The sequence below is a fragment of the Rhipicephalus microplus genome, chromosome 7 (genome assembly GCF_043290135.1).
Source record: "Rhipicephalus microplus isolate Deutch F79 chromosome 7, USDA_Rmic, whole genome shotgun sequence".
Taxonomy (NCBI): domain Eukaryota; kingdom Metazoa; phylum Arthropoda; class Arachnida; order Ixodida; family Ixodidae; genus Rhipicephalus; species Rhipicephalus microplus.
In genome coordinates this window covers 103,477,674-103,549,762 of record NC_134706.1, presented here as the reverse complement: position 1 = coordinate 103,549,762, position 72,089 = coordinate 103,477,674, and positions in this window count along the sequence as shown.

The window sequence follows — 72,089 nt, the reverse complement described above, 5'->3', positions numbered from 1 at the left end:
CGCGCGTCCCTCGGCTCCGCTTGTGGTGGTGGGTGAATTTAACGTGGACGTTAGAAAGGACAATGGCTGGTTGGTTGACCGCATGTGAACAATTACTCGATAACGTGTCTGTCTCTCGAGTTTGTGACCACGATCAACGGTGGCTTCATAGACTTGGTGTTCAGTAGGAACTGTACGGTCCGCTCCGTCTTGCCGGATCCGCTCACCGTACATTTCTCGAATCACAAAGCGCTGGTACTAACCGTGAGCTACAACGATAGCACGAATAGGTGCTAATCTGTAGTGTAGTTTGTGTGTTTGTGTGTGACGTGCTCGCGATGTGTGCATTTAATGCATCGTACGAAAATCATGAAGTGTAAATAAATATTACTTCGTATATAATGTATTTGTGTACAAATGCTTCATGACAAACAACACTTAAATTCATTAATTACACTTTAATCATCATCATCAGTATAAAACTCCCAAGCATTTCCCCGATGGTGAACATGGTTAAGTGCGAATGCACGGGGTGATGCTATGAGGGGGTGTAAAGTTAAAATCTGTTGGCATTCGCCAGTGAGTTAACGTAAACTCCCCCGTGTGATCAAATTGCGATTCCCAGGAACCATTACACCATAAAGGCACCATTGCGTGATTATTAAATATAATAGTGCGAATTAATAAATACCCCTCATAGCATCACCCCGTGCGTTCGCACTTAACCATGTTCACCCTCGGGGAAATGTTTGGGAGTTTTTGAAAGCAGTTTTTGAGATGTCTCCACCCTAAAAATTGGTCATGTAGCCACCCTGGAGTAACCTTGGGAGCTTTACTGTGTGCGCGTCTCCGTCTTTTCGGGTGGTTTCAGCCTCTGGCCCACCACTTACCACTACCCACCTAAGCACAATGTTGCCTGTCCAGCTTTTCATGGCAACAAGCGCCATGTTGGTTCTCGCGGCCAGGCGTTCCGGCTCGGCCGCACTGCACCCTCTGCATGTTGACGCGGGTGTGCAAGCTGCGGTATGAGCCGTGTTTGACTACACCGTAGAGGTAGCTTCCGCTACGACATCAATCTCGCACTAAGCGCACCTACAAAATCTTGGAGTGTAAAAGCAAGGGCGCTGCGTGCCGCAATGCAAAATCATCTGGAGACTCTCCCGCTTCCCGACTTGCTCTAGCCGGCTGGAACGCTGGATTACACAAGTGAAGGGAGATTACCTGGAGCCGACTACTCCTCTCCGTATCAGTAAGGTGAGTTCCCGTTGTGTTTCGTTTGGATTGAGTATATCACCGCATATTTTGTGAATTGTTTTAGTTATTCATGCGACGAAATTGAGTTTAGGCAAAGTAAACACGACAACTTGCACAGTACAAAAATGAATCAGGCTTTGTTGGGCCCGCCGGGTTATGCAAGCGAAAGCTGGTTAACTTGAGTATGCTTGTTTATCCTTGTAGTCCAAGCGCAGGTCACCGCTCGAATGATATGACAACAACGTGTGGTCGTGCATGCATTAACTATCTGCGTTTCATCGGTTTCCGAAGCCGTCGCTACATTATGTCGCGGGACACGCCTTGCCCGTAAACCACCAACCGACGTTCGCGTTCGCTTCATCCCTTGCGTTCGCTTCTTCCCTTCCTGCAGTTTTACGTCTGTAATTGAGGAAGGGCATTTGTAGAGGTTGACAGTCGAGCCGACGAACGCATTCCCTGTAGGCTCTTGCATTCGTGCACAGTTGCAACAGAATTAAATTTTGTGCGGCTTGCTGAAGGGTATTCGTTCTTCTCTTCAATGACACGTGCAATCACAATAAAAACTCGCTCAACAATGGCAAAAGGAAGTTCGCTTTAATAAAATAGAATGCGACATATTTACTGGTAATGCCCCTCCGTTCATTGGTCTGTCTGTCGGTCGTGAACGGTGCAGTATATCTGCACTAAGCAAGTCGGTTTTTAGACCATAATTCAAATATGCCCTGTGGGAGATTGGTGCCACGTGGTTATTTTTGTCGTACTTTTCTTTCACAACCAGAAACAAAGATGATTTTATATCGTGAACTCAGTTTTTATTTAGGGCTTGTAGAGGAAATGCGTAGTGACTCTGTATATGTGGTCGGCGCCGTGTATGACTTTTCGCCTTATTGGTTTATTGCAGGCCCATAGCGAGGGCACAAGCTTCCAGCAAAGCAGGCAGGATGGTTTGAAAAAATTGAGGCTGAATGCTGTTTGATGCTGTTTGCAATCAAATTTGAACAAAATAAACTTGGTTCCTTCCTTGTTGTTCCATTTGTTTTTCTTCTAGCCTAATACACAGGTTTCTTGGGCGAGGGTTGGTGTCATATGATTGAGTCTCCGACTAATGTTTTGGCAGTGCTTTCACCTTGTAATGTATTTAGGCAGTTCGTTGCACAGAATAGTTCGCAGCAACTAGAGTAGAAAAGTATATTACGGACAAGAGAAATAGTTATGGGGTGAGAAACAGGCTAGCGTAGTTATGAGATTTACAGAGAACATCGTAAGCTACCCCGTTGTTTGATCTGCTCTCTCTGTTGTCATGGGTACCATTACATCGTACAGCACGGTCTCGAGCCTTGCACTAGAAGGCTTTTGAGATGTCTGCAGTGATAAAGTGAATTTTCTTCAGGAATGCCACGCAGACATTGAAGTCAGTTCACGGTGGCATCAAGAATCCTGTTTCAGGTTTAAGAACTTGATATATATATTATATATATATATATATATATATATATATATATATATATATATATATATATTATATATATATTATATATATATATTGTGAGCATTGTTTATGCGTCCCATCTTTTCATCTCTACATACTCATCATCACTAGTCAAGCTTAGGGTGTGGGGCACATGCTCGAGACAATAAAGAAGAGCATAGCCTCCTCTATAACTTTGTGCCCGAGCGGTCGGTCCCTCAGCGCCGTCCCCCGAGCTATTATGGGATGCGAGCGCTCCTGGCGGAGCGCCGAGGCGCAAAACGAGAGAATGGATGGCAGCTATGGAGAAAAAACCGGCTTTGAGTAACTACCGAAAGGGCAAAAATGAAATAAGGAGGGAGGCATTTCACGATAATTCAAGGGGAAGCGCTTTACTGTTTGAAGCGAGATCGGGTTGCCTTAGAACGCGTAGTTATAAAGCAAGATTCAGTAGAGAAGAAGAACAATGCACATGCTGCGGGAAAGATAAGGAAACGGCGGAGCATGTTCTGATTGAATGTGGAGATATCCACCCAGGTGTACTCCTGTATCCGTCAACTGAGCTCGTAATGGTTCTAAATTCTCTAAAGAATTACGCGGAAGTTTTCCTCGCAAGAGCGAGAAAGATGAATCAGCCACTGAAGGCTGCCGTTGACAACGCCGCGCAAATACTACAGAAACGTGACAAACTCAAGTGCTCGACCCCGGGACATCATAAAAAACTTTTGGAGGTTGTGCTCGTGAAGTTTCTCCGCCCACTTTTTCTGAACTTCGCGACGAGTGTGACTGACAAACACGACTTGGCAAAAGATTTTCATGTCAAACCATTGTCTCGAAAAGTGCTCAACTTTGAGCGCGAAATCAAATAACAAAGCTCACATTGCATTCTGCATACAGTGCTTGTGTTAAAAATTTGGTGTGTGCGCACTTCTTAACGTATACGCATAATCCAATGCAATGTAGACGGTTTCTAGACTGTCATAAACGCAAGCGTGCATAGGCCGCGTCGTCTGCTGTTATTATGGGATCGGTGCGGCATCTGGCGGCGAGCGCCAAAACTATAAGGGACGGATGGCGCGTATGTATTTAGCGCTAATGCGCGGGCACAAAAAAATATAGGAGGCTATGAGAAGAGTCTTGAGGGTACTGGACGCCATCTTACAAGTGGTGGAGAGTACTGCCCGATTCCTGCGTCCTTTCGCGCTCTCAGACAACCCCAGCGTCTTCTAGAACACATCCCTGGAGCTCCGCTCAGGCCGCCGCCTAAACGACCTGGGTTCGGTAATGTCGCAAGCCGACCAGCCCAGCGCAGCAGCTGTGCCACCGCTCCCACCGCCAAGAAACCCTCGTCACCTGGTCACCAACACTCAAAAGGATCCTCCGCTGTTCGCAGGGCTTCCGGGTGAGGACGTGGAAGAATAGCTCGAGGAGTATGACCGCGTGAGTGCCATCAACAACTGGGATGAGCCTGCGAAACTCACCCGCGTTGCTTTCTACTTGAGCAGCGCCGCAAAAACGTGGCTTTTAAACCACGCTACAGATTTTTTGACATGGCCCGCCTTTACGCGCCAGATCCGCCATATTTTCGTGAACCCGTCGGTGCGCTCGGATATCGCCACGAAAAGGCTTGGTGCACGTGTTCAACGCCCCGGCGAGTGTTACACTTCTTACATTGAAGATGTTCTCGCCCTTTGCCGCCGCATTGACAACCATAGGGCGGAAAACGACTGTGTGCGCCACCTGCTAAGAGGCATTCCGACTTTCGCTTTTAATGCGCTTGTGGTGCAGAATCCCCAGACCGTAGCCAATGTTGTAGCTGCCTGTCAGCGCCTCGAGGTGCTTCAAACCACTCGGGTGCAACCTGATATGCCTGATCCCAGCTCGAGTCATGACACAACAGAGCTGCGTGCATTGATCCGCTCTATCATCCGCGAGGAACTTCAGAAGGCGCGAGCTTCACCTCGCCCCCTTGATATTCGGACGACGCCACCTGCTACTAGTTTACGCGACGTCGAGAGCGAGGAACTGGCATTGATCATAGGTACACCAGTTCCAAGTTCACATCCCGTGCCCATTCCAAGGTATGCTCACAATGCTGCAACGACACCTGCGCCCCAGCAAAGCCTGGCTTCGATGACAATCTCACCAGTTCCGAGCTCATATCCTGTGGCCATGCCAATATATGCTCAAGTTGCTGCTAGGACACCTGCACCCCAGCAAAGCCCAATGCAGCTACCAGCGGCCGAATTGCATGATTCGCTCAGCTCACTCGCACCGCGACCATCTTCCCAGCCTTACAACGACTGGCGCACTTCGCGGCCGACTTGCTTCTATTGCGGCATCCGTGGTCACATTTCAAGGTTTTGCCGACGCCGTCAGCGAGACGAAAGACGAAGCTACGATAACTTTGAACGGGACGACTTCTACCCACTGGTCTACCCTATCGCCGACTGTATCAGAACAGCACACGTCGGTCGCCGTCTCCACAGAACTTTGGCTCAGTTGGCAGTTCCCGTTTCTTACGTCGTCGCTCACCTTCACCGATGCGGCGTTCTTCTTCTCCTCTCCAACCTTCTACTTCAGTTCCTGACCATCAACTTGAAAACTAAACAGTGCAGCTTCGGGAAGGAAAGCTGCATCTTTCGAACTGCGTCAAACTCCTCCGGACCATCCATCGAATGTTTTATTAGTGTACGTTGAAGGTATACAGACAGAGGCACTGGTAGACACAGGCGCATCACTTTCCATAAGTCGTGCAGACTTTTGTGCCCGCTTGAAAAAAGTTAGGACGCCATACGATGGCCCTCCCCTTCGTTGCGCAGATGGAGTCATTATTCAGCCTTCAAGTGTTTGCACAGTCCGCGTTTTCATAGATGCCATTCTTCACCACATTCAGTTTCTTGTACTTCCTTGGTGCACTCACGCAGTAATTTTAGGATGGGACTTTCTTTCTTCGGCATCAGCTCTCATATCGTGTCATCAGCGAGTAATTGAAATGTCAGCTATTGAGAGTTCATCCAATGTCGATCTATACAGCTTCCGTTTCGTTGCTGCCGCTGATTGTTTAATTTCGCCAGGAGATAAACAAATTCTCAAGATCACTTCGGATGCTATAGTTAACGGTTACATGTTCATAGCCCCATCAGTTCGCTCCAAACCTGCGGGGCTTACCATACCACCCGGCCTTGTGCGGTTTAACGACAGTAAAGCATTGGTCACCGCCTTGAACCCAACTTCATCGCCAGTGATGCTGCCCCAAGGCACTGCTGTGAGCTGCTTCGCTGACAGCGAGCCTTTCTCGCTGGTTCCCCTTCAAGCAGAATCAACTCCTTTGTCTGCTACAACTGATATAAAGGCTACCACTGTTGCTTTAAATGACACCATAAGCCCTCACCTCACTGCCGAGCAAAAGAGAGACCTCTTAGACCTTCTCCAAAAACACAGCCTTTTGTTTGACGTACATTCCAAAGTTCTGGCCCGCACCTCCGTTGCAGCGCACAGCATAGAAACCGAAGGCAGCTGCATTGTACGCCGCCGCCCATACCGTCTGTCTTCGGCAGAACGGCAAATCATTGAGGAAAACGTCACCGACATGCTCAAACGGGATATTATTCGACCTTCATCCAGATCTTGGTCGTCTCCTGTGGTGTTGGTCCGAAAAAGGATGGCTCTGTCCGCTTTTGTGTTGATTACAGAGTGCTCAATAAGATCACGAAAAAAGACGTATATCCGTTGCCACGCATAGATCATGCCCTGGACTCCCTACAAGGCGCGGAATATTTCTCCAGCCTCGACCTTCGATCCGGGTATTGGCAAATACCTATGCGCGAGCAGACAAGGAGAAAATAGCGTTCATGACGCGTGACGGGCTTTTTGAATTTAACGTCATGCCTTTTGGCTTATGCAACGCTCCAGCAACATTCGAGCGCATGATAGATACCGTCTTACATGGTCTCAAATGAAAAACCTGTTTATGTTGCTTAGACGACATTGTAATTTATTCTTCTACTTTTCCTCAGCACCTTAAGCGTTTGGACGAAGTTCTAACGTGCATTTCGAACGCTGGTCTACAGCTCAATACAAAGAAGTGCCACTTCGCCAGCACAAGCATCAAAGTATTGGGTCACCTTGCAGCAAAGATGGCGTTCGACCCGACCCCGACAAGGTTGCTGCCGTAATTAGTTTTCCACGTCCGGGCAATCAAAAACAATTGCGAAGTTTCGTGGGCCTGGCGTCTTACTTCCGCCGCTTCATCCGTCACTTTGCTGCCATTGCGGGGCCGTTACACTAGCTTCTGACGTCAGGAACGTCTTTCACGTGGACTGACGAGTGCGAGTGTGCTTTCCAAGCCCTTAAGCTTGTTCTGACATCAGACCCCGTCCTCCGTCACTTCGATGAGAATGCACCCACTTTCCTGCACACAGATTCCAGGGGCCACGGAATCGGTGCTGTCCTCCTCCAGCGCGATGAAACATCACGTGAGCGAGTAGTTGCGTATGCTAGCCGCGCACTAACACCTGTGGAGCAGAACTACTCGATAACAGAGCAGGAATGTCTCGCTGTCGTTTGGTCCATCCAGAAATTTCGACCTTCTCTGTATGGACGTCACTTCACTGTGATCACCGACCACCATGCCCTATGCTGGTTGTCCTCGCTGAAGAATTTGTCTGGGCGCCTCGGTCGCTAGATACTGCGTTTGAAAGAGTACACTTTTGACGTTGTGTACAGGTCTGGCAAACAGCATCAGGATGCTGACGCCCTCTCTCGCTGCCCTCTGCCAGTTTCATCTCCAACCACGAATCCTCAATGCCCCTCAGGTGATCAAGCGGCTTCCTCTTCCACCACGTTATCATCCCTGGCAGTTGCTGGGTCACTATCTTTAAACACCAGCGCCCAGTTTGCCGCGTGCCAACGTGACGACCCCTACTGTAACCGCATCATCGGATACTTGAATAGCTCGTCTTCTCCACCTAATGCCAGACTACGTCGTCAGCTACGGCAGTTAAAGGTAGAGAACAACGTTCTGCAGCGCTATACGTACAATGCGGATGGGCATCAGTGGGTGCCAGTACTTCCCCGTTCGCTGCGAAAACAAGTTCTCGAAGCATTGCACGACGACCCATCAGCTGGACACTTAGGATTCCAAAAGACCTACAACCGCGTTAGGAGCCGTTTCTTCTGGCCTCGTCTTTCTACCTTTGTGGCTAATTATGTCGCTTCTTGTACACTTTGTCAACGCCGGAAACGACCAACTTCACCTCCTGCTGGACTATTACAACCCATTCCATGTCCCAATACACCTTTTGTCGTTGTCGCAATAGACCTCGTCAGGCCACTTCCCGTAACGCCAGCGGGCCACCGCTGGATCGTCACAGCTGTCGACCACCTCACACAATACGCGGAGACTGCTCCTCTACGCACTAGCTCTGCATCAGACATTGCTGCCTTCTTTTTAGAAGCCATTGTGTTGCGTCATGGTGCACCTCGCGCGTTGTTGAGTGACCGAGGCAAGGCCTTCCTGTCCTCAATTCTCGATGAAATCCGAAAAACTTGTGGCACAGTTCATAAGACCACATCCGCTTACCACCCGCCGACAAATGGCCTGACAGAGCGATTCCACCGGACTCTAATCGACATGATATCAATGTACATCGGACCGAAACACGATAACTTGGACAAAATATTGCCGTTCGTAACATTTGCACACAACAACGCTGTTCAACGAACCACCGGGTATTCACCTTTCTTCCTCGTCTATGGTCGTGCACCGACTTTCACCATTGATGCCTCTTTCTTCAATGTAACGACAAAGACGTCCACGACTACGCCAGAAAATTTCGTTTCCAGGATCACTGAGGCACGGCATTGTGCTCAACTCAACACGGAGGCCAGCCAACAAGATCGCAAGCAACGCTATGACAGCTTCCGTCGAGATGTCACTTTTCGTCCTGGAGATGAAGTATTACTTTGGGCGCCTGTTCGCACTCCAGGATTGTGTGAAAATTTTCAGTCACGCTTTCTCGGACCTTACGTTATTTATGAACGGACATCTCCTGTCAATTGCCTTGTCACTCCCGTCGACGGTTTCTCGGACCGTCGTTACCGTTCCTGTGAGATAGTCCACGTTTCACGTCTTAATCCCTTTGTTCGCCGTACATTTCCCGCCTAAGTCTCGGTCGGGCCGGCCGCTCAAGTGCGCGGGTAAAATAAGTGTGAGCATTGTTTATGCGTCCCATCTTTTCATCTGTACATACTCATCACCACTAGTCAAGCTTAGGTTGTTGGGCACATACTCGAGACAATAAAGAAGTGTCGTGAGGGTACTGGACGCCATCTTACAATATGTATATATATATATATATATAAACCACCCCCTTTTCGTTGAAACCCACGCTGCCTTCAATGAAAATGAGCAAGCGTAGAGAACCAAAGTGGCGGCCCGTTATATATGGAAGCCGTTTTAGCCAGTTGTGAGGAACCATGATCCAAGTTGTCACCACCCTGAAACACGGAGATGGGTGCACATGAAGGCTTTCTAGAGCAACGCCTCCTCTATTAAGATGCCTCCCACGTGAGAACAAATACAGCTGCCACAACATTTCTCTCCTTCATTTTCGATGCTATAGTATCGGGCCACCTCGGCATTCATTGCCGGGACTGCGGTTGTGTCCCCGACTTTCAGCATTGTACAGTCATTAGGCGTCATTGAGATCAGATGATAAGCGAAATTTATGAGGCCGCAGAAATGGAAAGAGCGGGCAAGCTACGCGTCAGCACGCCTTAGATTGCTCTATCACAAAAAAGAATTACACTTTCTTCAGAATGTTGGCACACGTGATCTTCATGGCACATTATTACGGTGACTACTTGGTTCTTAGGTGACTTTTATTTTATTCAGTTTGTCATTTCTCTTATTTGTCAGATACTGTTCAATTATATATTGCACAGTTCCGGCAAACAAATTCTGTTGTAAGTCAGGGCTGCTGTCTTTCTCCTACTTTTCGTGTCACTCCTCATTAGCGCTGTTTTCATGCGAAGACTGATGATGAGTGGGGCGAAGCGTTCATCTGTTCATTCGTGTGTCCATTCGTCCATGCGTCTGGTGGACGGATGGTCGGAAAGGGGCACTGACGGCCGGATGGAAGCACAGATGGACTGAAGAACGCATATATGGACGAAAGCATGAACTAACGCACGGGTGGAAGTACGGACGGATGGACGAACAGAAGTACGCATGAACGGACGGAAGCAAGAACGCATGCACGGCCTCACGGACGGAATCGCGGACGATCAGATGGATGGAAGTACGGACGGAAGCATGGCGACGAATACACGGACGGATGGAAGGACGTATAGACGGACAGACAGACATGGGATGGACGGACCGAAGCACGAACTGATGAACGAACAGAGGCAAGGTCAGATGTGCACATGGACGGACGGATGGACAGACAGACGAAAGCACAGACAGATGAACTGAAGGCAAAAGGGACGGACGCTTCACCACAGTCATCATCATTCACTCCGTGGGTATGCTGTGAAAACCACTGTCGTCATCTTGTTATATAATTTACAAAGACATCAGGGAGCCTTCATATGCATGCTCCTACGGGGTCGGCACGCATGAGAAAGCCTTCTAAAAACATATACATAGAACGCCATGTATTGAGCAAAGCATAATATAGATGTTGCTACATACTCCATACGGCAGAGGGAACGATCCACGGCCTGATAAGATTCTTCTCTAAAACAATATCAGATGAATTATTTTGGCAGTCTTTCGGTCATGTATTGAAGGCAATTGAACAGGTCGTGGCGAATACTATCTGGCGTGCCACATATACTGCATTTAGGGTACCGTTACTCTTCTATCTTATGAAAAAATAATTCTCGTGTATATCTAAATCTATGCACCACTGTTTTCTGGGATTTTATTATTTGAATAAAAGCCCGAAACGTGTAAGAGTGCTCAGTCTATAGTTTCGTAAGTGTACTCATAGTTGTATGCCAGTTACCAGGCATACAACTGGGTAGATACCTCCGCAATCATAAAGAACATCGTCCGTCTTTTATTTAGCTAAGATTTCGCAAAGTGCATTCCTATATATTCTTCATTGCTGAACTACGCCTTATGACTACATGTTATAAAGCAACCAGACCTCGCTTGCAAAAGTAAAACGCTTCTCTTTGAGTTACCGTATAATGATTTTCTCCTTATCTTGTCTTCTTCTAACCGCCGTTACCGCGAACCAGTCTTTTTTCGATCACTGCAATCCGCTAAATCCTGCCTGCCTCTGTGCCCTTTCTTTCAATGTTCATTTTGCCACACCGCTTAAACTGCAAACCGTGTACGTGGCGGGGGGTCGCCTACTTCTTTTTCTTTCATTGTGAGTTACAGCTATTTCTATAGAAATACTAGAATACATTGCCTTCCACCCAAACTCCATCAGATAACCCAGCGCCTTTTCGAACATCATTTTGCAATCTCCTATCCACTTAAATTACTTTGTGTGTGTGTATGTACGTGCATGTGCATGCGTGGGCGTCCCACGCCTAAGAGTATCAACACAGAGTAATAGTATACGAAAAACGTCCAATGGCTCTAATATTTTTTATAAGTGACAGCTTTAATCCTTCTTGAAAGGATATTGTCTCACCTATTTTTTCTTGGTAAGAAGTGACGCTGGCCGTAAAGAGCGGGCTTCGTTTTTGTCAGCTTTTTTCTCTAAATCGTGTGTTTCAGCGAAGCCAGCTTCTGTCGTCAAGCGGATATTGTGGTCTCATACGAAGATTTGCGAGGAAACGTTGCCTTATAGGGGCACCTAATTGGTGGTGGTAATGTTCATGTGACGCAGCAGACAGCTCACAGAAGTTTAACCACTGATGGGCACCTTCACACATCGGCATTTTATGTCACATCCTCCGCCTCCTATTCATGTGAATGTCGGTGTATAATACATCATCCCTCAGTCATTCTCACATCCAAGTTCACATCGTCCGTAATCCCCACCAAACTGATCTCACTTCACCTATTGGTACATCTTCACACATCCACCTTCACAGAGTGAGATGGAGCATACTTTTTCACTCTCCCATCTTTTCATTCCGCTTACCACCGCCTTAGGACAAAGTGACTTGATAACAGATAGGCTCTAGAATTCAATGCCTTTTCTCTATGAATCTCTACTACCACTACTACTGCATTGGCGAATCACTTCGCCTTTTTAAACATCACCGTAGCAGAGTATTTTCATGGCAACTGCAATTTTGACATGAATAGTGACTGAATCACACAACTTTTTCAGTTTTTCTTTGATATAAATTTAAACTGAGAGATTAGCTCTTTAAATTTCATTTTTTGTATTGCGTTCAGGCATCACTCATGATTTTCGGCGTCACACCCAAACGAAGTCTCCAGAAACAGCCGCCTGGACGTATTTGACGTGCATCTGTGTATAATCACACGACGTATAAATTATTGCGATAACCTTTGCCTTAGTGCGCCTTCATTTTGATGAATCTAGCACTACGAGGTCATCCTAAACCATCTAGATTCCTGGTTTGATTCAAGAAAGTACTCTACACACTTGAGCTTCTTTTCTGTGAGGCCAAATGTAGACATATAAATACGTTGTCGTGACTTTGAAAGACACCAACATACACCTGAACACTCCAGCCTTAGTTGTTTTGGTTAAAGTATTCATGAAAGGGCAAGGAAATCCAGTCTACCGCTTTATATTGGAAATGTGACGGGAACCGAAGTTACATAGCAGTGTTCTAGTATAAAACTTTGAACTGATTGACATGTAGATACAACAGAACGAACAAAGATAGATTCAGCACAGTCATTATGCACTGAATAAAAATACACGTGCCGACCACACCTGCCCTTCCGCTGGCACATGAGATGACCAAATTTGGCTGGCTTACCTTTGCTAAGCCTTTGTCTTTCATCTTCATTAACAAATTTTCACGAAGATAGAGTTTGTGCAGGGAACGTAAGTGTATTCCGGGAGTGGAACGGCAACATTTTACACTAGAAAGCTACCCCTGCATAAAGATCAAGCTGGTGATAAGAATTTATTGGGTAGGATTACTACGCTTTCCGTTAGGCCGGCTTACGGGGATATAAGTTCGTTAAGCCTATGCGTGGTAGACAGTCTTAACTACACTCACGTGGCATTTCCCGCGCCTTTGCACAATGAGCAATCGCTGATCAACCAAGCAGAGGGGTCAACTATTGAAACAGGGTTTATTGTGCAGCATGCTGGTTGTAATGATACGTTCTCTATTTTATCATTTGACAAGACAGAAGCCAACCCATCGGCTAATTGGAAATTGCGTTTACGTGCGGTACGCAAGGGCAAGGACGCGCGATCAGACCCCGACTGCGCCTCTGCAACAGAGTCGATGCAGTAGCTGGCAAACGCTGAAATGAAGTCTGACCATTGCCCTCTACCATAGAGAAAGCCTCTACCGCATCCGGCATCTACCATCGGTCTAATTTTCAAAAGAAAGATCAGCGTGAGAAAGGCGCACTATGCCACTAACAGCCCAATATTAGGCGGCTCGTTCATTAACTAAAGCTGTGAGAACCCCAGCAAAGTGAAGTGAAGCATTAGGTGTGAAGCATTTTGATGCGAACTTCAGCGACTTTGAACGTATTGTCCCGGGGGGTGAGAGAATGAATGAAATAAATATATTTACAAAATATACAGGGAGAGTCAAAGGCAGCTGCAGCCAAGATGGAAGAACAGCAGCAACGACAACACGAGCACGGTCGCTTTCATCGTCTTCGTCGTATATGATGCTCATTCGTTTCCGATGTCGTGTAACATATAACCCCCCGCTGCTGGCAGCGCCGTCTCGGCGCCTAAAGGAGAGTAGCATCATATGTGGATATGTACGGTTTGAGGCGGCTCACGTGGACGACGTCAGTAGCGTGTGCGGACGACGATGAATGACTGTACAACGGAGCAATCTCATATGTGACATCGGTAAGCCGCCGTAAAACCTTGTAAGGCCCCGAGTAGCGAGACAGCAGCTTCGAAGAGAGGCCAACGTGGCGGCATGGTGTCCAGAGGAGAACCAATGAACCTGGAGAGTAGGAAACTACTCTGTGATGGCTATCGTAGCAGGCCTTCTGAGAGAGCTGCGAGCCAAGAAGACGTTCCCGTGCGATTTGGCGGGCCACTTGAGCCCGAGCAGTGGCATCCCGGGCGTACTCTGTAACCATTTGCGTAGTTGATGGGAGAAGAGTCTCGAAATGTAACGCTGGATGGAGGTCGAACAATAAATAGAAGGGGGTGAAGCCAGCGGTGTCGTGGCGTGACGAATTGTACGCGAATGTCACATAAGGCAAAGTACTATCCCAATCAAGGTGATCCTTGGAAACGTACATGGAGAGCATTGTTGTCAATGTTCGATTTAGGCACTCGGAAAGACCATTTGTTTGTGGGTGATAGGCCGTAGTGAGCTTGTGACGCGTCGAACACGAGCGAAGGATGTCACTTACTACTTTTGAAAGAAATGAGCGACCACAATCAGTCAGCAGCTGTCGAGGAGCGCCATGGTGAAGAATTACGTCATTAAGCAAGAAGTCCGCGACGTCAGTGGCACAGCTTTTCGGTAGTGCTCGTGTGATAGCGTACCTTGTGGCGTAATCAGTGGCTACGGCTATCCACTTGTTCCCAGTGAGAGAAGTAGGAAATGGTCCAACAAGATCAAGACCGACGCGGTAGAAGGGAAGGGTGGGTATGTCTATTGGTTGGAACGGGCCAGCTGGTGGCAACGTGGAATGTTGGGAGCACTGGCAGGACTCACATGCAGCAACGTATCGGCGCACAGAACGCTAAAGGCCTGGCCAGAAGAATCTACGCCGCACGCGACCGTACGTGCGCGTGACCCCGAGATGTCCCGCGGTTGGGGCGTCGTGAAGCTGTTCAAGTACAGCGGAACGGAGTGTCGCAGGAACTACGAATAGTAGCTCTGGTCCTTCGGTGCTCGTGTTGCGTCAGTAAAGAATGCCATCGCGTAGAACGAGCAAGTGTAGCGACGGGTCTACGTGGGGCAAGCGTAGACTCTGCATGATATACCGCAAGTGGACATCGCTGAGCTGCTCCTTGCGTATGTCGGTGAAAGCCGACATGGCGAAGACACAAGGGTCAAAATCATGTGCTGAAAGGTCAGGTGGGTCGACGGGGTGACGGGATAGACAGTCGGCATCCTGGTGCATTCGGCCAGATTTGTATGCCACGTCGAAGCTGTATTCTTGTAGTTTCAAGGCCCAACGGCGAAATCGTCCAGTTGGATCTTTAAGGGACGACAGCCAGCACAAGGCATGGTGATCTGTAATTACCGAAAAGGTGGGGCCATACAAGTATGGTCGAAATTTTCCATCTGCCCAGACTAGTGCGAGGCACTCACGCTCTATTATAGAAAACTTGCTCTCCGAAGAAGAAAGGAGGCGACTGGCATAAGCAATGACGCGATCCTGTCCTCGTTGCCGCTGGCCGAAAACAGCACCAATTCCATGTCCGCTGGCATCGGTACGAACTTCAGTATGGGCTGACGGGTCGAAATGGACCAAGGTGGGTGGGGTAGTAAGTAATGTTGTAAGGGTGCTGAAGGCAGTTGCTTGGTCAGTACCCCAATAAAAAGGCATGTCCTTCTTCAGTAGCTTCTTAAGTGGTCGGGCAATGTCAGCGAAATTCTTCACGAAACATCGAAAGTAAGAACAAAGGCTGATAAAACTCCGTACATCTTTTGCGGAACGTGGTGTGGGAAAAGCTTTGACAACTCGAATTTTGTCAGGATCAGGTTGCACGCCTCGGGCACTGACAAGGTGGCCCAGTACAGTGATTTCCCGACGGCCAAAGCGACATTTGGAAGAGTTGAGCTGAAGTCCTGCTTTCCGGAAAACCACAAGAACAGCCGTTAGGCCGCTAAGGTGGCTTTCGAATATAGGTGAAAATACGATGATGGCATCGAGATGCATCATCTGCAATGCCTTTCAATATGTGAGCTACTTTTTCTGTTTCTTCCATATTGTTGTCCGCTTTTCGGCTAAGGGCAAGCACGTCCTGTATGTAAGTCACGTAGGGCTCTAATGACGTTTGCGCACGAGATGCCAACTCCTTCTTGGCCGCTGCCTTTCTACCCACAGACTTGCCGAAAAGGGCGCGCATCTTTTCTTTGCACGCATCTCAGCTTCCAATTTCATCTTCGTGGTTCTGGAACCACACTTTTGCTGTTCCTTTCAAGTAGAACAGGATATTGACTAATATAAAAGTTTCATCCCAGCGGTAATTCTTACTTGTAGGTTCGTACAACGGCAACCATTCTTCGATGTCGACATCATCCGTGCCACAGAACGTGCCAGGATCTTTTAGCTGCGGAAGGACAACAGTTGTTGTAGTCGCCTCGGCGGGAGGCGGTCCCTGGTTTGCCATGGTGGAAAAATGCAAGCGTCGGCCACTGCGGAGCTCCGTTATATCGTGTTGTACCCCGCACCACCACCAAATGTCATGGGGGTGAGAGAATGAATGAAATAAATATATTTACAAAATATACAGGGAGAGTCAGAAGCAGCTGCAGCCAAGATGGAAGAACAGCAGCAACAACAACACGAGCACTGTCGCTTTCATCGTCTTCGTCGTCTATGATGCTCTTTCGTTGCCGATGTCGTGTAACAGTATCTATCTATCTATCTATCTATCTATCTATCTATCTATCTATCTATCTATCTATCTATCTATCTATCTATCTAGATGCCTACAATTTTTAGCTCTCCTGGCCGTTCTGGAAATGGCGTCAATATCAAAATTGGTGTGGCATATTATGGCATTATGAAGAGTATATTTGACTAGTCCTGGAAGAAATCTACAGGGGATCAACTGCTACCATAGTGCTTCATAAAGAAAGCAACAGCATACCAATCAAGAAGGGTGTAAGACAAGGGGACACAATCTCCCCAATGCTATATACCGCGTGCTACAGGAGGTTTTCAGAAGCCTAGAATGGGAACAGTTCGGGATAAGAGTTAATGGAGAATACCTTAGTAACCTGCGCTTCACCGATGACATTGCATTGCTGAGTAACTCAGGGGACGATTGCATCTCATGATTACGGTGTTAGACAAGGAAAGCAGAAAGACGAGTCTTAAAATGAATCTGCAGAAAACGAAAGTAATGTACAACAACCTCGCAAAAGAGCAGCGCTTCGAGATAGGTAGTAGTGCACTTCAAGTTGTAAAAGACTATGTCTACTTAGGGCAGGTAATAACCGCGGAGCCGAACCATGAGATTGAAGTAACTGGAAGAATAAGAATGGGTGGAGCAGATTTGGCAAGCACTGTCAAATTATGACAGGTAGATTGCCACTATCGCTCAAAGAAAGGTATATAACAGCTGTATCTTGCCGGTACGTAGCTACGTAGCAGAAACCTGGAGACTTACAAAAAGGGTTCAGCTTAAATTGAGGACGACGCAGCGAGCAATGGAAAGAAAAATGGTAGGTGTAACCTCAAGAGACAAAAAGAGAGGAGAGTGGATTAGGGAACAAACGGGGGTTAAGAATATCATAGCTGAAATCAAGAAGAAGAAACGGACAAGGGCCGGGCATGTAGTGCGTAGACAGGATAACCGCTGGTCGTTAAGGGTAACTAACTGGATTCCCAGAGAAGGCAAGCGGGTGAGGGGGAGACAGAAGGTTAGGTGGGCAGATGAGATTAAGAAGTTTGCGGGTATAAATTGGCAGCAGCAAGCACAGGACCGGGTTAACTGGCGGAACATGGGAGAGGCCTTTGTCCTGCGGTGGACGTAGTCAGGCTGATGATGATGATGATGATGATGATGATGATGATTATGATTTGACTAGTCATAACATGAAAATCATGACGTGGTTGTCATTAGTGTCATGATTTACATTTCATATTCTTGCTGCTCTTGCGGTGCACGGTTGCGTTCATATGACATTGCGAAACTCGTATGGTATGACATGATTGCGTGGCCAACATAAGTGACAGACCCCAACATGGAAATCATAATATGCATGTCATGTACGTCATGACTATACACGCCACGCTCATGGTGCGCTCACGCTCGTTTACTTTCTTTCTTTTTTTCTTTTACCCTCAGGGCTTTACAGCATTGTAGAGGGGAGGGGCAAAAAGCAAAACATACACGTAATAAGTCAGCCAACGCACAAAAACTACAAAAGATTCAGTAATAAGAAAACGAGCAAAAGCGAAACGGGCAAAGCGAAACGGGCAAAAAGCAAAACATACACGTAATAAGCCAGGCAATGCAAAAAAAGATGCAAAAGATTAAATAATAAGAAAACGAGAAAAAAAGAGAATGCGGTGTGAAATACAAGTTACGAATACTAAGAGGAAGTATCGCGTGCGCAACATGAAATTCAATTTACATGGAAGATGTCAAGGCCTGACGGAACGCGTCAGGTTCAGTAATACTGGCGGTTGATGCTGACAGAAGATTCCAGTCGCGACATGTGTTAGGAAGGAAAGATTGGGAAAAAGTGACGGTGTTAATTTGAGGAATATGCACTTTGTGGGGGTGATCTATGCGGGATGATATGAAAGAAGCAGGCTGTTATAAGCGCGATTTTAGAACGTGATTGTGATAGTATATTTTTGGAACGCGCAAAGGCGAGTGATTTCTCTACGCATGGCAAGCGGAGGGAGATTAAGCCTGACCTTCATGGCAGTTACAATAGATGTTAATACAGGAGCTGTGGGAGGACCAAATGGGGTATATAGGGCTTATACAGGACCCTGCTATGTAGGAGCTGTAGGTGCTATGTAGGAGCTGAATGGGACGTATATAGGGGTATGTAGGAGCTATGTTGGAGCTGAATGGGACCTGGGAAGAACATATAGGGGTATGTAGGAGCTATGGGAATGCTATGTAGGTCGCATCTAGCACAATATAGGAGCTAATGGGGCTGAATGGAGACCATCTATAGGACTTGCATAGGGCTCAATGTCACCCTTAAGAATGAATGTAGAACATGAATAGAACTTATTAGACTGAATATCTAGGCAAGTGTAACTTTTTCTGGTATTGAAGTACCCAAATTTAAACCAAACCAATTTTAATTAGTATATATCATGAGATGCAAATATTTGCTACAGCAAATTAGATAAGTATATCATATAATTATCAAAGTAATTTCATTTGTGATCACCTTAGTTGTATGCATACTTACATTTGCACAATTTATGTTATGATATTTATGCAAAAGATCATTCAAATGTATTTGTGCAATGAATTATCCTTTCATTAAACTGGTAAATAGTAAATAACTTCCTATTATATACACAATACACAAAAAATATAACAGACAATTCAACCTGAATTAGATTCCGGAGAGATACGTACACCTAGTCTCACTCACATGCTCTGGCATTGCCTCAAGAAACAAGGAGCCAGGATTACCAAGGAAAAGTGCGAATGATCTCTATGCACCTCGAATCTTGAGGCATAGCTCTGGGCTATCTATAAGAGGGCATGACACGGTCGAGGGGCAAGGCCTCTCACGTCTGACGTAGCAGCTGCCCTCTGTGCTCTAAACACTGAAAGACCTCAATAATGCCATTCATCCATCTATACTTCCCCTCAATAAAAAAGCACATAAAATTTTATTATAAAAAATTAAAAAAAAGGTTTTGCAGTACTAGGTTGTTGAAACAAAACTACGTCAAATTTTCAGTTTAAGTTTTCACGCATTGCTTGAAATGGTCAATCGGAGAGTTTCGTTGGCTTGGCACAAGCTTGCTCATTTAAGAACCGTACTTGGCTGTGTTTATTTGTCTGAATATGAATAAGAGCAAAAAACTTTTGTTTCATGTGCTTTCACCTGAACCTTTGAAAACAGCTTGTTGTACGTACGTATGCATGTATGCACCGGTGAACCATGTATTTCCAACGGCACTTATGTATTAAAACAAAATTGGTTCAAATATTCAGTTCAAGTTTCGATGCATTTCTTTAAATAGTTCAATGGTGTTTGGGTGACACAAGCTTGCTTGCTCCTGAAATGTACTTGGTTGTGCTTAAAAGCTGAATACAAGCAAATAGTTCTAGAGATTGTGTTTTGTGTGCTTCCATCTTAACCTTTGAAAACATGAAGAGCCTAAAAATGCCAAATCTCTTAACTCAATTAGTTTTATGTATATTTTTTTCTGAAATAACTCACGCAAGACATGTATAACATTCCTTGGAAATTAGAAGGGCCTAAAAAGGACCATAAATTTTTTAGCTCAACTACTTTTTGGTCCTTTTACATGAAGTAAACAATTTTTATTTTGTATATATCATGACAATAAAGTATATCCCAAAGTATATAAGATATATTCCCAAAACCTTTTAGTTACATTTGTGATTAGCTTACTTGCCCACATGTTCAAGTCCATTTACATAACTTGTGCTGTCTACACAAGCCAATTCATACAAATGTTGTAAATGTGCTACTGATTGATGTTCCTTAATCCTAACGAAAAAGAGTGAATTATGCAACTATATCGGGCTAAATGTTGACATAGTTTAGAATACATGTGGAGGGTCTCTGGATAGGTAAAATAGCCTACAGCCTGCTCTTGCTTGGTATATATTTTAGTGTTGTGTCAGAGTGAAACTTATGTATGTCTATGCCATTTATCATAATTTATGTCTCATTCATATTGCATGTGAAAAGGTTTAAAAATTTGAGCACATTGTAATGAAGTTTTCAGTCCTCGTAGCAAATCGCTTTCCACACAAAAAGATGAAAAACATGTTTCTTTATTTTTGCATATGAACTGGTCAATTCTGTACGAGTCAGATTCAGAGGACATGCTTCTACTCCAGTACAGTTAATACATAAAATCTCGAATTCAATACAATGCAAGGCAAGAAAATATTAAGATAGCTTTGTACTATTGGTGCAACATACTCCCCACTCAGTACAACTAGTACATAAAACCTCAAAAATAAACATTGACACTCAGTACAGCTACTACAGGAAACCTCCAAAAACAAACATTGCCACAATGCAAGGCTAGAAAAAATAGCTGCGGCTGTTGAGGTTTTCTGCGGCATACTACAAAATGATGCATGGCTTCAATTACATACAGGCATATATCTACATTCCACAGCAATGGAATGCAGAGCCGTCATGTAATTTATTTATTTGTTCATACACACAACACTGCCAAGACAATAGTTGCAGCTACAATGCTGTAATATACAAAAGTACAAATAACAAGGCCATCAAAATGATTACCTTAAATGAAGATTTTAAAATGCCACAAAAAAATGAAAGTCAGCTGTTTACAAATCATTGGTTCGCCCGATACTGAAATACACTTCAACTGTTCAGCCACCTCACAGTATGACACAATTGCATAAATACCATGAAATAAGTTCATAAAAGAGCAATAAGAGTCATTTACACTTGTTACATTCACATTTTTTCAGCTTCATTGCATGCTTATGTTTTATTATTGCAGACATTGAAATGTGGGTGCTTACAACAACGAATCGTTATGCTGTGCAGGATCATTCACACTTATAATCACATTCAGGAACCTCTCTCTTTCATATATTCCTGTGTATGTACAACCTGACATTGCTTATGGACTGTTCCTTACCGGTCACACTTGAACTGCTTTAAAAAATTTTGTTCTACTGATAGTTGAAATCTCGAACTACTCTACATACTGCTTTTCCAAAAGTTTGTAGAGCAAATTACAGAACTACATCACCTGTTAATTTGTTTTGCATTGCCATATTCTTTTCTCAAGTTTTGTTATTGCACTACTTTACTGCCAGTGATTCTCAGCACAAACAGCACCTGCGATGTTCAAGAAGCTTCAAGACTGCAGTAGATCACTTTGTCAAGATTACGCCCACTTCTGGAACATTCCAGAATATTCTGGAACCTAGGTAACTGCTAACGAGAATGCTAGAATAGTCGATAGCATATGTATAAACACTGATGCACCTCACCACTTGCCAGTTAATCAACGGCCAACTTTCTGTTTACTGCTATCAGAGCCAGTGGGAATCGCTGTAATCTGACCTTCAGTTTATGGGCCACAAGTTCAGCCGAATAAACAGTTTCATCTAGCAATCACAGCCTGCTCCCATTGTCCCCGTCACGCCCTCGTGACATCTGGTGGAGGGGCTGCTTCTTTCATGTGCTAGACTCCTCCGTCAAGCCGTGAACCCATTCCACGTCGCGGTGAAGACACCCACGCTGGCCACAAGCAGCGAACAAGCCGCAGGCAGCAATGTTTACCACCAGAGTACGAACCTCTACAAAACAAGGCTCGAAAGACCATAAAGGCCGTAGTGCGGGAAGAACTTCGCTGAATGTTTCTGCCATGCCAGCCACAAGTTTCATCGATCGCAGACATCGTCAGACAGAAAATCCGGCTCTAAATAAATATCGCTGAGACATCGCAACCGCAACCCCAAACCATGAGCTATGCTGCTGCTGCCCGACACTACACTCCACCTTTCTTTGTTCAGAAACTCTTGTTCAGAAAGAAACCTGCCTCCTTGAAAGGCAAACAAAATATTCTGTATTTTTAAAAAGTACACTTTACAAAAGAAAATAATTACATATTTGAAGTAAGCACACAAATATACATAAACTGACCAAGTTTCATGAACATTGATCAAGAAATCAAAAAAATTTTTGAGTTCCATGTTATACAGATGTTCGTTTACTGAAAGTTCACTGCAGCTTGCACGTGCCAGCTAGGCACGACTAACTTTTACTCAGCCATCCGGAACTTCCTACAAGCATGGGTGGACAAATCTATCTTAGATTACTTTCAGGACCTTTCGCAAGACCACGAAGTGACTACTGTGTTTGGAGCAACACACTCACTTTTACGCCAGGCCATATGGAACGCCTCAATGTACGATGTTGTTCGAGCTGCTGTTCAACGTTTTTGGCCACAACATGCTCATATAGAGACAAATAAAAGTAATCTATGAGTTCACATACTACCATTCATAACAAGAACGAACCTGCCATATCAAAAGCAGCTCATTCAGTTACTTGTGTGGTTCGCAGCAATGTGTACCTGCCTTAACTGGATATGTTTCTCATCTGCCACAGAGGTTTGGTAGTTATGATGCTCGACTGCAGACCAAGAGGTCACGGGATAATATGCTGCCCACGGCGGCTGCATTTTGATAAAGGCAAAAACTACTGAACGACTTGTTTGGATTAAGGTGCACATTGAAGTACACCGAAGAGTCAAAACTTTTAAAGCCTTCCATTACAGCATCCCTCATAATCATATCGTGGTTTTGAAATGCATTTCTTTACCACTTCTGTGTCTGCCTGTGAAATTAATGTAACCTTAGTCACGTTCCACCATGTTAGGAACTGCACAAATGTAGTCTTCTTTGTCATTCAAAGAGACCAGAACACATGCTTTGCCAATGTCGTTCATAGTTAGAGGGAGGAGCGAATACACTAAAGAAAAAAACAGTCGGAAATGTGTGGCGGGAGTCCTGCAACGTTGTTGCCAGCAACTATCCTTGTGCAAAGAAGGACAGTCCCACCATTTAAAGCACAAGTTGGATCTGTCACCTTAAATATTCTTTTAATAGAATAAAAGCCTCCAGTTTTGCTCTCGAACACAGAGCTGTTTTTCTTTCCAGCTTTGTACGATTCACTGTGAAAGATTGTGCCCAAAATAGAAAATCTGAAATGTTCTTGAACGATTGGAACTTGTCCACACCATGTCTGCAAGCAAGAAGACTCCTGATGACTGAGAGAAGGAACTTGTTTCGGTGTTCCAAACAACCATGCAGCTCCAATATGCCATGCATGCTCAGTGATTGGGTTACCGAGCATGTTACTACAAAAACTGAGCACTTTTGATGGCAATGGAAGCCCTGCAAGCAATAACTGGAGCTCTTGTGCCATCACTACTCTTTCCAGCACCTGCGCAGGCACAGCTTTTGCAGCACTAACAAGTTTTAAAAGGTAACCATTACTGTTTTCGAATGCGAAAGCAGAATGGGCCCACAAAGGACCAAACTGTCTCGCAGCATCAGCCAGGTGGAGAAGCTGATGCACATTAAAGCTCATACATCGCTGTCCATAGAGCCCGGCTGCCTGGGATACAAAGGATGTCAGAAGCCGTCCTGAAAAATGCAATAAACAACTATTTCCTCAACGATGCTATAGAATATTACAACACCTTTTTCATGCAGCCTCTCTTGTTTCAAAGAAGTAACATTTACTGCGCATAAGCCACCAGTGAAGAGATGAACATATTAAAAAAGCTGTATTTAAATACTTTCAAAAGTGGAATGGCCTAAAATAAACATTACGAAGCAAGCGTTTTGTTGAAATCTATAAATATCGCAAAAATGCCAAAGTTCGCCTTTAAGCGTCATCACGCACTGGTGACAAGAATTTCAAAATATTGTGTAGAGCATCACAGGTGTACACAGGAGTTATCTTTCAGTAGAGGAGGGGGGGGTGAAAGCTCATAGCAGCATCCCCTTCCAAATACATCAATTTACGGGGCTGCCTTTGTGCACCCCCCCCCCAGTCACAGAACCCCTTCCTCTCTATTACATCAATGTTAGGGCTGGCTTTGCACCCCCCCCCCCTTATGCACACAAGGGCATTGCGATTATTAGCCAATACATGCCTCACGTCGATATGCCTTACGTATATGTCTACATAAACACATGCGAACCTGTGCGTACTACATCAGGCCGAGCCTCTGACATGGTGGCTATTCACCCAGTTTAAATTATAGTATGCTAGTATGGGGCACTACAAATGAGAAGAATTTAAATAAACTAGAAATCTCACAGAAGAAAGTTCTCCGCCTATTCAATGATTATTATGGCAACGCAAGGGAGATTCCTAGCGGTCCATTATTCATAAAACATGGTATACTCAAAGCAAGACAGGTGTATGAATATAAGCTATTACTTTACATTTATAAAAATAAACTCCACACTACTACGGCACTGGAAGGCACACTCAAATACTCGCTCCGTAGGCAACCATTTCGCGTTCCTGCTACTAGGACTGGATATGGCAGAGCCCTGATTGCATACCACGCCCCACAGCTTATAAATCATTTAGGTGAACAATTAAATTTTAACCTCTCATTAACACAATTTAAATATCAGATAAAACATCTCCTCATTAATTGAGTATATTAAACATCATGTTTTCAATAAACTTCTGGCTAGGTTACACATATGCTCTCACCGTTAGGTACAAAACGCGTGTATATACAGTAGTATGTACGTACATATGGGCACATGTATGTATTAATATGCGAGTGTATTATATGAATATATCGATAGGTATGTGAAAAGAGCCTCGATGTCTGATTCTGTGTCTATGCAGCCTATTTTTTGTACTTATATACCACCTATTTTTGCTTTTATGCTATTTCTGTGTTTCTATTATTATGCTGCTCCTTGTATTGTGATAATTATTATTCAATGTAGCACTGCTTGCTGAAATTTTTTCGCGTAGCGAAGCCACGTCAGGCCGAATGGCCTTTAGCTTCACTTCGTTTTTCTGTATTCTCTCCAGAAAGAAAATCTGTTAATTTCATTTCATTTCAAATCTCGACACAGAGGGCAACTTGCGACTGACCCTATCGCCACATCGTCTTCTCAGCTTTCGCTCTCCCTCTCCCCCAGTGGTGGTCAAGTGCTGTAGGATGCTTTTCTTTTGCTTCACCAGCAGCTACTCCTCAGTGTCGAATCGCAGTCAGAGGGGCACGTTCTGAGCTCGTTCACAAGGCCGCAAAATAGGCCATTTTCCTGGACCTGGGGACCATAAACTAACCTTTTTATGCTTCTGAAAATTTCGTTCGTAACAAGCACACAGCTACAATGCAACTCGCGGAGTCCCGGCCACTGCAAGTAGACGGTGTTTCAAGCAGCGCGTCAGCACTGACATATGCCAGGTGAGATTGAGAGGAGCAAGAGAGGGGTGCTCATCGAAAGGGTAAAGCAGCTTTAGGAGAGTATACCATGAAGGGAAGTGCAGAAGAGAACGAAAGGAATGATCGTCACGGTTTCGATAATCAAACGCGTCTAACTCCACTATTACAGCACCGTTTCGAAAAATTCTCACAGATCCGTGTTTGTCATACACTCGTTCACAATTCCCCACCACAATTGAATTTCGACCTCTCGGTGGTTTACAAGCCCTCTAAAAGGAAGGGGGTCTGCAACGCTTTTTCTTCTGAATTCTGCAGCACTGAAGTTTGTGTAGTGCTGAATACTGATGAACACAAGAAGAATTATCGAAATTGGAACACGGTAAAGGACGTTATTAGCCTTCAAAGTTCAAAACCTCAGCAGACGACAAAAAAAAAACAATCCCTCTCCCATTTCACTCTGAGTCTCCCACTAACATCAAAGGCCATTTCAAATCACCTCTTATAGAGACAGTCTTCTTGAGAACTTGATTATTCTTTCAATGGCACGATTGTTTTTTAGTGTGAACTGAAGACAGTTTTGTAAAATGCAAGTGATTGTGCTTTCAGTTGTCAACGTGTTCTTACCTGCACGATCAATGTGGTCAGATGACAGCTCTTGCAAAAGCAAGAGAGAAATTGCCTCAGACAGGAGGGCGAAGGGGCGGAAATATCTTGGCAGTAGCACAAGGTAGCAGCATGGTAAACAGTAAAATAGCAGCCAGTTTCGCCACTCGTGCGCCTTCCAATAGCACCTCTCTCGTAGCGTGCGAGGTAGCCGGGTGAAATGATGTGGAGGACGAATGTTCAGCAGGCGTTTGTCGATCACCCTCAATGTGCTTGGACGTCCTGTAGGGGGGCAGCAAACAGTTCTAGTCAACTACTAGTAAGAAATTCTCCATATGATTTAATGGTCCCCTGAAGCATTCCAAAGGAAGCTTTTTATGCAACACTAAAAACATCATTACATGGCAACTTCATGCATTCATGTTACTGCTGCGGACAGTGACGTAGTGGACGCGGTGTTGTTTGCTGACCCAATAGACATGAGTTTGATCCCATGCATAGCATAGCAGTACCATTTTGACAAAGGCGAAGTGCTAGAAGTGCAAGTGCTGCATGATATCAGGGCATGCTTAAAGAAGCACTGACATCAAATTTCAAGATCAAGATATGCCCATGATTTGATCGCTTGGTATGAGTAGGCCTTTTTGGCCAAATTTGAATGGCATGGAATGCGAGGAAGTTATTTTAATTCGATGTCAAACAGCGTAGAGAAGCTAAGGAGAGAAAACTGGAAATATACTGCCCTGCGACATCAACACAAGAGCTGCGTGTTCGGTGTGATACATTCCACAAATACCACCCTGAGTGACGATACGCTAGTAACAATGACGTCGACAATCTGAGTGTGTTTGGAGCCGACTCCCAGCCATGCTCTCACTATTGACTCTCCTTGCTGTGTTGAAGCGTGCGTGCAATTCATAGTGTTGCATCGACTGATTTGGCATGTGTTCCGCAGCATGAGTACTATCATTCAATGTCACAATACGTGCCAGAATGTCAAAAAACTGCTGCGCAGTGACAACCGGCACGTCGAGGCGTGGAAAAAGAAGAAATAGCGTGGCGTTTCATGCCTTTCCAAGCCACGAACCTCAACATAGCCAGTGAGTTGATGCGCTGATGGACAGAGAGACTAGACGCCTAAGAATAGCCACATTTGTTCGCTTCACTTTACGCCGAGCTGCTCCAGGGTAAATTCTGTGTTGGTGAATAAGGTGGGTTTCCCTGGCAGTATGAGGCTCCTTGTGAGGGCCGGGGCTAAAGGAAGAGGGGAAGAACGAGTTGGCACTGCTTTAGCTAGCCGGCCAAAAATGCATGGAGAGGCTTTAGTCTACATAATCAGAGACACAGCTGGACTGACTGCATGTGCGCTCCTAGCAGACGAAACGCCAGTGTGCGTGACGTCACCATTTTTTGTGAAAGCAACATCAGCTATGCAGCGGCCTAGGTGTGGCCGTGAGGTAGCGCTGACAGCACGACAATTTGACGGCTTTCGACTCATTTTGAACCTCAATCGATAGCAGATATATAAATCAATATTACAGATATTCATTCGTACCTCAGATGCGTTTTAGGTCGCGAATAGCTACTAAAGGGACGATAGCTACTCGTTGACGCGGAAATCTGGACATGAGTTAACTTGATGTCAGTGCTCCTTTAAGAGCTCCAGGTAGTAAAAATTTCCAGAAACCTCAACTAGGCTTGATAATCATATGGTGTGCTTGATAACCATATGGTGATTCTGGCATGTGAAATCCCCAAAACAACATTCCTGTTACAGCTAGACATTACGCTAGGTGGCATTAATATTCTTGTTTGAGAAAACAATGTGCTGTTTACATTTGAACACTAGAAGGGGCACTTTGAAAAAAGCCTTGGCTGGTTTCGTGGACCTAGATTGATTTATCCATAGACTACGTGCCATTGTTCACTACAGTATTTTCTACATTGGTCAAATGCCAGGCTTTTCTGATACCAATTTCCATCATTTTCCAGAAGAAGCTTTCGAGAAAAAAAAAGTATCGCCCGTTCAAGCAAGCAAACCTTCAAATAGGGGAAGATGCCAAAGTGTACATGAGACGGCATCATACAAACACATTTATGTCAAAAATTTGGCAGCAATACAAAAGTGGACCATATGCACTGTTCTAAAATATTTATCCGTAATACTTCAACCATGAGGTGTATGGTGCACTCACCCATGTAGTATGGCTCATTGCTGTTTGACGAATCGAACCAATACTCAGCAAACTGCCTTGTTACGCCCAGCAGAACACTATGCATATACTCCACTGTATAGCCCCACACAAGGTCGAAGTGTGTGGGGCTTTCAAGCCATTGACTGGGGTCTTTAGTCTATATGCCAGGTTCATGTCTCTTCGGATGCCTGCTGATGTCCTCTCCACATCAGGTTCTGCATTCAAGTATATTAGGCGCCCTGCAATGAAATAAAGCAGAAACAAGATAAGTATTTCACTGAGTAAATGCTATAGAGATTCCTTAAGGGCACAAGCACCACCAAACAGGCGCACAAGCTACTTGTTCATGGGAAAGTGGGTACGCCCCAACAACTGCCATGACAAGCACACTGCCTTCACACGTTTACCTTTGAACCTGTACCGTGCCAGCACTTTTGAAATCAAGCAAATTTTGCAAGGTGCAGCATATTGCAGTGTATTCAGTCGTGAATTTCTGTGTTCACCTTCGATAGTGTCTGTGATTTCCGCTGTCAAGTGTTTATGTGTGCCACTGTTGAACCAGCTGAGTGGTTCTGAAGTATCGTTTTTCTTTTTTTTCACCCATTTGCTATATGGCATGGATTAAAACAAAAAGATTCAAGATGATTGATATGTGGTGTTTAATGTCCCGAAACCACCAAATGATTATGAGAGACACCATGGTGAAAGGCTCCGGAAATTTCGACCACCTGTGGTTCTTTAACGTGCACCCAAATCTGAGCACACGGGCCTACAACATTTCCGCCTCCATCGGAAATGCAGCTGCCACAGCCGGGATAAAAAAAAAGGAGGATTCAAGTCAGCTTCCTAGATAACGTCCAGGATCAGTCAATGAAATTCACGGATGCATTTGGAATACATATTCATGAACACTCAATGAGCAAAGGCGAGGTTCTGTTGAGAATGTGAGAGGGTACAGTTTCAATTTATTAAAATGAGATACCTAATCTAGGCAGTTAGCTTTCATCCCCACTAGAAGCAACAAATGATGACCATCTACCACCCTTTGTTCGTTTTAACAGCAGGTGTTGGATCTTACAGATGCCGATGGTGTTGTGAAGTGTTTGCGCAAAGGTGACCATAATACCGTAGATATATGTACTGACATAAGCGATATAAGATGCAACACTAATATTACTGTTTAAATGCAGTTGGTGAGTGCAAAATTGTTCATGAAATTGACTGCTCAATAGAGAGAAACGATATCTTTAGCAACGCCTTAGTGTCACGGGTTCGATCTCAACTGCAGTGGTTGCATTTCTATGGATGCAAAATGGTAGGGGCCTGTGTGTTCCCAGTGCAGGTTAGAGGAACATAAAATGGTTGAAATTTCCACAGCCCTCCATCACGGCATCCCTCATTTTCATATGGTTTTTAGGATGTTAAATACTACATGTACTTATATTTACTGTTAATATTATTGCGCTTACGTCACATTCACCTCTGTACAAGCTAGAGGGTTGAGCACCGGACGTGTGCACGACCCGGGAAATTTTATTTTGTTGTGGCACAAAACAAAAAAATTACCATTTCAAAAATGTGACTTTACTACCTTCCCTCCTTCCAAGAAATTTCTGGCTATGCTTCTGTCGTTGACTATACATCAATTTGGTATTTCAACTCATATTGCTCACAATGCCTTTTGACAATATCGGCACAATGAGCACATACTGCTCAAATGCCAGATTCGACATACATTCTTTCGGTAGTACCTACACTGACTGAATTATTTTTTTCAAATTTTGCGCACAGAGAAGTCACATGTAGGTGCATTTGTAAGAATATTCACTAAATGGCAACATGTTCTTTCTTTTTTGCACTGCCACACACTGAACGAACAGTGAGCAGCTGCAAAGTGTACTTACTCCACACAAACACTTTTCCTCATACAGAACTATTGGGCATTCTCGAATTGCCTGAAAAAAAGACTACTGATGATGCTCAAGCATTATGAAAGCTTGTTTAGGCACTCTGCTTTATGAATTTTCGTGCACTTACCCTCTTGGCTTTCTCCACAAGCCAGGCACCACGGGCAGCCAAAAAAGCCGTTGAACTGAACTTGGTTTCCAACTGCTGCCCTCGCCGGTGCATCAACACAGACACAGGTGGTGTAAATCTTGCTGTGAATAACAGTTGAAGAGTATTTCCAAATAAGTTCGCCAGTCTTACACAAGGATTCAACAAACTTCTCCAGAAAGACCAGCATGTTGGGGTGTTTTCGTCCGTATCATAAGCCTCCAAGAATAACATTCTTATACCTGTAGGGCGCAGGAAGTTCATTTATTATCATTTGTATGGGCCATATTGAGGAATTAGATGATTTGTATAAAGGGCTGCCATCGGTGTTCAAGGTAATAGTCAAATCGCTCCACCTTAACACACCCTTTTCTCGCAAAGTGCGGTGCATCATGCCACTAGTGATGTCACGAATCAAGTGGCACCCGACTTCTGCCTGCTGCTTCAACTTGCTGAGGTTCTCAAACAAAACACCAGAGAGACTTTCTATAGTGCTGGAAAGTTGCATTCCAACATCCAGAATGGAAAAAAATGTGCCCCCGCTTTTTACGTCCGACACCTTCACAGTACTCTGGCAGACATTGCAAGTCAGGGTGATTTTGTCGCTAGAAATGTCGAGCAGCTTGCCACACTGACTACAGCAATAATGGCATTTGCTGACGGAATCGCATTTCGCGGACCACAATTTCCTCAGTAGGTACTTCGACTGCGGCCGGCCGCACTTTTCGAAACCGAACAAGGCTTCCACAAGTTTCAACAAGTCGTCCACAGCAGACCAGGAAAGGCCGTGAGCCGCTATGAACGACATTATTAGAACGGTAGCGACTGCAATTGTGGTTGCTGATCCCGGAAGTGTTTTTGTTCCAAAATCCGCGACGCATCTGGCAAGCAATTCTGATTCGTCGAACGAGGGCACAGAACTACGGTCGCCAGAAATATCTCCTTCGGCTCCAGGGTTTTGGTCTCGATTTACAGAAGCACCGTCTCCACAAAGATAGTCACCACTATCTTCTTCGGTTCCGGAGCTTGGGTCTTGATTTGTATCTCGGAAAGGTCGAGTGTCACCGTCTTCACTGTCATTTTCTGAATGATTGCTTTCGTTGTCAGGGCATTCTTCGGGGCTTTGGTATGCATAGTCGCCTACGCCATGCGCGCTGTTGAAAAAGTCGTCGCTTCCTTCTGGCACCTCTGTTCGTACTCCTATAGAACTCGTGTCAACAGAACAGCCGTCCGTGAGACATTGATCTCCTGGTGATGTCTGGGACGCGTGAGAACTGTCTGGTGGCGAGTTCAAAACACCCGCGAGACGAGTCGTAGCGGTCGCCGAAGCACTGCTGGTCGACTGCTGGCTGTACCATCGCGTCGAACGGGGTACTACAAATTCAATGTCTGGTCCTAAATACAGCTTTCGACGTTTCTTTGCAGTTAGTTGACTCATGACTAGCTAAGCAAAGCACAACTGAAGACCACGATACGATGGTGGAGGTAACGATACGGATGACGACGGATGAATGACAGCATTAACCGCAGTAGCAATATAGTCGGTATAGTGCCTGGAATGTAAACGTATGAAAAATAAACATAGTGGCGGAATGCAGACAATGTAAAAGCAAAACATGTAACAATCAGCAACCCACTAAATAAAAGTTGGCGCTGTGGTAGATAGTGGTGTTTAGATTCTTGCAATTGACGTGTACTTTTGTTGTGTAGAGCACGTAACAGGTGGTCATAAAAGTAGTCGCTTCAAGGAATGCACTATTTTTGTTATCTGCAAGTTTATCACTGCACAGACTTTTTTTTAACAAAGGACGGGACCGAGAGATTGTCTGTCTATGGTTAGAGTTTAATAAAATAATGGTCTGCTCATAACTGTTATTATTGCCCACTGATATGGCTACCTAAAAGTACTTTCCTTCATAAGCCCATCATTGAATGCCTCTGTATAAAGAGCCAGCTCCGAAACGAGAATTTTCCACCGGCAGCTGTCGATTGTCAAAATTTGTCATGTCTCAACAGCACTTCCTGGAAACCTGACCCCAAAGTTTATCCGCTGAATCAACTAAAAGAGCCGGAAAAAGGGCTAAGTAAAATCACTAAGCACTACCGATTCTGTATATCCGTATTTTCTCCATGTTTGCAGTTCTCTGAGCGCAATGCTTCAAGCCCACATATCCACTTTCCACGCGCTCGAGCCACCCCAGGTCACAGCTGCATTACTACCATGCAGGTCACTGCAGAAGCTAGGGGGGGGGGTTCAAACTCTTGCCCCCACCCCAAAAGAAATCTTTGGCTGCATCCTGGGTCCTGGGTACAGGTAGACACCTCGGATAACCTGAGATAGTGAACACGCTGGAGATTGACGTAAGAAAATGTTGCCGCTTATAGTTGCCCTCAGTGCACATGCATATATTTGCATTAATTTAACATGTAAAGATGCAGACGTGATTGCTGGCCAATGTCGACATGCAACTATCTTAATTTTAGTTATGCCGCAGGGCACCATCGATCGCTGCAGCATTACTGTTGGTCCTCCTTTGCCGATCTGAAGTACATGTACATGTTACTCACATGAGTATACTCACGGGATAAAACGTGCTATTATTATTTTTTTTGCTTTGACGACTTGTACGCGCAAGTACTCGAGATAGAAATATTATGTCGTGATGAATGTGGTTTCTATAAAGGCAATGTTGGCTCTGATCTTCGCGTCCGAGTCGAAATTATATGCCAATATTTCAAGACGGGCTCATTACTTAATAAACAATTGTATTGGACCAGTTCTTATGAATCCATCTGTGTAGAAAGCGCAGTCACTATTACACAGAACAAACAACACAAGCGCTTAAGAGACGTTAATAATGAAGAGCCCGCCGAACTAGAAATGTAAGTCAATAAACAATTGTATCGGGCCAGTTGACATGAATCCATCTTGGTAGGAAGTGCAGGCACTATTACACAGAAGACACAACATAAGCGCTTGTGTTGTGTGTCCTGTGTAATAGTGGCTGCACTTCCTACCAAGATGGACTCAATACTTATCCCTAAATTAGCCTAATACAATCCCGAGGGGGACATTCACATGCCGTGTGGCATGTGCATCAATTCTTTCCCGTTGCTCCACTGCTGATCCCGAAGGTCTGCGTTTGAATCCGGATTTCTAGTAGAGGCGAATATGCTTGAGGCCCTTGCACTTAGATTTCGGTGGACGTTTATTGATTCCATGTGTTCGCCGCTAAGGCGCATCTCTCATTTGTCATCGTTTTGGAACGTTAAACGCCAACATTTATATTGTTATTGCGAGTGTTGTCATTCCGTAATTACATTTCCAATATGCGAATGCCTATCGTTTCGATAAATATAGCAAGCCGTGCGCTTTTCTTTTTTATCGTGTCGTTCAGTGAATATCGCATAAAAGCAGTGCAGTGGTTTATAGGCTGGTTTCTTCCTTAATTGATTGGTATTATCTTGTCGTACCTGTATATTCATAAATAAAATTATGGGTGATGTGTAAAACACGCACGTCTACCAACGTCTTGAAAAAGAAGCAAGAAAAAAAATGCAATCAAGTACATTTTATTTATTCCTCCAGTGTCCTGTTAAGCGGTAGATGTGGCGTGTGTTGGCATTTTGGATCCGAGCAAACTACAAGTTTTGTAATGTTCCAGCTGGTATCGTAACTCATTTCCTTAAACATAACGCTACCTTATAACATGTTCGCCCCACAAACCCACCAGCCCTTTCTCTAAATAGAAGTAAAAAACACCCTCAAGAAGCAATACAGGTAAGTAAACTAAAAATACTGAGCAGACCTTTCGAGTTGAATGAGTTGTGATTACATTGTTCTACAACAGTCCAAATCATCAAAACTCAAACACAATCCTTTTTTTTTAAAAACTTACTAGTATGTTTCGTCATCTAGTGGCAAAAATGCACTATTTTACGCGCACATTTACTTCACAATACACATACTATGGTATATTTCTTGCACAATAGGTGGCGAAACAAGCACTAAACGTTTTCCAAGTCAGGTCGTTGGCTTGTTCAGTTTAGCCAATCCAAGAGCAGTACTCTACGTTTGAAGTACTGGATGTTTTGGATGAGTCCTGTGAGACGTGCCAGGGCAGTAGTCCCTGAACTTTTTCTTTTTTGTTTTTGAAGGCGAGTGTTGATTTTGCGCTCCCACTTAATTATGCCGGCAGCACCGAAGGTGGCCTACGTCGTTTACGACGATGGCTACCGGGCAATAGTGAGCGTTAAGCTCATTAAGGACTTCAAGCCGGCGAGTGTGGCTGACTGCCAAAAACACAAAGAAATATATTGGAAGACCAATGAAGCAGGGCACGTCGACGAAGGGCATTATCGAGGAGACGTCATCCTCCTTGGTGGTGAGTTCTGTCTTCTTTGAGGTGTTAATTTTGGTGGCGTTTAGGAATCCGTTTTACAATACAGGAAAAATGTGTGGCAGATGTCGCTGCTTGCACGTGTGTTATTCGGTGCGTAGTCAAAATAAGACGCACGGAATGGCTTCTGTGTTTTCAGTGTGCCTTATTTAACCCGTTGGTGGTGGTTGCGCAACTACTGCTAAGTTGCTCATGCTTATTAGCCCACGTAGCTCTTTTCGTGTGCACGTGGTGGTCGTCTCGGGCACTCAATTTATGGTTTGGAATACGGTATGATCTTGCGGGCTGCTATACAAAGAGGCAAAACATTTTTCATGTATACTCTAAATGTCATTGGAATGTTTCAGCCGTCTTTTAGTCCACAAACGCACCACAATTGGGCTTAATCAAAACACGTGCGCAGCAGGAAAAACAGCGAGCAAGTGATCATTCTGTAATGTAGAAAACCAGAAGACAAATTGTGCACTTATTCACAGTGACAGTCATCCCGGTGGACGCAAAGATAATTAGAATGTCCGTGGAATGTTATATTGTGCAGCTGGTCGAGTAATTTAAAGCGTGCGGTCCGTCGGCATATAGGCAGTTCAGGCTGGTTAGGCCTGTTCGGTAATGCGGGTATATACTTTGTAACAACGCCATAAATGTCATCATCTGCCTTTCAAGATCGTATTATTAATCATCTTCAATGCTAAAACAACTCTTACTGCTTATTGTTAACCTAAATAAAACCCCACCCCTTATGTAATGCCCCTCCTAGAAAGGGGGGCCTTTAAGGTAATAAACTGAACTGAATGCCCAACTTGCGATCAGCTAAGCTACACATATTTTCTGATTATCTTGTTCTAGTTCGAACTTGATGCAATCTTTGCACCTAGACATTTCAATTGACAAGATCTTTGAACTGCTGCATGTGGAAGCTATAAGTAAATGGCAATGCCAAAATTATTTTGATGAGTTTAATATAATTAGATATTTTTTTCTCTGGAATAGATTGCAATGGTAATAAAATAAAACTTCAAAAAGCTACTGCGGGACAGTTAATAAGCATTCCTAGAAATGGTGTTGCTCACACAGACTGAATTACGTTCAAAAGCTTTGACTAATTGTTTTGATGTGTTCCAATAGCTCATATGTGATCACCTGGTAAATTAATTGAGATTGTGCTATAACTAGCAACATGTGGTTTGTCTCAAGGTTTAAATACTTGCATAACTCTTACAATCAGCCATTGACTTGCATCATCTAGAAGCGAATGCATGTACAGCACAGCTTTCTTTCTGCAGAACCAAGCTTTTGTGGTAGAATAGATATGTAGTTGTACTTTGCATGCATTTGTGGTCTTCATACCACATTGGTGCTTTAGTGGCCTGCTAAAATTTAATTTCGTTTGATAATTTCTGTAGCCACCTTCAGTGACCTGATCCAGAAGATGGGCAAGAAACGGCAGTCGGTTCCTGACACTGTCTTTTACGACATAGAAAGTGAAGAAGAGACAACTGAAAAGGTAACATACATGAAACTTTGTTTTCTTGAAATCGTCCGTGACCTGCATCAGGCACCTGGGCAAGAAGTGACTACTGCATTTTCAAATATAGGTGCTAATACTATGCTGCCAGATTTGGTACTCATAGCACTTATAACTGTATTGAAATGGCATATTTCTAAATTTCATGAAGCTGCAAAACAAGGACGACATGTTCCCCCGTGACTGTGTTTGGCAGTTTTATAGCAGTGGAAGTTGCTCAGAAGTTCTTTGAAAGGACAAAAGTCTTGGAGAGCTCTTCTTACGGGGCACTATGTGTAGATAATGCAGCTAGTGTACACTGAGCATCAATTTTGAAGTGGTGATCAAATTACAGCTTCTTGAATAATCACCCTCCCAGTGGACAATTCCCATTTCGCGGTTTTATATCGAGCAACAGTGTTCTGATGTGTACGGGACACAGGAGATGCAAAGTCAGGGTTGCAGCACTCTTACAACCGATAGGTGGCAAAACATACTGAGAAACTCTCCCATTGCTTTCGCAACAGTTGAGAAAGCCTTAAGGAAAGGAGCATGCATGTGCAGTCTGTTGTGGCCATTGTCTGACAAAGAGGGGAGGGTTGTCCTTACAGGGTATTAGGACAAAAAGTGCTGTAGAATACTGGTTATAACTTGATTATTTATGAAAAAGTCAATGATAACTGGTAATCAATTACAAGTAAACCTAATTGAGTTACCCAGAATGTTAGTTTTGGAAAAGTAATTGATTTATTTGAAAATTGTGTATAAATCTGATCAGTGTACACTAAGCTAGGTAGGCATAATATGGCTGCTTGTTACACAAATGGTAACTTTGCCTTGCACAGAGTGACATTAGAGAGAATAGCAGGCACAGAGCAGCAACTTCCAGCATTTTGGTTACAATTTACATAGTGACCTATGTTAAATTTCACAGATATGCATTTGTCAGCTTTTTAGATGACATTGTGTGTTAGTGTTGTTGCTTTTATCCTATTATGTGGCAAAAGTTGGTGTGGCATAGTTGTTTTTGTTGCAGTCATGGTAACTATGTGTTTATTGATGTTGTGATGCAGCTAAGAATTTTTCTCGACAATTTAGCGCAAGTCTGGGGTGTGTGGAAATTGCACTGTTTGAAATCGAATATCACTGCAACTGTGGTGGCTGTGGTGGTTATCGGGACGTTTTGCAATGTGAGAGATGTTATACCCTTGTCACATGGCAAATTCAATGCCATTCACAACAAATTACATTAAGCGGACCTAATTTCATTTTACCTGCGTGCTGTCCCATGACAAAAACAAATGTCATTTTGAAATGATGACCATGACCTCAGCCCTCCTGACCCATGGCTTTGGGAAAAATAAACATATAATAAAACTTGTATGTAACATGCGTGTATCCACAAAAATAATTTTTATGGGTGGAAAGGTGCACCTATAATAAAAAAAGTGGCCGTTTTAAATAAAAACTTACTACAGCTGCACGACACACTCGAATGCCGTTGGCCGATGGTATGACCGGGCATGAGTACAGTCAACTGAAGCAAGGTGCACAAGCTACTCCCCCGCTGCAGAAATGAGACGGCAGCAACGATTTCGTGTAGTCACCACCTTGGTCACCACATGATTAATATCCACAATACAGGCAATAATGACAACAGGGCACAAACGAAACATGCCCTGCGTTCAGCTGCTGTCATGGAGAGTAGCTTCTTTTTAACGCTATGGCATTAGAGAGCTCGATTTGCAGAAATTCCGGCGAAGGAATCATTGGTTGTGAGCGAAAAATCATCTTATGCGCTACTGAAAAACTGAGAATGATGCAAATAAAATAAACAATAAAAATTCTTGAGACGCAGTTCGTTCGCATGGCAAGCGGATGTTCTACCACATGGCCACGCATCTGTTTGGAAATACAATGAACGAACTTCCTCTGCTTGGAAATGCAGTGGAATTACCTTTCATACTTAACAAACACACACATCCTGTATACATGCTTTACAATGCAACATGAAATATTGCAGTAATAATGCGTGGTACAACCTGCCATTTCTAGCGGGCGTCATAATATGTCATTATCTCAATGCCTTGGAGGTTTAAAACTGGTCACCCACTACCAAAGGCACATGCGCTACTGTACCTATTCCCTTAAGGCCACGTAGTGCGTGCGTAAGGAGTTCGAAAAGGTTTCATGCACCAAGTGTTCGATGCACGTAGTAGCAACAGGATATCCTTATTGCCTTCAACTCCTGAAAACAAAGCTTTACCCCCGAATGCAGAGATGTTACTTGACTCGTACTTGACTCGTTCTTGACTCAAGACAGTCTTGCCGGTCGCCATAAATCGTTCTCGAACTTGCGGATGACTTGAAGGCGACTTGGCTCGGTCGAAGTCAGGACAAGTTTCAAGTCAGCTGCGGGGCTAGCTTGAAAGCGACTTCACGCGTCATTCCAACATGGCCACCTCTCGAATGGACGTCGCGTGAAAGGTGGCCGCTTTTGAGTTTGCTTGCCTCGCCATAAGCGTAGCATTTTTTGAGGCGCACTGCCTGCCGAAGATTATCGGAACCGCTTTACGTGACCAAGGAAATCCGATGGAGTTGTACGACGAGCAACAATTCCACGCTAGGTACAGATTCATGAAGAACGCCGTGGGGCAGCTGCTCGTTATGTTGCCACTCCGTGAAAGTGGGGACAACCGAAGACAGCCCGTGCATCCAGTGTTATAGCTACTGATGGCTCTCAGGTTTTACAGCGCTGGCACATTCGAACCAGTCACCGGAAATTTCGTCCGCATTCCGTAGTCGACAGTGTGCCGTGCAGTCGGAAAAGTTACGCTACTCATCGCAAAGCACCGGTACGCGATGCTGGTGCGCTTTCCGCAGCCGGCGGACTGTTATGAAGTGGCTGAGTTCGCTTGCGTTACAGGTTGTGTCGACTACACACACGTGCGTATTATTAGCCCCGGTGTCGACAACGCCGAAGTGTTCCGTAACCGCAAAGGCTATTTCTGTTTTTCTATAACACGACGACACTTTCCGCCTCTTTCGGTAAAAAAAAAATTGACTTGGTGCTGTGTCCGTGTGCGTCGTCTATCCTTTCGTCCCGTCTAATGCGCTGTTTCTCGGTCAGAAAGGCATCGCTTGTAGCACAACGCTACGTAAAATTACACACACAAATAAAAGAGGTGCCCCTATCACGGGTTTTTTTATCCGCGTCACCATCATGCAGCGATACATGGCTGCACCCCGCGAGACAGAATTCTGCTGAGGGCAATGTCCTGACCCCCGCTTTTTCTCTTGTTTACCGAGCTCAACAAAAGGATACCAATCACATTTGTTTCCAGAACTTGTTTTTTTTTTTCATAATAACTGCGACCTAGCCCATTACAGGCATGCACACATGCGAACAGAGAGGCAAATACTGTGAAAATCGCGTCACCTCGTGAGCCAGGTCAGCACAAATACATGCCATGGCGTTCGAATGAGAAAAAAAAAAAAACGACGAAAGAACCCAACGCGATGCTTGTTTCTCCTCCAAACAAGCAACAGTGGAGAAACGCACCGCATTTGGGTGGCCACTAAAACCAGCGGGCAACGAACGCTTTACAGAAGCAACACTGCGCATCGTTGTGGTGGCAGGCGCCACGTGCCGCTCGTTAGCCGTAAAATGGAAACAATATGCTTGTGACCCTTCGTTTTTATAGTTATTTTAAAACGTAGGGTCTTTTTTTGGTGTAATGCATGCCTTACGCGAACAACTTCATTATTACCGTCGTTAGCAGGCGAGCAGCGTGTTTCTGCTTTGAAGCTCGTTCTTGACTTGACCAATCAAGACAGCCTGAGCATCTATGAAACGCAAAGGCCGACTTGGGCATTTTGAAGTCCGCTGCTTGCTTCGCGCCGACTTGCTCAAGTTAAGTTGAAGTCGCGAGCCAAGTAACATCTCTGCATTCGGGGGTTAGGGTCCCTTAATTTGTTTTTTTTTAACTTATGCACCTGCTATCATGTCATCAAACCAGTAATAAGTTGAGCTAGTAAAGAAAGAGATCTTCATAAATTATAAAATGTATATATACTGAAGTTATAGCCATTTCCCTAAAAGTCCCTGACATTGAGACTACTCAGTCAGAAATCGAATGCGATTGTGTTGCAGGAACTCGTTCCACAGAAAAGGTCGTTTTCATCAAATGGCATTAGTTTCCCCGTGTGACAGCAAAGAAAGGATATTGCAAACGAAGGACATTAGATTTGCTGTGTGACAGGGTGTTTGAAGGCTCACTAGTCATGGCTGGAATATGCTACATATCATTTTAACATATGGTGTAGTAGCGCAAATTTGATGGGGACACTGAGGACAAGAAAACACTGCACTCGCTAGTCTCACAAACAGTGGCGTGTTTTGTTGTCCTCAGGTCCTCGTCGAAGTCGCGCTACTATACCATATGTTGAAATGATATCTCACCAACTAGCCCAGCTTTCAACCCTACTGAACTTCATATGCTAGGTAGTTGCTACAACCTGAATTATGTTTGTATCAATGGAGCGTGTATGTTTCCTGGCATATTTGCTCGTTTTCGGCTTCTAATCAGTGATGTTGGCTTTGGGTTGATGTGTTTATTTGCTAGCATTCAAAAAAAAGAAAAAAATCAGCAACCAAGAACAAAGAGGCGCCGAAGCAGTGCGAGTTCCGAAGAAGAGCTTGTCGAACTGAGTCGGCTCGAAAAAGAGAGGAACATTACGAGGCAGCTCAAGAAAAAAAACAAAAGACTAGAGGAAAGAATAGAAGTACTCGAGAAAAGAAATGACAAGCTGCAAGACATGCTGCAAAACGAACTCAGTAAGTTATATTTATTCCATGCTGCCTTTTAGAATTTTTAAAAAAAATTTTCATGCAGTCAGTGAGTGCTGTGGTTATGTGTACCCTAACACATTTACTTTGGCATCTTCATGTTATTTCGATGCTTTTTGTTCCACAATAAGGATGCAGTACCTGAAATAGCCCTTTGGATTAATGTTGTACAGTCGACATCCGATTTCGCGGACACTCAAGGGATTGCGAAAGGTCCGGAAAATCAGGCAGTCTGGAAAAACAATTGCAAGTAAAATTACACTTTTTGAATAGGTATTTTTCACTGGCGGAAAAGGTCACAGCAAGAGTACAGGATTCTCGTTGCAATTCAGCAAGTGCATCATTTAGGTTGCCCCGAAAAGAGCCGTTTGTAATAAAAAAAAGCGAAAAGAAAAAATTTTATGTGACAGACTCTACTGCATTTGTAAAGATTAAGTGCTAAAAGGACTCTCTTATTTTCGTTTGCACGGAGTTCCACTTGCCCCGATTATGTTTGCCTCAATATCAGCTGATGTCATGCTGTCACTGTACACCTATGACGATGTCATGCTCGCGTCAACACCGAATTTGTTGCCCGTGTAGGCTCTGCCTCTTTGATCTATGTGTCGGAGTTGTCGAAACCTTTAGTAACTTGAATGATTTCATCACCGGTAAATTCCGCACACAGCTCAAGATTTTCGCTAGCGTCGGCAAAGCCCTCCAAGGTTATCTTGGCTGAAATCGAAACGCCAGCACCGTGTGGGTCGTTGAAGCAACGACCGCATTTGGAAGTTCTTTACACACGCTGCCCTCTCTAGGTGAGACTGTCGTCTCGGCGTACATTTTAAAGCTGGCGTGGCAAAAACAGTTCCTGGGAGTCTGTTGTGTTACCGCCTTCTATGAGTCGGGAAGCATGCCGGCGGCAGACTATAGGTCAACAGCGTAGCTTTCCCGCCGAATCACAGCCTTATAGTAACATTAGTAACAGCACCATGCAGTTGTGGCCACAGGTTTGTCTAAGCCACGGCTGGCTACAAATTGGCGTGTGCTGGATTCTGGCATTTGCGGTGTCAAAGGTACGGCAGCCACGTCACAGTGGGTTCGAGGGTACGAAAAGAACCAAAATAGTGGTGCTGATTGTGACTTCAATTCCGCTGTTAGCAGTAAAAAGTTAGCAGGAAAATCGGGCGGTGAAAGCTATAAATGTCCGAAATTTTGGACTTTTTACTACATTTACTGTATGGGGAACTTGATGGTGCCACAGATCAGTCCGAGAAATCAGGAATGTCCAGGATTTCGGTAGTCCGAAAAATCGGACGTTAACTGTATGATCAGAGTTAAGAAAACCAAAACAATGCAGCCCTTTATAGAATCAGATTTGTGTGAGAGAGTGGCCACTTAGTATGGAAACAGCTGTGATAGTTGCTGAATGTTGTTTCCTTCTACGACAGTGCAGTATTACAGCAGCACTAGCAGGAAACAGCAGCCAGCAAAGCATATGTTCTGTATGAATGGACTCCGCTCCTCCTACCCTTTTTCACCAAACTCTAGACGGCTCCAGCAAGGTAACAGAAAAAATTGTGGCTTCAGGCACGATGCCATCAGACACCACCCATCAAAGTGCATTCTTTCTCATTATATTCATATGTACCTGGGGGGGGGATTCAGGTGGCTTAGCAGAGGAGGAGCATATAACGTCATGACCCACCCTGCTGGAACTATTAGTTTTCTTCAAAAAAATTCCGTAACAAAAATGAATCTCTTTAGTAGGAATCGACCATTAGAGAGGACTGCCTTTGAAAACTATAAGGAAGAGTTTGAATTGTCTGACACTTAGAGGAGTTGTTAGTGTACAACTGTCCCAAGAGCAGGGCTGGGCAGTATCGCGATAGTATTTCAGAGATACTTTTGAGTGTCTGTATTGCTGTATCGAGATACTTCATAAAAATGTATTTGTATCTCAGTAGTGAAGTACTTTTACGAGGTATCGCCCGTATCGCAATACTATCCAGAGCATGGGTATGTAGTTACTTTTTTTTTTTGGAAATGAGCTGAGACGTGTTTACAATGGCAAAAAAAAACATATGCTGTGACCTTAGCATTGTGTGGCGAGATATGCACCCACCATTTCTACATTTATTCTCAGGGGGTAACTGACTCCTACCTTCTTGATAGTGAGCTGGTTGCTTTTCTACCCGCATTTCATTGTGCATGCAGAACTGGAATGTGTCTGAATAATCACCTGCTTGGGAGCTTGCCAATAATGTTATGCTGCCATTTTGAATTCCAGCAGTGAGGAGCATTGAATATGGCACATTGGGCGCCAACCAACAGCGTCGTTTTTAAAATGTGTTCCCTCATGCCAATTTAACGAGCAGTGCTTCTTTTTTCTCGTTTTTTTCTTGTTTTTTGCGGCATCTATTTGAAAAAGCGGAACTTATCGAGGAAGCCACAAACCACCCAAAAAATTTGGTGTGTGGTGCCGTGTGCCATCAACGGTACTTCTTTCTCCAAAGCATTTCTGGAAGACAGCAAGTGCGGCCACACGCTTGCTAGTCCTAGTCAAATGTGACCAGCGCAGTTTGAAGTTTCCCGTCTGCAGAAAAAAACACACAACATCACGTACCGGCATTGACTTGGTGCAACTGACAAACCGGAATATATCGGTGGTTGTCTCACTTGTCGCTAGAACCAATAGCATCTGCACAATGCAGACTAGCAGGGCTGCTGACCTACAGCAAGTGCACAGAGATCTCTTAGCATCCGGCTACTCGAACTCTGGTTAAACGCCAGCTCTTTCAGCCGCAAAGATCTGATCGTGTGTTCCCAAGATAACGTGCCGCTATACTGTACGTGTCTGATGCGTGCGAGTCAGGCACTAGTTCAAAAACCATTACGATGTCCAAGTAGTTCCGTTCCTACAAATTGCATTAACGGCTGGTAAAGATGAAGGACAAAAAAGAAAGGTATCTTGATGCTTATTGGATACCTTGTAGACTGTGATTGTGTATATATCAGTGAGACTGGAAATTTCGAACATCAGGTCAGACAGCATGTAAAATGATGTCAACGATGTAAAGGTGTCTTCCAATGCCTTGGCAAAACACCCTGCCCCGCCGGGGTGGTCTAGTGGCTAAGGTACTCGGCTGCTAACCCGCAGGGCACGGGTTCGAATCCCGGTGGTGGCGGCTGCATTTCCGATGGAGGCGGGAATGTTGTAGGCCCGTGTGCTCAGATTTGGGTGCACGTTAAAGAACCCCAGGTGGTCTAAATTGCCGGAGCCCTCCACTACGGCGTCTCTCATAATCATATAGTGGTTTTGGGACGTTAAACCCCACATATCAATCAATGGCAAAACACCCTGAAAACTTGAGCAATAAAATAGATTAGCATAACGGCATAAGCTTAGAAAAAAAAAACTCTTCAGGACACCACTTGCAATCAATGCTGATTTAAACAATGGATACACATAACACATGGAACCATTGATAACACATGGAACCTTCATTCTTATCTACACTCGCGGTTTTGAGTAACTTTTGAAGTCCTCATAAGCATATTTTCACTCCGTCTAGTTGTCACTCTGAACAAGACTCCCATCATGAGAGCTGAAATGTCTTATTTGTATTCCTTTTTATGGTGGGTGTCATTAATTTATCATGTTCTCACCCTAACAGGCTTCAGTCAATATCTCAACTTCACCCATCTTTTTGAGTAGAATGTATACTACACTATGCATGGGATTAATTTCCTTTTGTTTATAACACGTTTTCTAGAGAGTAAATTGGTAAGGCAACTTGGTTGGAGCACTTCAGAGTATGAAAGAATTTTATGGCACCCGAGGATTTTAGCAAAAAGCACTCCGGTAAAATCGGGCAAAATATCAGCCTGACGCGCTGGTGTAGCTTTGAGCAAATACAACATAATTATGTTTGTATTAATCATGTTGTAATATATTGAAGTTCTGAAAAAGTAATGCTTCGTTCAGGATGCAATTAAGAAATGTGCGCTCTTTATTTTTCACATTTGCTCTCTTACAGAAACATTGGCCAGCCGTTCCTGTGGCGGCCACCAATGCAGCACATCTACTAATCATGGCGCCTATGAACATGAGGCCACCCACAGGAGCATTCAAGAGAAGGTATGAGCTTATGGCAACGCATTAAGATGCTTCATCAAGTGCGAAAAGTGGCCGTCAGCCCCAACAAAATTGACAAATAATAACTTGTGATGCCATCGTCGTGGCATCAGAAATAAGTTTCCCAAATTGGTCGTGTCATCACGACGTCACATGATGTCATTGCTTGTTCTAAGGTTGCCTATCTCGGAGGCACTTGCGAAACAACTGGGAGTGCAGAAAGCTGTTGGGAGTCGTGGCGGGTCAATACAATCGACTTAAAGGAAAAGGAATATTTTCGTTATCTGTTGTTTTAAAGCAGCCGTGAAGGGGATTGAAGCTGTGCCCAGTTGTTATTTTCCTGCTTCAGTAATGATTAGACATGCCGATTTCAAAACATTTCGATGCAATATTCAGTCAACCGTGTGCATTATCACACATTGCTGCACAACTTATGAAAGAGGAAATATCTTTATGGTGGCACAATCGAACCAGTATGGTACTACAAACCTCACTCAACTATGACTTGGCAAACATGGCTGTGCTGCCATGTTTTGTTAACGGAGACTTCTCATGGGTCGACTTGAAGTGATGTCAGCAGTACAGTTGAGGCAAATGTGCGAGCTGGAGAATCAAAGTTGTCGACCTTTATTGTTGGATTACCGGTCCAGAAGCCTTTTGTGCCAAGGAAGTGCTTATTTTGAAATAAAATCGTGTTTTAGTGGTCTGTATTAGCTAGTGCACTTTAATTTACCCGCCTCAAGAAGCGGAAAGTCTCACGTCACTGTTGCCGTGCACAACGTTGCCCGGCTTTTTATTGTACGGTCGCCGACACTACTAGCGAAACTAAATCACCAGGAGCCGCATCAGCAACAGCGGCCATCGATCAATTTCCTACAATAGGCTCCGAAATGGCAGACATGTTTTGGCTCAAGATGGCACGGCCTGTCTAGTTTAACCAGAAAAAAGTTGAATTTTCTAACCACTTGCGCTATTCTCCATTGTAACTCCCGGCGGTTCTTTTTTCATGAGAAACAACTCAACAAGCAGCATTTTTTTACGTCTTTTGATACTTGGAAGGATCTTTATTTAGTGAGCTAGTTTGATTACCAGTGATTAATTGTAGGCAGTTTGTCTGACGTCATAAGGATCATTTCGCGAACGTCCTACTGCGGCGCATTTGTTCCCGTGCATTTACCTCAATTTCTCGGTAAGTAGGGCACTGCTGTTGATAATACTGTCGTTTTAGATGACATACATTGAGCTGTTACTGTCCCCTGAATTGTTATTTGTTAATTAAGCATGTTTGAGTTAATGAGATTTCACTGTATTGCACCAAAAACAAAGGGACAAAAGCATAATGGAGTGAGTTTAGACAAGTTAGATACAATTATAAAACTGACAAAAACAAATTCGATTCAACTTGCAAAAAGAAAGCTGTATGCTTCAAAAGTGTAATTTAGATTTTTTTTTTGCATTTTCAGGCAAGACCATTGCAGTTCATGCAGCCATCGCCACCGTCGCCACCACCACCGTCGCCACCACCACCGTCGCCACCACTACCGTCGCCACCACCACTATGGCCGTGCTCGCCGTTGTCTCCACAAGGGTGGTCAGCAACGCTGCCTTTGCCACCGCCGCAGCACTTATTGCTACCAGAGCCTCCGTCGCCTTCTTCAGAGCAGCCACGGATGCAGCCATGCCCATTGATGCCACCGGTACCACACCCTGGAACCTTTTCAAGTGGTTCTCAAGAACCTACCAGCCAGGTGTGTACTTTATAATTGAAATGGCTGTTTCTTTGTTTTTTTTTTCAATCCGATTTAGGGGTTATATTGTCAGGCTAGCCTCCCGTAAATTTTCAGTTTGTTTATTTATTCAATATACATCTAGTCATTGTTAGTGGTATGTAGACAAGTATTTTAAAGTTGAGCAAATGCAGTGTGACCATCTGTCAATGTCGAATCGCACTGGTTGAGCAGGATAAAAATTTTCTTGCCGGGTTCCCCTGGTCAATTCGGAGCAATTTCCCGCTTTCTACTGGCAGATTCGGAGCAAACCACTCCGCAATGGGGCTTCCATGTTGTTTCATCTGGCAAAGGTAGATTTTTCTGGAACTCCGGCAATGCAGGGCTGTCATTTTTGGTACGATCGGGGAATAAGGTTGTCTTCAACGTTTTTTTAGGTGGTGTCTCATCACCCTATGGATATCTTTACATTTTAAAAATGGCATCGTTTGACTTTTCTGAATGAACTGGCGGTTAAGTTTTGACAGTTGTAGCAGCAGCGACCACAAACCGTGTGTGGAAGTGAATTTTAAGAACAAGTTGCCCGACCGGCTGTGCAGATGCCCGAAGATCATCGGCTACGTCGAAAAAGTTCGGAGCCGGTTTAAGTGTCGTAAGCATAAACAGCTTCTGGACACACCATGCACAGCATTCATGTGTTCCAGTGGCAGATTTGGCTTGGTGTAAGACGTTTTTAGATACTGTCAGTTGGGTAAGCACGCGCTGTCGCAGCCGCGAGGACTGCCCCCTCTCGTATCCGGTGGAGGCGGCGCTGCTGTCGCTTTGAGATTGGTGAACGAGCGTCGTCTGCTACCTCTGCATGTGAAACAGCAGGAAATTAGTTTCCAAATTGCGACAAGAGAGGAGAGGATGCGGCGGAAGGGCGACCTTGAAAACCAAAACGCATGAGAAGGAGGCAGGTTGGGTAGCTTGCTTGATAGGTCCGCGAAACTCGCACGTAGAAAAACTTAGAAAGAGTGCCTGCGCGCGCAGAAGTCAAAGCATGGCCGCCTGGATCAGTGCGCGGGGGTGTTCGAACAATCGGCAGCCGTGGTCAAAAACTTTTTGTTGCGCCGGCGAGTTTGCGTGGCCTCACAAACTTCGATATTTCGCTGTTCGTCCCGCGCAAATTAACAGCCGTTTTCGTGCTTCCGCACGTGAGCGGAAGGCATGCCGAGTCGAGTGGTAAGCGAGCGAGAACAAGTCCTTGACACGAAACGAATCACAAAATATCAGAGTCGGTGGGGTAGCGTACGCCCGTGCACTAGACGCAGACTATCGGATACAGTCGGTGGCCGACGATGTTGGCAAATGGTCTGATCACTCCAGGCCGGTGACGCCAACGACAGGACCAGCGATTAAAAACGGGGTAGATGGCCGACCGGTCTTCGAAAGATCGGTGGCAGTGTGAAAACGCGGGCCTCGTCTGGCTCAGGGTAGCGGGGGGAGAAAGGACGGAGGGGTGCATAACAAAAAGCAGTCGGCACTTTCCTTTCTTCATGGGTTGGGGAGCAGCAACTAGAGGCTCGCGGGGGCAGGGTCAGCGTTTAAAAATAAGAATGTATAGGCACCTCGCCAATGCCTGATCGGTGGTCGAAATTGGTTTCCCGGGAAGTTGGGAGACCGCTGACTGTTCACTGTAACCGATCAGCGGCGCTCGGAGACGTTTGTTGTAAGTGCGATTTTGTGCCGTTGAACCAATATATATTTTCATGGTCACGCGGATAGTGTTCGTTTGAAGCGAAAGTTCGTTTTAAGTGGGGCCGTTATATGTGGGCTCGACTGTACTACTTAGTGATAAATAAGGTTCGGGCCTGTACCTAAGAAATGTATGATTATTTATGAATGTTTTGACCATTACCTGCAAGACTTTTCATGGAATAGCAGCTGTTCAGTCCTTGAGAACTGCAGGGTAATTGGGGGGTTTGAAGAAGTACTGCTGATCACAAGTGTTTTCCTCACAGGCATAGCCACTTAGACAGCCCGGCGCACTGAAGGTCAGCATGTTTACTGTGTTCAACTGCTAATTCACTCAAGCTTGCTTGATTGTTGTGTACCATGTTAAATACGATTTGCTTGACAGAAATCTAACCTTCAAGCTCCCACCTCTGTAATCCGAGCAAGCAAACTAACAGGAAAAAACAAATTCAAAGCTGCCGCGGGAAGCCAGCGGTAGCTCGTTCTCAAAGCTACGTTAGCACCGCGCCCCTCTGAGCGTGTACGAGTCGTGCCGCCTCCATAGCGGGCTTTCCCAACTGACAGTATCTAAAAACGGTGTAAGCCGTGTGCTCGCTTCAAGACTTGGGCGGCTGTTCTGGATCTCTCAGTCGAATTCAACATAATAATAGTTGTACACGTAGCTTTACTCACCATAAAACCTAAATGTAAATTTACAAAGATTTTTAAGCTACCGTAATTACTCGAATCTAACGCGCACCTTTTTTCCGGTTAAGCGAGTTTATAAATTGCATGCGCGTTAGAATCGAGTACAAACAAAAAAATTACGGTCAATCTATTGCCATCAGCAAATCCAAAATGGCCGCCCCCTACGTGCGTCGGCATGGCGCGTCGGCCATTTCTGCCTATGTGTTTCCCATGTGCGGCACTTCGTACGTGTGCTGAGGAGTTCGTCATCTAGTAGTGCATTAGCATCGACGGCGTGGAAGGGCCGACTCCAAAAACTCGATAGCACCACGATGCCGCTTTTAAAAGAAAAGTTATGGCGTGTGCAGAAACGGACGGAAATCGGGCCGCATCGGGGTCGTTCGCAGTTCCCGAAACGTGCGTGCGGGACCGGCGGAAACAAAAACAGAAGATTCTCGACAGCAAAGCTTCACGCAAAGGCTTCAGTGGACCACAGCAGGGTCGGTTTCCGCAAATTAAAGAGCTGCTCGGCAAGTATGTGCTTGAGCAGCGAGCGGCACAGCGGCCCGTGACGACAGAACTGCTCCAAGTGCGGGCTATGCAATTAATCTTGGAAAAAGGTCTAATGCAGAGCCAGTTTAAAGCGAGCAGGTGCTGGCTAACTAACTTTATTTAGAGGAAAGGCTTTTCCCTCCGAAGGGGGACATGCATATGCGAAAAGTTATGCGGAGGAGTACGATGAAAAGCTTCACAGTTTTCAGAGGTTCGTCCTAAACTTGCGGCGCAACAACGGCTACCTGCTTGGGCGAATCGGGAATGCCCATCAGACGCCTCTTTACTTCGACATGCCTGGCACCACAACCGTCGAGAAGAAGGGCGCAAAGCAAGTTCGCGTGCTGACATCGGTCCACGGTAAAACTACCGTGACGGAAAGCTCTGTTACACGTCAGATGGGCACAAGCTTCGCCCGTACCTCATATTTAAATAGAATACGCTCCCGAAAGGAGTAGTTTTTTCGAGTGGTGTGATCGTGCGGGCCGGCGAGAAAAATGGGTGCGCGTTGCAATTGATGTCTTAAGTTTTTTTTTTTTAGCGGTGGCAATCGGGTGCGCGTTACAATCGAGGGCGCGGAAGAATCGAGTAAATACGGTAATTGTATAAGCTTTTTCCATTAACAAACATTCTTGACAAGCTATTTTTAGGAGATGAAATTCTTCAAGTGTGTGGAGTAAGTTCTATAATTTAATCACTGTAAAGTAGGATGTCATTCTGCCATAGTTAATGTATGTTTAGGTGTAAGGAAGTTGTAATTATGGGCAAACTTTGCACAATTATTATTCTTGAACATTTTATATAACTCAGTTCACACAAAAGCTAGTTTTAATACCGTTATGGTTAAGTGATAACAAGTCAGATGCAAGTAGTATGAAGTTAGCCTAGACAAGTGAGAACAGCAGTAAAAAGAACTGTTGGTAATAATGTGTATGTCCTGAATGTTCTCCTGAAGTTCTCCTGAATTGAATGTTCTCCTGTATGTCCTGAATTATGTGTATTCTGAATGTTCTCTATTGGCAAAAGATTATTGTTATGCGTATTTGCCCATGTAATAATGCTAGGTGATTTGACTGTTTATGAAAGCAGGGCAACAATAAGGCATCACAGGAGATAAATAAAGATTTAATGAGGGCTCGTACACCGAAGGCAGTTTTTTGTTTAGCATAAGCAATATGATGGGTAAACTTCACGTTGGGCTCAAGTTTTTGGCCTAGAAAACACACCGAATTGCAGGAATTAAATTGTGATAGTCAATTAAAAGGGAGCTTTGTTTTAGAAACTGTATAAACAATGAACTTAAGTTTAAGTGGGATTAAAATGAGGTTGTTTTAATAACACAATGTAGAACACTGATCAGTTCGTTGTGCAGCTCAGTGATTGGGCTTTTAACAATTTATGGAGCATAAGCTGGAGAAACAATAGGGTTAAAAGTTTCAGCAGCTGTTATTGGGCTGAACAAAGCACAAATGAGGGCTGATAGTTATGTTGTGTCTGAAAATAAAAAAAAAGTTTTCGAAATGATGCTTAACTTTCATACCTGGAAGCATGCTGGCATATGTGTGCCTAATATTTTTTATAGCTGATCGACTTTTCCTTTGTTCTGCCTTTTAGGGTTTGGGTGCCAGTGATGAACTGCCGCTGTTTTTCCAGGTGGACAATCAAGTAAGTAGCTTTACAGTAGCTTGGATAGTTAGGCTAGTTGGTATTCGTTCATCTTTTAACGGAATAAGGGCACATACAGACACTTGAACACCGCCTATGTTGTGTGCATTTTCTTCTTCTAGTGTCCGTCTCTGTGTGCATGCCCTTATTCAGTTAAACGATGAAGTAGCTCTACTTTTTGTAAATTTATGTTTATTCAGTGCAATACTTTCACTACTGGGTTGAATACATGGTTATGCAACTTGCATTGCACTTTCACTTCTTTGTATGTTTATGCTTAGTTTATTCTTCTACTACGGATAATTTTGTAAATTATGAACTGGTGAATTTAGACATTCAGGAGGTTATTTCACGAATGACCAGTGCAATCTTCTGCATTACCGTTTTTTGGAATGTCACGGCATTCAGTAAAAGCTTCATAAATATTTTTGTGACAAGTCCTAATGTCAGGAAAAAGGGGAATGAATTGAGGCTCTGTCTTTTTGATTCCTGAGTTCTTCATTATTGGAGTTGACAAAAGAAATTTTTATCTGCAATGTGCCAGAGCACTTTTTGTCAGTGCCAGCTCTAAGTGCCTTTTAGGGTGTCTGGTGGTCTTTAGTAGAATATTATGGACTCAATATTACTAACAACTGTAACACAACTGTAAGATATGTTACATAGTTGTTAATTTAACTTTCACACATATATAGAGCACTCAAAATTGTAAATATGCTTTTTTCTTAAAATGTCTTACAGCTTCTCACAAACTGTTCAGGTGAGACGTAAAGACAGCAATGATGTATGTGATTTGCTTTTCATTGATCATTGAAACGAATGCTTTTTTGTTTCGCTGGAGCCACATTAGTGTAAAATTTCTAAATAGGGATTGTGTTGATGTTTTTCTAACTTCATATGCCACTCCAATTTTTGCCCAGTCTTTTAGTATCTAAAAATTAATGATTCTCCTTGTGAAGGCTGGTGTAGTATTGCCATTAATGAGCACTATATGCACCTGTAGACTTACATACATTCTGTGAACTGTATTGCTTTAGAAAAAGAATATTTGGATAACGTTTAGTATGCCAGTGTTATACAAGATGGCATGCAGTTGCAGAAGTGAATTGTAAGATTCATCAGAACTATTTGAATACATACCAGCAAAACTATACTCGCACGACCAAAGAGCGCAAATAACATTTTCAAAAACGAGATATCTCTTGAGTCTTTTATTATGATTCCACATTTTTTCGCGCAGATTCACCTAGGAAACGGCATATTCCTGGAGCAGGAAAAATGGGCATGGCTGCTTTCGCGTCCGAGAGACAGCTTGTTCTGTAAGGAGGCGACCAAGCTTCTGTGCGGTGTGAGTGCCCTCCACAACAGGAGCATCACAGGAGCCCCTTGTCGGCGCTATGTGCGCTCAGAAAACCAGGCATCACCCAGGAGGGCACTCACACCTAAGAAATTGGAGGCAGTCGGAAGTAAGTGTTTCATGCTTAGTATATTTTGCTGAATTTAGGGACAATAAAATTTATCATTTATATGAATCAGTAAGTCCCTAATTGCTACATATTCCTGCTCATTTTTACAGATGCCTTAAGCAAGTACATTGCTGGGAGACCTAGTGAAACGGCACCAATGGAGAGGTTAAGAAAAATGAACAGATTCATTGCTGAAATGTTGAACGACCTAAATAAATGAGTCGTCAAAACATTACTCTAGCCTGATCGTGTTTATTTGATATCATTGCAGCATACCTACATTACATTGTTTATTTTACTGTGTGCTTCATGAACTAGCATGCCTTTCTTAATGTATACATTCTTTTACTGCATGTTAATTTTGACCCAAATAGCTAATCCAACCCATATCACCTGCATAACCTGTAATACTCATACATTTGTTACACTTATACCACCTGTATGACCCGCACCACCCGCATGACCCGCACCACCCGCATGACCCGCACCACCCGCATGACCCGTACCACCCGCATGACCCGTACCACCCGTATGACCCGTGACACCTGTATGCCCCGTATCCAATAACATCGTATGTACAGGTCCTGTACATGTAGGAATTTTCAGTAGGGATGTTATTACGCAAGTCATTAATATAAATTAAAATTAGTAGTGGGCCTAAAACAGAACCTTGAGGTATGCCTGAACGCACGGGCACTTCAGAGGAATTATTATCGTTAGTGCAAACAAACTGTGTGCGGTTCGAAAGAAATCCTTTTATCCAGTCAAGTAATAAAGGGTCTATGCGCAAGCAATGTAATTTTAGTAGGAGCAGTTCATGGTTAACCTTGTCAAAAGCTTTGGCGAAATCTAGGAAAATACAATTATTAGTCGCACCTGAGTCAAGTTCAGCGTGGAGATCATTAATAAATAGTATTAGTTGTGTTTCGCAAGAGAAAAATTTGCGGAAACCATGCTGAGAGTTATGAAAGAGGTTATTTGATTCCATATGTTTAACGAGGTTTGAGTAGATTATGTGCTCCATTAGTTTGCAAGGGACCGATGTGAGAGAAATAGGACGATAATTACGGGGGTTATGTCTTTCACCAGACTTATGGAGTGGGATCACCTTAGCGGTGTTCCAGTCTTTAGGTAGAGAGTTATCTTGGAGCGATTTAGTAAAGTGGCAGCCTAAGATAATGAAACTGTATTCCTTAGTATTCTGAAGAAATTTAGAGTTAATTGAGTCAACTCAACATAACGATGATCGCTTTAGCTTATCAATAAGTGTCGCAATGCCGGTTGTATTAAAGGTAATGGGATCCATAGGAAGAACGTCAAGATTCTGCATGCATGGACGATTGTTAATGATGGAGTCAGAGAAAGAAGAAGCGAATGTTTCATTCAGTAATGAAGCACAGTGATCTTTTGGGACTGGATTACCGAGTTCATCAACAAGGCAAATAGTTGAGTGCTCTTTCGGCTTAAATGTGTTCCAAAACGTTTTTGGAATAGCTTGTAACATTGCTGGTAGTCTGAAGTGAAAAAAATGGTGTTTGGCACTATTGAGAGCGTCATTGTAGTACTTAGCTGCCGTTTTATAGACAGACCAGCGTTCGGCGCTTTGTAATCGTTTTGCGGCACGGAACAGCCGTGATTTTTTATTCGACAACCTTTTAATGTGCCTAGAATACCAAGGTGCGTTAGAATTGCTGTATATAGTTCTTAGAGGGACATGTTGGGCTGTTAGTTCTGCAACCTTTACTTTGAATGACTGCCATTGTATTTCAACGGGTTTGTGAGAATAATCTAAAAGAAATTCATCGAGAAAAGAGCAGAGACTGGAGTTTATAGCTTCAAAGTCTGCTTTGCGATAGTCTCTTATCTGTTTCAACTGTCTACGTGGGTTTGGTGCAGGAAGAGTAATGGTAAAGTGAAGTACGTCATGATCGCTTAAGCCAGGGGTGTGTGTTACAGAGGAAGCGATATCAGCAACTGATGTTAGTATCACGTCAAGTAGTGACGCTGTGGTGGGCGTTACACGCGTTGGCCTAGTTACCAACTGAGACAGCTTAAAGTCGAGGCATGCATGAATAAAAGTGATAGCTTCCGCGGATGATGAAATGGAGGACAGGTAAGGATGTGGCCACTGAATATGTAGAAAATTGAAATCACCAGCAAGAAAGACGGGCACAGCAGGAAACTTGACAGTGATTTCATTCACGGAGTCATGAACGCCTCAGAAAAACCACTGGCACAACTTGGAGGACGATAACAGGCACCAAAAATTATTTTCTTGAAATTGATTGTTACACAGCACCAAATTATTTTCAAGCTATTCGCAGTTGAAATTAGGAAACTCTCGAATGTTTCATTTACAGCAATCAAAACACCACCACCAATCCTCTGGTCATGGTCACGTCGGTACACAACAAACTTTTTGTTGCAATGAAACAGCTCGTTGATTTTATTTCGTTTGACAACCAAGTTTCACTTAATATAACGACATCTGCATCCGAATCGTTGATTAGAGCACTGAGGCTCTCTTTTTTATTACTAAGGCTGCGAATATTGGTATACAGAACAGGTATAGAAAACAAGACGCCACCCCCCCTCGCAGCATCCTACTTTTTGTGGCTTGCGTTCTACTAGAGCGCATTAAACTAGGCGAGAGAGGGGCATTCTGACAAGAGCGGGAAGTTGACGCAGGCTTACACATATTGTCTGAAGGTTCTTCACGAACACGCTCGTACACACTGTCTTCGCCTGGATCCTAAATATAGCACTTACCACCTGCGAGAAGCACTTACCACTTAGCTTCACATATACCAAATTTCGTATTACGGGACGTGAATAGATGACGAAGGTATATGATTTGTGCAAACATGATACTCATGATATCCGTGATGATGATGATAATGATGATGATGATAATGATGATGATGATGGTAATGATGATGATATGTGAGCTTTACCGCCTAAAAACCACCACATGATTATGATAGACGCTGAAGTGGAAGACTCTGGAAACTTCGACCACCTGGGGTTCTTTAACGTGCACCCAAATCTGAGCACATGGGCCTACAGCAACTCCGCCTCCATCGAAAATGCAGCTGCTGAAGCCGGAGTTCGATAACGCGATCTGCGAGTTAGCAGCCGAATATCTTAGCCACTAGACCACCGCGGCGGGGCGAAGCGTGTCATATTAGAACGTGACATGATACGAGCATGATGCGCTCACCGCCGTTTCGCTATAGCTTTACATACACCAAGTTTGGTATGATGTAACGCGAACGAACGACAAAGGTAATTAAGTCCAAACATGATAAATATGACACGCGTGTCACGTAACACATTACTACATGCTACGCTCATATTGCGCTTGCGGTCGGTTTGCTAGCTTCACATATCAAATTGTTGTGACCGGAGGTCAATAGGTGACAAAGGTATAGACAAATTCCACCGGACTTACGTCACGAAAATGTGGCGGTGCTGTCTTGGTAGGAAGAAAAAATGGCAGATCCCACGTACAGTGGGAATCGATGATATGCGATCGAGCACGAATGAGAAATGTTGATATGTCACTTTAAAATCAGCACAACGTTACGAGGTAAATGATGCCGCACATGACTTCCGTGTCATGATTATCATGTTTGTGTCATTTACCTTAGTTATCTATTAACGTCCTGTGATACCAACGAACACGCTATGAGCGTAGTATGTTGTCATGTTCTTACATGACGCGCATGTCAGGATTTTCATGTTTACAACAATCATATTTTCGTCATCCATTGACGTCACGTAACGCTGAATTTGGTATCTGTGGAGCTAGCAAAACGGCCGCGAGCGCATCATGAAGGGCCGAATATACTCCAATGTAGCGTTGACGCGCGCCCACGCTGGGCATAGTGACGCCACGTTAGCATAACAAGAGCAGTCTATAAAATGACGCCAGGCGCGACCATCATTCGTCGGTGTGGCCTGACGACAACCGGTGCGAAATGCGACATGCTGCATTTCGCGCAAATGCGTTACCCAGACAACACTGCGGCTCCCTCGTTTCGTGACGGAGGGACGTCGGAGCGTTGCAACGCGCATGCGTGAAAGCAACGCAGCGCGGCGCGCGCCTGCAAGTATATGCGAGGACCGGCGACTGGCGTGGCAATGCCTGCGTCACGCGGCGAAATGAACACCGGCGAGAACGCGCGCCGCTTCACGTCTAAATGTATTGGCGCCTTGACTGTGGCATGTAGTCATGTTCTCACACGACACGCATCTCACGATTATTATGTTCGCACCAGTCACATATCTTCGTCATTCATTGGTGTCACATAATATCAAATTTGGCATATGTGAAGCTAGCGAAATGTCCACGAGCCCCTAATCAATGTGGCATGTAGTCATGTTGTTGCATGACACGCATGTCGTGATTATCATGTTTGGATGTGCCATTTACCTATGTCATCCGTTCGCGTCCCGTAATACCGAGTTTGGCACATGTGAAGCTAGCGAAACGGCAGCGGTCGCATCAAGAGCGTAGCATGTAGTCATGTTGTTACATGACACGCATCTCATGTTTGTCATGTTTGCACCAGTCGTCCATTCACATCACGTAATACCAAATTTGGTATAAGTGAAGCCAGTGAAACGGCCACCTGCGGATCATGAGCGTGGCACGTTGTCATGATGTTACATGACACGCATCTCATGATTATCATGTTTGCACCAGTCACATACCTTCGTAATCCATTCACGTAATGTATTACCGAATTTTGTATATGTGACGCTAGCGAAGCGGCCATGGGCACGTCATGAGCGTGGCATGTAGTCATGTTGTTACATGACACGCATGTCAGTATTTTCATGTTAGGGTCTGTTGCTTGTGTTCACCATGCAATCATGCCATACCATATCAGTTTTGCAACATGCCATGTGAACAATAACTTCGCAAAAGCTGCAGAACCACGAAATATAAATCATGACAATCAAGACATACATGTCATGATCTTAACGTTACGGCTAGTCAAATATGTTATTCATTCAGTCATGGTATGCCATATCAAGTTTGGTATTATTACCACTATCGAGACGACCAGGAGAGCTAAAAGTCGTAAGCGGCTAGATAGATAGATAGATAGATAGATAGATAGATAGATAGATAGATAGATAGATAGATAGATAGATAGATAGATAGATAGATAGATAGATAGATAGATAGATAGATAGATAGATAGATAGATAGATAGATACGCTCACAGTCACCGAAGTTCGCTAAGAAATGCTTCGCATTGAAAAACGCTCTGCCTACCACAGTTCAGCTGGGTTTTCAATGGTGCAAGTGGTGTTCTGAGACAAGCAACGAGAAAAAAAAACAGTATTCCGACGAGCTGCGTCGCGGTTGGATATGACTCGCGTCTCACAACTTAGTTTTGTTTGTTGGCGCACATCGCAATTGGCCCTTAGCGCTTATGTCTTTCGCAACCCTTATGGCATCTCACAACGTCGTTTTGTTGGCGCACATCGCAGCCCTCAGCGCTAATGGTGGAATATACGTGCGGATGTGGCTATTACTTTAACCATAATGTCGACATCGGCCTGCCTGTGTTTACAAACATGGAACGGGTCTATGTGACTGGTGCAAACATAATAATAATGACGCGCCTCTAATGTAAGAAAATGTCAACTTACCACGCTCATGATGGGCTCGTGGTGGTTTCGCTAGCTCCACATATACCAAATTTGGTATCACGTGAATTGGATAGACAACAGAGGAAACTGACACGTCCAATAAGAAAATTATAAGTGTAACCTTTAGAGGCTGGATGTTAGCTGAAAACAAGAAATGAACATGGGCCGGTTATGTAGTGCGTAAGCAGGATAACAGCTGATCATTAAGGGTGACTGACTGGATTTCCAGAGAAAGCAAGCAAGCTAGGGGGAGACATAGTTAGGTGGCACAGATGAGATTAGGAAGTTTGCTGGTACACAGTGGCAGCAGCAAGCACAGGAATGAGGTGACTGGCGCAACATGGGCGAGGCCTTTGTCTTGCAGTGGGTGTAGTGAGGTTGATATACATTTATTTATTTATTTATTTATTTATTTATTTATTTATATCTATATATAGGTCATAAGATGAAGCGGACGAGCAAACGAAAAACGAAAAACCATGCTTTATTGCCAACGTTACAGCCGGGGACCGGCCTTTGTGAGGGCATACATGCATATCATGTATCATGTGTGCCATATGCATGTATGCCCTGATGAACGTGGCCGTAACGTTGGCAATAAACCATCGTTTTTTGTTGGCTCGTCCGCTTCATCTGAAGACTTATAACTCGACCGAATCAAGGAAAACTTTCAAGAAATACATATATATATATATATATATATATATATTATATATATATATATATATATATATATATATATATATATATATATATATATATATATATATATATATATTCGCTTGAGCTGCAAACTTTCAAGCATATGTGTACACAACAGCCCTCACGTCGGTGGTTAGGAGGACTGTAATAAGGCACAATGCACTGAAGGTGTTTGTTAGTTTATATTGCCACGTTCTGTTCTCGAGCTTTGTTATAACCCCGTTACACTACGTCAAGCGCGAACCATGCCTACTATGTTTGAGAAGCTTCGAGGCTGCAGTAGATCGTTTTGCTAAGATTACGCCCACTTCGTAAACATTGCATATTTTTCTGGAACCTACGCCACCGCTAGCGATAGCGTTAGAATTTATATTTAGGATGACTGCCATTTGGGCGTGTTGATAAAGGTTCATTATGAAACAAGCGCAAAAGTACCCACACTCAGAACGGACACAGACAAGCGCTTAGTAGCAACTGAAAATTTCATTTCGAAGCGAACCCTAATAAATATATCACATGCATGTACGTCATCATTTTCAGATGCTAGTAAGCGCTTGTCTGTGTCCTTTCTGAGTGTGTGTATTTTTGCGCTTGTTTCATAATGAGCGCTAGAATATTCAATGGCAAAGGTAGAAATGACACACATTTTGCCGCTAGTCAGTTGATCGAGGCTGACGCACTGTTCCCCACTATCATTGGCAGTGTCTCGCTGTAACCTTAGTTTCCGTTTACGGGGCCAGAGGTTCGGCCGAATAATAGATTATTCTTTGAAGTACTCTCAGCTCTCCTTCGTCGACGTCACGACCCCCGTGACACCTGGTACAGGTGTTCACCGGCCCATGTACCGAACACCCCCCTCACGCCATGAGCCAAGCCCACATCGTGAAGAGGACGCTGAAGCCAACCACGATCAGCGAGCTAGCCGCAGGCAGTCAGGGCTATATCCAGAGTACGGGGCACTACACGACAACATTCGCTAGTCCAAGGCTGCCCCCTCTACAACAAGCACCATGACCAACCCTGTGCCGGCGCCCGCCACCGTGGTAATGCACCACCCGAGAGAGCCACCGACCTTCCTCGAATTATCATGTGAAGAGGCGGAGACCTGGATCGAGGCGTATGACCGAGTGGCCGCCTTGAACCAGTGAGACTCGGAAGAAAAGCTACGTCACGCCTACTGTTACCTGGAAGACGCGGTGCCGGCCTGGTTCGAAAACCACGAGTCATCATTCCGAACCTGAGACCTCTTCTAGGGCGTGTTTGTTGAAACGTTCACGAGCATCGCCCGAAAAGAAAGGGTTTTTGCTGCGCTGGAAAAACGGGTGCAGCTTCCGAACGAAAGCGTTCCAATTCTTGCAGGAAATATGATTCGTTTGTTCCGGCTCACCGACCCCGACATGACCGATGAAAGAAGGTCCGTTCGCTCATGCGAGGAGTAAAGCAAGACCTCTTCACTAGGCTGGTCCGCAACCCACCCAAAACAGTCCAAGAGTGTGTCGGAGGCTATGACCATTGAGAAAACGCTTCAAATGCGTACCCGCCAGTGCGATCACCGATCGACACAAGAGAGTGTAACTGTTCATGCCCTCAGCTCCAACGACAGAAGTGAAACGATCCGGCACCTCGTGTGGGAGGAGCTACGGAAACCACAATGTCCGCGAAGAAGTTCGGCAATCGCTTAGAGTTTGCGAAGCACCGCAGCCTCAGCCGCACGTGATGAGCTACGTTGCTGCAGCCCGCCGCTATTTCGCGCCTCCTCGCTCACACCAAGAAGCTGCACTGCCAAATTTTCGTCACCAGACGCCTCCGCCACCGCCACCATCATCGAAGCCCTACCGTTTTCCTCTCGGCCAGCGCTACACATCAAGGAAAACGTACGTTTGGCGCGCCCCTGACAACCGCCCGCTATGCTGCCATTGTGGAGAGGCCATTCACAGATACGGCCGCTGCCAATACCAACAAATGGGGCTCCGGGGGTTTTCCGTCAACACGTGGCGTCCGCAGCTAGGTGAAAGGCCTCGCGAAATCGCCAATCACATCACTGGGGCACAGTGGCAATAACGACGACCATACCCTTCCCCGTCGCTTGGCCGCTACTATTCACCATACCACCAGCTGTACTCTGGCCCAATTCATGGCTGGTGGCCTAGTCCGCATTTTTTGGAAAACTGAGGGCAGGGACAGTTGCTGTACGACAAACTCATGAACATCCTACGCCGCCGACGGTAACGCCATGACGAACCCTTAAAAACACGACGGTATCCCGAGCGAGCCTTGACATTGAAACCTCACGTACCGAAGAGGACCTAATGACGCAGCACGGAAGCAATGGAGAGACGACGTAGTCGTGACCCTACGCCACGGCACAACTGCAACGAAAGACGACAAACTAGCGACCTCGACGCTCTTTTCGGCGGCCACAATGTGACACTGGAGCCGACTATTCCGCCATCAGCAGAGTGTTCGCCTCGAAGTTGAAGAAAGTGAAGACTTCGTGGGAAGGCCCGGAAATACGGACAGCTGAAGGTCACTTTGTAACACTGGCAGGAATCTGCACAGCGAGAGTTTCCATTAACAACTCGATTTACCGCGCAAGCTTTGTAGTCCTCCAACGTTACTCCAGAGACATCATTCTTGGTCCTGACTTCTTCTTTCACGGGGCAGTCATCCACCTCAGATCAATGTCGATAACCTTATCGACAGAAAAAGCACTGCCGCCACACAAGCCATCAAGAAAGCACGCCTTAAATCTGCTGGAAGAACAATTCACTATTCCCCTTGCCCGAGCGTCAACATTTCTGCCGGCACACAGATATCAACTAGTATGCCAGGAGTCGTTGAAGGCGACGAGTACCTGTTGGTCAACCGCGAGATTTGTGTCGCTAGAGGAATAGCCTAGCTGCGAGGAGGAAACGATATAGTGATGCTTTAACTTCAGCAGTGAATGCAAGTACGTGAGCGAAGGCACCAGGGTTGCCTACATTGAAGACACTATGGAAGCCAGCAACGCTTTCGCCCTCGCCGAGTCTACCGAAACCCCTACGACGAACCAAGATTGTCAGCTGGCTTTCGACGATAAGGCAAGCTTTCTGACGAATCAGTTAGAACAGCTGAAATCTCTGCTTCGGCAATACAAGGAGTGTTTTTCAAGGTCGTCGAAAATTCGCCAGACCCCTGTCGCAAAATACCGAATCCTAACAGCAGAGAATGCCAGGCCATACTGTCAGAGGCCGTACAAGAGTGTTGACGCGGGAACGCGATGCTATAAGAAGCAAGTAAACAAAATGCCACGTGACGACATTATCCAGCATTCAAAGAGTCAATGGGCGTCACCCGTTGTGTTAGTCAAGAAGAAAAACGGAACTTTACGCTTCTGCGTTGACTATCGCCACCTGAACAAGATCACAAAGAAAGACGTGTATCCTCTCCCCCGGATAGATGACGCCATGTATCCACTTCAGAATGCGAAGATTTTTTTCTTCGATGGAAACTATGACTGGCTATTGGCAGATTGAAGCCGACGAGAGGGACCGAGAAAAACTGCCTTTACCACACCGGACGGCCAGTTTAAGGTTTAAGGTCATGCGCTTTGGTCTTTGCTCGGCACCCGCGACTTTCCAACGTGTTATAGTTTCAGTACTGGCTGGCTTGAAGTGGCAGACTTGCCTTGTGCACCTGGATGACGTCGTGGTGTATTCTTCAAACTTCGACGAACCCCTCCGGCGCCATGTAGCGATACTGCATGCAGTCAAAAACTCCGGACTCACCTTCAACACTGAAAAGTGCCGCTTTGCATACGAGGATTTCTTGTTCCTGGGCCACGTCATCAGGAAGTCCGGCGTTCGCCCCGACCCGCAGAAAACAGCTCCATTTGCCACCTTCCTGCCACCTACAAATAAGAAGACCATGCGTCGATTTCTTGGCCTATGCGTCTATTACAGGTGGTTCGTGAAAAACTTCACCCGAATTGCAGAGCCACTCACTAACCTTACTGGGACTGACGTGGAGTTTAGGTGGGAAAAGCCACGAGAGAGAAACTCGTCAGAAACTGAAATGGCGGCTGGAGACGCCTCCGCTACTTGCGCATTTCGACGAATTCGCCGAGACAGAAATACACACCGACGCAAGCAGTGTAGAACTCGACGCCGTTCTTTTGCAGAGCACTAAAAGACTAAAAAATAGTCATCAGTTATGCTGGCCACTCGCTATCAAAGGCAGAAACAAACTATTCTACAAGAGAAAAGTACTGCCTTGCGATAATCTGGGCTATATCGAAGTTCCGCCCTTACCTTTATGGCAGGCCCTTCAAAGTTGTGAGCGACCACCATGCTTTGTGTTGGCTTGCTAACTTGAAACACCCTTCAGGTCACCTTGCATGGTGAAGCCTGAGACTTCAGAAATTCGACCTTACCGCCGTTTACAAGTCTGGAAGAAAACATTCTGACGCCGACTGCCTGTCTCGTGCCCCCATGGAACCACCGCTTAAGGACGACCCGGATGATGACTGTTTTTAGGAGCCATAAGTGCCGACGACTTCGCCGAGTGACACAGAGCTGACTTGGAACTCAGGAGCCTTGTAGAATACCTCGAGGGCAAAGACACTGTTGTCCCGAAATTATTCGAATGAGGAGTTGAGTCGTTTCTTTTTGTGGAACGGTGTTTCCCTGAAGGAAAACTGATAGCCACTTCGGGCCAACTACCTCATCGCTGTACCTTCAGCGTTACATCCAGAAGTTTTGGATGCTCTACACGACGACCGGATGGCTAAACTCCTCGGTGTTTCCCATACGCTCGCAAGAACACAGGAAAATTACTACTGGCCAAGTCTTTCCGCCGACGTCACTCGTTATGTGAAGACGTGCCGGGAGTGGCAAGGACGAAAGACACCAACGACCAGGCCAGCTGGACTTCTCCGGTCCATCGAGCCACCTCACCGGCCGTTCTAGCAAATCAGCATGGACTTACTGGGGCCGTTCGCGACATCAAATTCCGTGAAAAATGAAACGTCGTAGCCACCAACTAGCTCACGCGATACGCCGAGACAAGGGCCTTCCCAAAGTCAGTGTGGTCGAGGTAGCAAAGTTCTTCGTCGAGAACATCGTCCTGCAACACGGAGCTCCACAGGTCCTTACTACTGACAAAGGTACAGCCTTTACGGCGGAGCTAACTCAGGCCATCCTGAGGTACAGCCAGACAAGTCACCGCTGGACCACTGCCTACCATCCACTGACCAATTGCCTCACTTAATAAGACCATCACCGATATGCTGGCTATGTACGTCGATGTCGAGCATAAGACGCGGAATCAAATCCTTCCATACGTGAACTTCACGTATAATACGGCAACGGCCAACAACGCTGATGATGCCGTACTTGTTGGTCTGTGAAAAGAGCCCGGCAACGAAGTTCAACGCTATGCTTCCAAACGTCGCTGACAAAGAGAACCTCGATGTCACCGCCTACCTTCTGTGGGCAGAAGAAGCTCATCAACTCGCCCGCCTCCCCATCAAGAATCAGCAGGCGACCGACAGCCACTGTTACAGTCTTCGACGAAGATTCATGCAATATAAGCCCGAGGACTGTTTCTGGGTATGGACGCTGATACACCGACGTTGGCTCAGTGGAAAACTTCTGCGACGGTACTTCGGACCGTATAGAGTAATTTGACGTCTCAGCCCACTCGACTACGAGGTTGTTCCCGACAGCATTATGAACTCTCAACGTCGCCGTGCTCGACCAGAAGTCGTCCATGTAGTTCGCCTTGAGTCATTTCATGATCGATCCTGAAGACTGTATTTTCTTGTTGCTGCTGTGCTTTATCGCTTGTACTTATCGTTTATTGTCTTTATTATTGTATGTTCGTCTTTTGTTAACTCATCGGGACGAAGCCTTTTTCAGAGGGAGGCAATGCCACGTGAGTTTCTAAAGCTTTGTTATCGCCCTGTTACACTACGTTCAGCACAAACCGCGCCTACGTTGTTTGAGAAGCTTCGCTGCTGTTGTAGATCGTTTTGTGAAGATTACGCCCACTTCGTGAATTTTACAACTTTTTGTTTAACAGACATAGCCACTAGCAATAACGCTAGAATATTCGATGTTAAGGGTAAAACGGCCGACACGCTTCGCCACTTATCAGTTTATTGACGGCCGACACTCTGTTAGCCGCTATCAGTGTCAGTGTCTTGCTGTAAACTTGATATGTTTGACTTGTAGATTTAACGTCCCAACACCACCTTATGATTATGAGAGATGCCGTACGTAGTGGAGGGCTCCGGAGATTTCGACCACCTTTCGTTCTTTAACGTGTACCCAAATCTGAGCACACGGGCCTACAACATTTTTGCCTCCATCAGAAATGCAGCCGCCGCAGCCTGGATTCAATCCCGCGACTTGCGGGTCAGCAGCCGAGTACCTTAGCCACTAGACCACCGCAGCGGGGCCTCGTTGTAATCTTACTTTTCTTCTATGTGGCCACAGGTTCAGCCGAATGAATAGATTATTCTTCAAAGTAGGGTCTGCTCCCCTTCATTGATGGCACGACCCCGTGGCAATATTATAAACTAAGGAGCGGTGAGAACAGACATTGGTAATTTTAGTTCAATAGCTTCAAGAAACGTCAGTGCATTTCTACGCAGTAAATGACATATGTGCGGACGGGCGGATATGTGGACCGATGCACGAACGGTAGAACTTGCGGACAGACTCAAGGACAGATGGGCGCACGGGCAGATAGATGGACGCGCGGACGGATAGACGGAGCGACAGTGACGTGGACAGACGAATAGACGTTCGGCGTGGTTGATCATGTATTATTTTGTCGTACAGTTGATTACACACAAGGTTCGGTATTTACACAGGTGTATGCATTCGGCTTGGGTTTTGCGGAGCGTGATGGATGTTAATTAGGTCGGCCCTAGGGAGCTTCGCCCCTAAAAACTTGCATCAGCAGTGTTGACCTAACGAACGCATAGAATAAATATCATGCTCCAACCAGGAGTTGAACCCTAGCAGTCTTCCTGGCAATCAAGTATTCTACCACAGAGCCACGCCTGGTCTCAGAACAGCTTTTGAAGTAAACCGCACTGTTCGTGAAACGCCACTTGTGGTTGAAGTGGTGGCTACCTAATTCTATAAATTCTATAAACAGTACATGTATACTCCCATCATGGAGCCGCCACGTCGGCTTAACGACAACGGTAGTGAAGCGCCATCCACTGAAGTTTGGTTATCTAGCAGCGTTCCAGGGCCACCATCCTCGCTGACACAGAAGCTACAAAACAGCTTATCGCTTTTTGTGTTGCTAATAGCTATGTTACGATGCGCATTGGAAAAGAAGTTACTGTTTCGCGTGTGTCTGTGCGTAAAACATTGATACATACCTTTATTGACATTGTATTTAGCCATGTTTTGCTCAATAAAAAATTTACAAAACAGACACACTCCTTCCATATGCTTCGCATAACATTGAGTGCCAAGGTACGTGGTAGGGGCTATAGTTTTCCGTACAGATATGTGTATGCGCAATCATGAAGTAAAGTATGTACATATTTACGTCCTAACATTGTCTCCTTGGTAGCGTCCCTTCGGCTGAACGAATGTTTGCCATGATATGATTACATTTAGCTGTTGATTCCCCAATGTACACCTGACTACAACACTCGTCTACTCAGTCATCGACAAACCTGATGAACATGATGAATGGTGAACGACACGAACACGTGATGACCACTGAGATACTTATAGAGTATTTACTAATAAAATGCCGATACGCTTTCACCCCCGCCTTCCTAAAGAAAACCATGGCAAGCGACTGGAAAGTTCTACAAGAGACTCAGCGAACACAGAAGGCCGAATCCGCCTATTTTAGCTCCAAATGGCAACTCTGCTGCCCTCTTTGACTGCATTGCCCTTTTTTATCTTCCCCCTATCTTGAATTTTCTATAGTCTAGCATGTAGTACACAGATGTTTGTTTCAGTTCTAATTTTATCTAAGTGCGATGTGTCAACATATGAGTACAGTCGAAATATACTTTAGGTGCGTTTATGGAACCAACCAGCTGTTTTGCGTTTGTTCTAGTTAGTGTATCGGGAAGATAAAACGTCGAAATTAACGTTGGTAAACATGGCTTATGAGACACCGGTGGGATACAAGCTGCAGGAAACCTTGAAGTTACGGGTGATAAGCAAACGTTTCAGGAACGCCATTTCTTCTATCCGCGGGATTGCAGTTACCAATGAATTTAGCTGGAAGAATTCCATGGAATGTTACCTTTGAATAAACCTTCGCGTGCACATTTGTGTTTGCCGTTTCAGTGAGTAAACTCATAAGCTGAATTGTCGATTGTCATTGAAATACCTCATAGCGTGCGCATACCACACTCTTGGCATACAAACTCGTATTATCTCTAACCTTATACCGTTTAACATGGAATCTGACTTTGCAGTTAGCTTGAAGGGATGTGGGCGAGTTGGTTTGAAACTATATACGAGAGGTCTCTTTTTCATTCATGACAGTCGAAGACGAGTGAAGATAAATAACTAAATTAACAGACTGCGTATGCGTAAAGAAGGAGGGGCCCTGGCACGTCTCATTTTTGTATCTTTAATGGAGTTTGCGTCAGGCTCAATCGATACAAAAGATCGAAAGTAATCTCACTTTGCCTTTTTATTTGCTATTTGTTTCACCATCACAAAATTTCTTGTGAGATTTGCATTATTGTTATGTATTTCCTCTTTCTCCCCTGCCTATTCAATTTTTACTCTGTTCGTAGAAACCTTAGAAACCCAGTGTTGTATCTATTTCGAAGCTCTGCGAATGATATTTTAACGTCCCTTTTCGAACACATAGCACAGTTTTCAAGGTTACGCCCGAGAAAAGGTCATTGGTTGTGGCTGTTAAAAATTTTTTTAGTGTTTTTTATTTTTTTACGGGCGCCATACACTAGAAGGTAAGAAATATGATACGGGTGTCTGAAATTTAAAACGAAACACAGCCCGCGTTCCCAAAAACCGTCAGGAAAACTTGAATCTCTCGTGGAAAGCATATTGTTGGTTTTATGTGGCATGGAACGTCTATCACTAGCGCTCACAGTAGAAGTGACAGCAGCCTTTCATAGAAATGACATGTGCCGCCATTTGTCTTGGGGACGTGTGCTATTTGATTGAAAGAAAAATAAAAAAAAACTCTCCGGGCTTCCGGTGCTATTCCATACCACAGAGTATGATCTGAGATTATAAAGTTGTCTTCAGGTTTCACATGTCACCCGAGCCTGTTTCAAACGACTGTTGTAAAAAAAAATGAATCAATGATTTTTTTCCAATATCATAACTTCTTATGCAGAAAAATAGGCGCACGTGAAGAAATTTTCTCTTTTTTTTTGTTACAGCTTAGCTGCGTCTTTTTGGAATGCAAACCAGTCAAAAGGCACTTTCTTTAAGTAATAACAAGCGTAAAGGCTTCTCCTATGTCTAAAATTTTGATAGGACGAACAAGTACACATACTACCAATGTTATTTCTCTTCATAGCTACTCTTTATTGGCACCTGTTGGACTTGTTTATATCTCCTGAGCGAAATTTTTTAGTTTACACACAGAGAGCCAAAATAAATGTGCCGAAAACTCAAAGCTTGAGTAAACACACATTTGATAGCTTCCTACACAATACTTTGTACGCAGGGTTGGGCACCACTGAATTGTTCATTAGATCACGTGGATTCTTCAAGCTCAATAAAATTGATTCTCGCTCTCAAGCGTTTGATATAACTGGTGCATTGACTAATTTTTACTTGGTGTGTGTTAACACTTATCAGAACCTAAATTGAACAAATGCGTCATGTGTGAGAGTATTCAAAAAGGTGAAATGAAATGAAACTGTATCACCGCTTTTTCCTGGAAGACTACCAACAAGTGTGTCGGGAATAGAGTGGATTATCCCTGGTACGTGGCTCTCCCAAGGAAAGGAAAAATAAGGAGTCTTCCGCGAGTTTAGTAGGAATGAAAACAATCCTATCTTACACAGTTACAGCATCAATGTTTGCTACCAATCACGTGGTTAGTCAATAACTGACGCGTCATGATCACTACAGGTAGTCTTCATGGAGGCACGATGTCGAATACAAAAGGAATAAATCCGGGAGGAAGCGACGCGACTTTCAGCATTGCACATTTGCTAATGCAGTGAAGCATTTTCAGAGCTGTTCACATTTCACATGTTCATTTTCTGATCACATGTTCTCAACGATCACATGTTTTGACGTCCCATAGCAATGTACGCTTGCACCACACAATATTACTGCTATATTTTATGTTGAAGGGTGAAGCATGTATACGGGATGCGTATGTTATTAAACCATAAAAGTTACTTGCCTAGGGTAAGGCAAGGTCTTAGTCTCGGTGGTCGGGTGACACGTACATAGCGAGAATATTTGTTAGAGTACGGTTAAATCATACATAGCGACAATATTTGTTAGAGTACGGTTAAATCGTTCTGTCATGTCTTTTGTTTGAGGGTGGCAAGCGGTTATCAGTGTGTGTTGCGTGGAACAAGAACGCGGAATGTCGGCGATAACTTAGGATAGAAATGTACGGTCATGGTCTGCGAGGAGTTGTCTCGAGGCACCGTGAATCAATATAATGTCCCGTAATAAGAAGTCAGCGACGTCGGTTGCACGCCTGTTTGGTAGAGCTCGCGTAATAGCGTAGCATGTAGCGTAGTCTGTAATCACGGCTATCCATTTGTTTCCCAATGTTGATGTGGGAAAAGGACCAAGCAGGTCTAAGCCAATACGGTAAAATGGTTCCGCGGGTATGTTAATTGGTTGAAGAAGGGCAGTGGGTAACATTGACGGTGTTTTACGACGTTCATATAGGTCACACGTGGCGACGTATCGGCGTACCGAGCGAGCAAGGCCTCGCCAGAAGACACGGCGCCGGGTGCGCTCGTGCGTGCGGAATACGCCACGATGTCCCGCCGAGGGAGCGTCGTGAAGTTTGATTGGAACACAGTGGCGCAAATGCTTAGGCACAACAATGAGAAGGTTGGGCCCGTCTGTTCAAATATTGCGGCGGTATAGCACACCCTTTGAAAGACAAAGTAGCGGACGGAAGCATCATTTGGGGAGGATTCCGTACGGGTGATGATATCAAGCAGCACTGGATCGCGTTCCTGTTCTTCCCCAATGTTGAGGAAGTCGGACAATGACAAGATAAAGTGCTTCGTGGGCTCTTCAGTGTCCTCAAGATCGTCGACAGGGTACCAGAACAGGCAATCGGCATCATGGTGTAGGCGGCCAGATTTGTAGACCACCACATAGAAAGACGCTTGCAGGTGCAAAGCCCAGCGACCAAGGTGGCCTGATGGTTCTTTCAGAGAGTTGAGTCAGCAGAGTGCATGGTGATTGGTAACTACTGAAATTGGGCGTCCGTATAGATAAGGTGGAATTTCGCCACCGCCCATACAAGAGCCAAGCACTTACGCTCTTTGATCAAATAGTTACGTTCACAGGCATATAGGAGGTGGCAGGTATATGCAATAACGCAATCATGGCCACGTTGTTTCTGAGCCAGCACTGCACCAATGCCATGTCCACTTGCATCTGAACAGATTTCCGTAGAGGCAGCAGTGTTGAAGTGTGCCAGAATCGGAGGAGTAGTGAAAAGAGCGATGATAGTCGAGAACGCAAAAGCCTCTTCGGAGCCCCATGAAAACGGGACGTCTTTCTTGAGGAGCTGCGTAAGTGGTTTCGCTATGAGCGCAAAAATTTTCACTAAGAGTCGGAAGTAGGAACATAGTCCGATAAAGCGGCGCACATCCTTCACAGATCGTAGTACAGAAATGTTTTGACGGCGCTGATTTTCGCCGGGTGTGGTTGTACACCGTTGGCGTCTACTAAATGGCCAAGTACTGTGATTTGGACGAGTTTAGCTACAGGCTAGCGTGACGGATGATGCCTAAGTTGGCTGAGAGGCGCTCTACATGAGTTTCAAATGTTGGTAAAAAGACGATGACGTCGTCCAAGTAGGACAAACCGGTGGACCATTTGAACCCTCTGAGCAGGGAGTCCATCATTCGTTCGAATGTGGCTGGAGTGCTACAAAAGTCGAAGGGCACGCCCTTGAACTCATATAGGCCATCGGGGGTGATGAATGCCGTCTTTTCACGGTCAATTTTATCTACTTCTATCTGCCTGTAGCATGAACGGGGATCTATGAAGGAAAAATAGAGGGACCTAAAGAGGCACTCAAATGCACCGTCCATTCGTGGCAGAGGGTACACATCGTTTTTGGTAATTTGGTTTAGGTGTCACTAATCAAAGCAGAAACGCCATGCACCATCTTTCATGCGGACTAGCACTACAGGAGAAGCCCAACGAATACAGGATGGCTCAATTATGTCTTTGGCGAGAATTTTGTAGACCTTACTTTGAATAATGTGACGCTTGGCCGCCGACCCCCGATATGGACGCCAATAAGTAAGATGCTAATTACCAATGTTTATGCGGTGGGTCATATCAGTATCTTTCTCCAATAGACGGCC